The sequence below is a fragment of the Trichomycterus rosablanca genome, chromosome 1, assembly GCF_030014385.1.
Source record: "Trichomycterus rosablanca isolate fTriRos1 chromosome 1, fTriRos1.hap1, whole genome shotgun sequence".
Taxonomy (NCBI): Eukaryota; Metazoa; Chordata; class Actinopteri; order Siluriformes; family Trichomycteridae; genus Trichomycterus; species Trichomycterus rosablanca.
This window is the reverse complement of record NC_085988.1, coordinates 23,479,687-23,551,775: the sequence shown is the minus strand read 5'-3', so window position 1 is coordinate 23,551,775 and position 72,089 is coordinate 23,479,687. Positions and strand designations below refer to the sequence as shown.

Genomic DNA, 72,089 nt, shown 5'->3' with positions numbered 1-72,089 from the left:
CAAGGTGACATATTTTCCTGGAAAGTCCATGGTTGTTTTAACACAACAATGCCAGGTCTTATTCTGTACATGCTACAACAGCAGGGATTTATAGACACAGAATGTAAGTTCTTGACTGGCTCGTCTTCAAACCTGATCTGTCTCCTATTGAAATTGTATCATAAAGTGCAAAATTAGACATTTACATTTAGCAGATGTTTTTATCCAAAGAGACTTACAATTATGACTAGGGATGCATTGATACCATTTTTTCCCAACCGAGTACGAGTACAAGTATTTTTGTACTTGCCGATACCGATACCGATACCAATACCTATTTAGAATACCGGTTTTTTTTAAACAAAAACACACGTGAGAAGTGACGAGAAGTTTAATGATACCACGTCCAAAAATGCACGTCAACAAGTAGCGAGTGATCAAAGTGTTTGCGCGCTGTAGTGAGTTGGAGGTTAATAAATATTTTTGCAATGTTGGTGTTTTGTTGTTATGTTTTGTAGAGAACGATCAGGTCAGAAATACTGTAAAACGTGTGTGTGTGCCGGTGTATTCTGATATAAACTATATTATCCCCCTGTCCCACCTGTTTACACTCCTCTCCTGCGTTTCCCCTCACACCGTATCCTGCGTTCTCATTGGCTGTTCGACATGTCATTCATTCCCAGTCGCACATCTCAGATCAGATATCTGACGTGCTAGAAAACTCGAGCGCTCGGCGAGCCGGTCGGATCGAGTTGTTGGATAGTTCACACTTAGCGATCGAGAGCCGAGTTTTGAACGCCGAGTTTTGAACGCCGTGCGAACGCCGAGTTGCTCCCGAGCCGGCAAATCTAGCGCCGACCAGTCGCCGAGCAAAAGTCAGGGCAAAAATTGTGTAGTGTGAACTAGGCATAACGCAGCAACGTGCACTAGGCACACGGTATCGGATGTTTAGTATCGGAGCCTCGTTTGCGAGTATGAGTACAAGTTAATGAGCGCGGTATCGGGCAGATACCCGATACCAGTATCGGTACTCATGCATCTCTAATTATGACTGAATACAGTTTGAGCAATTTAGGGTTTAGGACCTTGCTCAGGGGCCCAACAGTGGTGGTGGTGAGGCTTGAACTGGCAACCTTATGATTACTAGTCCAGTATCTTAACCACTGAGCTACCACTGCCCATAGACGATGGCGACCCCTAAATGTTAAGCAGCTGAAGTCTCATAATCAAGCAATAATGCCTATTTAGTGTATTGCAGGCTTTAAATCCTAAATGTGTTTATATTCACAAATTTTACAAATTAACACATTCCAAACCACCTACAAATTGTTAAAAATGGAAAATGGTAGGTACATCTGTGGGGCTGAGCGCATTTCGCTTGTAACTTTTCCAGTATAGCTCAGCCTTCAGACTGTAGTTTAAACAATGCATCATTAAGCTCACTCTTCCTTCTATGTAAACTGGCATTTACCCAGCAACAGCTACAGTAGTCATGGCATTTAAACCAGCTCAACTGGCATTAGGGGGAAAATGTGTCAAACAAAACATTCCAAACAACATCACACCACCAATAATGTGAGCCTTAACATTTGACACTAGGCTAGTTGGGTCCATGGATCTGCATGTCACAGCAGACAAAGCTATTGAGATGTTTCTCAGAGTACCATGTCATTTTTTTTCTGTCAGACTAATAAGACACATACAGAATTGCCACTTACTGGACAAATATTTTATCCCTTATTTAACCCTTTAGTTTGATATTAACATTCACTGAAGTTCTTGACTCAGTCTGCCACATGACTGGATAATTGAATAGCTGTATGAATGAGTAGGTGTACAGATATTTATAGTAAAGTGGCTGTTTTTATATTCTTAAATAGTAACAGTAGAGTTGATAAAAGTATTTGCTTGCGTATGTCAGGAGCTGTAATCCTATGCTTGTTTTGCATGAATTATTATTTGGATTATAGCAATAGGTAGTGTATTAGGCATAAAATGAATTTTCTAAATGAGACATCCTGCTGTTTAATGTGTCACATTAAACTGATTCAGTTTTTTATAATCTTTGAGGCTTTTAGGAAAGTGGGGATTTTACTGCCTATTATACGTTTAACACAAGCTTCATGACAAAACGTTACTATTTTTCTTTAAACCCTCTTAGCACATTTGAAAAACTGTCGCATCCCTTTATATGGATCACTTTTATGGATTGTCAAGTTACAGCTGAAAAAGACACAGGAGCACGGAATCAAGAAGGCATAAATTGAAGTATTATGTGTGACTATAGAATGCACCAGCATCCATCAATACAGAGGCATTAAAATTAACAGCTGTTTCCTGTGCTCTGGTATTTACCTTCTGGTTGCCCTATTTTAAGGTAATCTGTCTTGTTATTTATATTATTATTATTATAATTATTATTGTTTATCTTCTTCTTGTTCCTCAGCCTTTGTCCCGTTTTTTGGTTACGGGGTCGGCATTTCCGGCTTCTTCCCGTTAGGGGTCACCGGTGGGATTTGGCACAGTCTATACGCCGGATGCCCTTCCTGACACAACCCTCCCTATTTTATCCGGGCTTGGGACCGGCACTACAATGCACTGGTTTGTGCATCTAGCGGCTAGGTATCTATAGGACAATTCAGTGTTTCCAGTTAGCCTGGTGGCATGTTTTTGGACTGTGGGAGGAAACCGGAGCACCCGGAGGAAACCCACGCGGACATGGGGAGAACATGCAAACTCCGCACAGAAAGGACCCGGACCGCCCCACCTGGGGATCGAACCCAGGACCTTCTTGCTGTGAGGCGACCCACTGAGCCACCGTGCCACCCTATTATCTTATTGTTTATATAATACTTATATATTATACATAAAAATATATACAATAATATACAAAAACACAACAAAAAATATACATACACACTGATCAGCCATAACATTAAATCCACCTCCTTGTTTCTACACTCACTGTTCATTTTATCAGCTCCACTTACCATATAGAAGCACTTTGTACTTCTACAATTACTGACTGTAGTCCATCTGTTTCTTTGCATGCTTTGTTAGCCCCCTTTCATGCTGTTCTTCAATGGTCAGGACTCTCCCAGGACCACTACAGAGTAGGTATTATTTGGGTGGTGGATCATTCTCAGCACTGCAGTGACACTGACATGGTGGTGGTGTGTTAGTGTGTGTTGTGCTGGTATGAGTGCATAAGACACAGCAAAGCTATTCAAGTTTTTAAACACCTCACTGTCACTGCTGGACCGAGAATAGTCCACCAACCAAAAATGTGACCACTGATGAAGGTCTAGAAGATGACCAACTTAAACAGCAGCAATAGATGAGCGATCGTCTCTGACTTTACATCTACAAGGTGGATCAACTAGGTAGGAGTGTCTAATAGAGTGGACAGTGAGTGGACACAGTATTTAAAAACTTCATTATCATTGTTGTGTCTGATCCACTCATACCAGCAAAACACACACTAACACACCACCCCAATGTCAGTGTCACTGCAGTGCTGAGAATGATCCACCATATAAATAATACCTACTCTGTAGTGGTCCTGTGGGGGTCCTGACCATTGAACAACAGGGTGAAAGAAGGCTAAAAAAGCATGCAGAGAAATAAATGGACTACAGTCAGTAATTGTAGAACTACAAAGTGCTTCTATATGGTAAGTGAGCTGATAATATGGACAATGTGTGTAGAACAAGGAGGTGGTTTTAATGTTATGGATGATGCAGTGTAAATATATATATATATATATATATATATATATATATATATATATATATAATTTGTTTAATTGCTTGAACTTGTATTTAACTGATAAACGATGTGATGGTTAATATACACTAAAAAGGTTAAGACAGAGGCATAAATAGGCTAAGGTTATACAAATAACCCTGTTCAGAAAGGTTACATTAGCACTTTAGCAGTTTAACTGGTAACAGGTGAAGTCATTAAAATTGAAAAGAAAAGAAGCATCTACTAATGTTTTAGTCTTTGCAATATAACACTTTTTACAATAGACATTGTCTCAAAGCAAAATCGATTATCATTCAACAAGGATGTTTTGTGCTAAACCTCATGAGAGAATTCTCAATCAGTACAATGACAATGTTTCTTAGCGCCATATTGCAAAGCATTTAGGTCTTTCACCATCTACAGTTCATATGTAAAGACTTAGAAAGGCAGAGAAATCTTGGTGTGTAAGACCAATGGCGGAAACCTCTCCTGAATATGCATGACAATCAAGTCCTCAGGCGAAAAAAAACAAAAAAAAAGAACATAATGCTACAGTGATGGACATAGCCACATGTGCTTGGGAGTACTTTGAAAAATCACTGTCACTTTACACAGTTTACTGCTGCAATAAGAAATTAAAATGTATGGCGCATCGTGAAGAGGAGAATCAGAAAACAGTGAACACAGACTATTGAGCAGCGCAAGTATAGTATACAGAAAGAATGGGCTAAAATTCTACTTGCAAAACTGCAACAATTAGTATCTTTAATTCCCAAATGATTAAAAAGTATAATAAAAAAAAACTGATGTGACCTAGTGGTAAACATACCTTTTTCCCAGCTATTTTGAGTGTGTTGCAGTCACTTTCAAAATTAAATAGAATTAATTTAAAAACCTTCAATTGAAAATCTTTTCTTTGTCCCTTAGTCTGCAAAATAAAGGCTTAAGTAAATTGACAATTTTTTTTTTTTTTACAAATAATTCAGTTTTTATCTAATTTTTTTAAAGTTTCCCAACTTATCTAACATTAGGGTTTTTAATATAGAAAACATAGAAAACAGTCTTGTGGGAAATAGGGTTAACGCACTCAAAGGAGATTTTTTATCTTATTTAAGAATATAAATTGATACTCGAGACACTGAATAATGCAATTCCCAACATTGTGACTTATCTGCACAAAAGCTGTATCTCGGATTAACTATTAATGAAAGAACATAAACCTTGTTTTATTATGTTTGACAAAATTGTAAAACATTACAACCATCCCTGAACCATTTATTCATTTACGAGAGAATCTTTTAGTACATGTAAATCTCTCTTGATTAAAGGATTACAACAAAGCATGTGGTTTATGGGAATTTAATATTCACTCCACTCTTCCTGTCTCTTGCATCCTTGAGAATTTAACTGTTCATTGTTCATTCAGTCAGCTCCAGAATTATTAGCAAGATAGGTATAAAGGTCATAGAATTATATCAGTGTTTGTTTAATCTCAAACTGCAAATTAATTGTCACAATTATTGGCATTCCCGAACATTATAATTAACAAAATGTAACTCAATAATGTTTTCATTAATATTTAACACTTTTATTACTATTATTTTACCTGTGTTGGCCACCTCTCAACTGAATCATTCATTGTCTGTTTTATCTTACCACATCTCATTCAGGGTCCCAGTGAGTATGATTCACTGGGCAAAAGGTAGAATACACCCTGGTACAGGCTGCTAATTCATCACAGAGCAAACACTTATTCACATCTAGGGCAATATTAGTGTCTCCAATTAACCTGGCAGCATGTCTTTGGTCTGTGGGAAGAAACCGGTGCTCCTGTAGGAAATCCACATGGATTCCAACCCAAGACCTAGTCATCTCTCTACATGACTCCCGGATCAGACCATCTGATAATGTATGAAACCTTGGTGTTGTTCTGAATAACCAGCTGACCATCTTTACTCATGTAGCCAACATGACAAGATTGTACCAGTTCCTCCTCCACAACATCAAGAAGATTCGTCCATTTCTCTCCATGGAAGCCACTCAGATTCTTATCCAGTCACTTGTAATCTCACGGTTGGACTACGGCAACTCCCTCCTGGCAGGTGCTCCTATGTCCACTATTAAACCCTTACAACTCATCCAAAATGCAGCTGCGCAGCTGGTTTTTAACCAGCATAAACACTGCCACATCACCCCACTGCTGCGTTCTCTTTACTGGCTTACTGTAGCAGCACGCATTTAGTTCAAAACACTGATGCTCTCCTACAAAGCCAAAAATGGACCAGCTCCAAACTACCTTAGAGAACTAATCACACCCCGCTCTGTACCACGCAACCTCCGAGCCACTAGTCTTGCTTGTCTTGATCGTCCACACAGAACTCAAGGAATACACGCATCAAGGCTGTTGTCTACTTAAACTAGAGTAAGGTAATGTTCACTATGGAAGCACTTTTGTAAGTCACTCTGGATAAGAGCGTCTGTTAAATGCAGAAAATGTAAATGTACAGGGAAAACATGCAAATTCCACAATGGAAGGACCTCGACCACTCCACCTTGGAATCGACCCCAGCACTTTTTTTCTCTGAGGTGACAGTGCTACCCACCAAGTCCAACTGAATTATGCCTAGACTATTACCATAGAGCAATTAGATATAAAATAAATTCACCATATGGCCAACATACTGTATGTGGAACACTTTTATGACACATTCTTAGAGGGCCCTTTTCCTGTTTCAGCATGGCAGCACCCCTGTGCACAAAGCAAGGTCTATAAAAACATGCTTTGACAAGTTTGCTGTGAGAGAACTGCAACAGCCTGCACAGAGCCCTGACCCTTATCCTATTAAACACTTTTGAGATGAATTGGGGAGTCAGTTGTCAGCCAGGTCTTGTCGTCTAACATCAGTGAAAATTTTTGACTTATTATGAAACTGTATCTGTTACCTCGCTTTGAAAATGTACATTTTTAACATTAATTCTCCTGTTTTTATCTTTAGTAGTGTACTGTGACCAGCTATTCTTTCGTCCTCGCTTTTATCGGTAGATGCCTGGAGGACAATTAGTTTCACACTTCTCTTGTTACCAATGAAGCATTGTCTATTCAAAATTATTCATCTTATTCACACCTTCATTCTTTTCCTCTCTATTTGTTAGTCAGAGGGCTCTCCTAAAACAATTAAAATCAGTTTTTCTTGAGCATCAACATAAATGAATTGTGTGCATATGTGAGATGATTCAACACCAGACAGGCAAGAAATTCACTCACGTCTACACATCTGTCAGAGCCACAGTGGTTGAAAGCTGATTACCAGACTGTAAACTCTTCATATTTCATCTCTAATTTGCCCATCCATCCTCTTCAGAGTGAAGAGAAAATTGCATGCAGTGTTTCAATGTAGATAAAATTTAAGAATGGGATTTGGATAGACCGTTTAGAAAAAATAAACCCAAGAGCTCATATGCAATCTGTTTACCGAAGTCTTCACCAGCATGCCAATCACCCTTGTGCCCCCCAGCAAGCATAGTGGAACAAACAGCAAGCTTTACATAGCACTGAGTTATTACACTGCAGTAATGTTGAGCAGCAATGTGTGATGCAATGATTTACGGAAAATAACAATAAAGTTGTGATGAGGCAGACTTGAATGCATTACTTTAATGAAAAAAAGAGATCAACCATTTAAATTCAGGCTTTCATTCTTTTATTCATTCATTTTTAATAACCAGTTAATTTTCACCAGTGCCACAGTGGGTCTGGCACCATTCAGAGACACCATCCATTATCTTCAAACTCATAATAATACCAAAGCACACGTCTCATTACACATCTGTTTTGAGTATTTAGTTAATGTTTTTTCATCAGATAAAAAAACTAAACATGTTTAAGTCACTATTATTATTATAATATTACTATTTACCGGCCCCTAGGTCCTAATTCTGAGTTTTTTAGAAAAGTTTAGACTTTTAACCTATAAGGCATTGAAAATGATGGGGACTTTAATATTCATTATAAAACTAAGCAGATCCATTTAAAATCACACGTGTCAATTTTTTTCTTTGCTTGTTTCTTTTTTTTTTTTGCATTTCCCCAAATTTTCCTCCCAATCTATAATTGTATCCAATTACTCGATTGCATTAAGCTTCCTCTCTACTGATATTAATCCACCTTGACTGAGGAGAGCCGTGACTAACACACGCCCCCTCCGACGTGTGGAGTAGCCGACTGCATCTTTTCACCTGCATGAGTTCATATGTGGATCAGCTTTGTGTACGGAGAGACACACCCTGATCCTCGTTATCTTTCGTCTCTGTGCAGGCACCATTTATTAGCCAGCAGAGGTCGTAATTGCATCAGTTATGAGGTTCCACCCCGGCACCCATCTTAAACAACAGTCAATCGTTGTTCGTGTAGGTGCCCAGCCGGCCGGATGGTAGAGCTGAGTTTCGAACCGACGAGTTTGAGATGTTTTACCGCTGCGCCACCTGAGTGCTTCACCTGAGTCAATTTTAAGTCAATAATTTATGATATCACTCAGAATATTAGGAACTCTTGGTATTGACATAGACAACCTTGTAATCACAAAATGAGTTAAACTTGGATCACTATCTCTTAATATATGAAGTGTGTTTAATAATATTTGTACACCATATTGCTATTAATGTAGGCGCCCTATAACGTCTGCGAATGCAATTGTGTTTAATGATAACCTACCAGAATTATTGACTATGTCACAATCAGAGCCCAAACAGCTTAAACAGGCAATCCAACACTTGAACCAGTTTAAAATTAATATGCTATAATGACCACACACATTTCATTTAAACAGCAAGAGAATTGAAAAGTAAGTGGCAGCACACTAAATTGAAAGTGTATCAGATAGAATGGGAAGATGCACTAGCTGAGTATAAACATGGCCTTATTAAAGCCAAAACTTTAAATTCAACGTGTGCTACATTGAGTGGTTAAGCAGCAATACTGGTGGAGATGCACTGGTGCTGATAGTGGCTTATCTTAAAATTCTGTTTAAGTAACTATTTTTAAAGTAAATCTTGAAAAAACTTTATTGATTAAATCATCAAAGCCATAATCATGTCTACTTTACCCTATTTCAAAATGCTTACTTAAAGAATTACCTCCTATCATCAAAGAACACTTGCTTAGCATAATAGAGCCCATAAACCTTAGACATGTACATAATTATTTCAATGTGCAGTTATTAAACCCTTGATTAAGAAACCTAATCTTGATCCATATGTGCTGTCTAATTATACACATGTCAAACCTTCATTCTGTCTTCATGATTCTAGACAAAGCAGTTTTCCAACAATTACAGTATGCTCTTATCTGCACAGACTGCACAGCATTCATAAAACATTTTGGCTTAAATTTAGACCCAACAATAGAACTGAAACTGCATTATTAAGGGTAGTTAATGATCTATGTATGTATTTTGATAATGGATGTGTGTCTTTTCTTGTTCTATTAGATATTAGTGCAGCGTTTTATATAATAGATTATTACATTTTACGAAACAGGCTAAAATACAGTTGTTGATAAACTGACTTCTACCAGTTTGTTTATGTAAATAATAAATTCTCTGAAATTGCAAAAGTAAGGTATGGTGTTTCACTGTGGTCAGTGTTGGAACCTCTATTATTTATACAACTATATTAGAATAAAAATATTCATAAACATCACATCAATATCCACCAATAATACAGATGGAAAAACAGCTGTACATATCAACTAAATCTAAAGACATACACAAAATTATTAAGATTGAGGATTTTGTAAACAAAATGAAAGATTGGATGCCATGTAACTTTCTGACTTTACATCTACAAGGTAGACCAACTAGGTAGGAGTGTCTAATAGAGTGGACAGTCAGTGGACACAGTATTTAAAAACTCCAGCAGCACTGCTGTGTCTGATCCACTTATACCAGCACAACACACACTAACACACCACCACCATGTCAGTGTCACTGCAGTGCTGAGAATGATCCACCACCTAAATATTACCTGCTCTGTAGTGGTCCTGTGGGGGTCCTGACCATTGAACAACAGGGTAAAAGCAGGCTAAAAAGGTATGTAGAGAAATAGATGGACTACAGTCAATAATTGTAGAACTTTAAAGTGCTTCTATATGGTAAGTGGAGCTGATAAAATGGAGGGTGAGTGTAGAAACAAGGAGGTGGTTTTAATGTTATGGCTGATCAGTGTATATATATATACAGTGTATCACAAAAGTGAGTACACCCCTCACATTTCTGCAGATATTTAAGTATATCTTTTCATGGGACAACACTGACAAAATGACACTTTGACACAATGAAAAGTAGTCTGTGTGCAGCTTATATAACAGTGTAAATTTATTCTTCCCTCAAAATAACTCAATATACAGCCATTAATGTCTAAACCACCGGCAACAAAAGTGAGTACACCCCTTAGTGAAAGTTCCTGAAGTGTCAATATTTTGTGTGGCCACCATTATTTCCCAGAACTGCCTTAACTCTCCTTGGCATGGAGTTTACCAGAGCTTCACAGGTTGCCACTGGAATGCTTTTCCACTCCTCCATGACGACATCACGGAGCCGGCGGATATTCGAGACTTTGCGTTCCTCTACCTTCCGCTTGAGGATGCCCCAAAGATGTTCTATTGGGTTTAGGTCTGGAGACATGCTTGGCCAGTCCATCACCTTTACCCTCAGCCTCTTCAATAAAGCAGTGGTCGTCTTAGAGGTGTGTTTGGGGTCATTATCATGCTGGAACACTGCCCTGCGACCCAGTTTCCGGAGGGAGGGGATCATGCTCTGCTTCAGTATTTCACAGTACATATTGGAGTTAATGTGTCCCTCAATGAAATGTATCTCCCCAACACCTGCTGCACTCATGCAGCTCCAGACCATGGCATTCCCACCACCATGCTTGACTGTAGGCATGACACACTTATCTTTGTACTCCTCACCTGATTGCCGCCACACATGCTTGAGACCATCTGAACCAAACAAATTAATCTTGGTCTCATCAAACCATAGGACATGGTTCCAGTAATCCATGTCCTTTGTTGACATGTCTTCAGCAAACTGTTTGCGGGCTTTCTTGTGTAGAGACTTCAGAAGAGGCTTCCTTCTGGGGTGACAGCCATGCAGACCAATTTGATGTAGTGTGCGGCGTATGGTCTGAGCACTGACAGGCTGACCCCCCACCTTTTCAATCTCTGCAGCAATGCTGACAGCACTCCTGCGCCTATCTTTCAAAGACAGCAGCTGGATGTAACGCTGAGCACGTGCACTCAGCTTCTTTGGACGACCAACACGAGGTCTGTTCTGAGTGGACCCTGCTCTTTTAAAACGCTGGATGATCTTGGCCACTGTGCTGCAGCTCAGTTTCAGGGTGTTGGCAATCTTCTTGTAGCCTTGGCCATCTTCATGTAGCGCAACAATTCGTCTTTTAAGATCCTCAGAGAGTTCTTTGCCATGAGGTGCCATGTTGGAACTTTCAGTGACCAGTATCAGAGAGTGTGAGAGCTGTACTACTAAATTGAACACACCTGCTCCCTATGCACACCTGAGACCTAGTAACACTAACAAATCACATGACATTTTGGAGGGAAAATGACAAGCAGTGCTCAATTTGGACATTTAGGGGTGTAGTCTCTTAGGGGTGTACTCACTTTTGTTGCCGATGGTTTAGACATTAATGGCTGTATTTTGAGTTATTTTGAGGGAAGAATAAATTTACACTGTTATATAAGCTGCACACAGACTACTTTTCATTGTGTCAAAGTGTCATTTTGTCAGTGTTGTCCCATGAAAAGATATACTTAAATATCTGCAGAAATGTGAGGGGTGTACTCACTTTTGTGATACACTGTATATATACAGTAAGTGAGTACACCCCACAGTGAACATGTCCAAATTGTGCCCAAAGTGTCTATTTTGTGTGACCACCATTATTATCCAGCACTGCCTTAACCTTCCTGGGCATGGAATTCACCAGAGCTGCACAGGTTGCTACTGGAATCCTCTTCCACTCCTCCATGATGACATCACGGAGCTGGTGGATGTTAGACACCTTGAACTCCTCCACCTTCCACTTGAGGATGCGCCACAGGTGCTCAATTGGGTTTAGTCCATCACCTTTACCTTCAGCTTCCTCAGCAAGGCAGTTGTCATCTTGGAGGTTGTGTTTGGGGTCGTTATCCTGTTGGAAAACTGCCATGAGGCCCAGTTTTCGAAGGGAGGGGAACATGCTCTGTTTCAGAATGTCACAGTACATGTTGGAATTCATGTTTCCCTCAATGAACTGCAGCTCCCCAGTGCCTGCAGCACTCATGCAGCCCAAGACCATGATGCTACCACCACCATGCTTGACTGTAGGCAAGATACAGTTGTCTTGGTACTTCTCACCAGGGCGCCGCCACACATGCTGGACACCATCTGAGCCAAACAAGTTTATCTTGGTCTCGTCAGACCACAGGGCATTCCAGTAATCCATGTTCTTGGACTGCTTGTCTTCAGCAAACTGTTTGCGGGCTTTCTTGTGCATCAGCTTCCTTATGGGATGACGACCATGCAGACCGAGTTGATGCAGTGTGCGGCGTATGGTCTGAGCACTGACAGGCTGACCTCCCACGTCTTCAACCTCTGCAGCAATGCTGGCAGCACTCATGTATCTATTTTTTAAAGCCAACCTCTGGATATGACGCCGAACACGTGGACTCAACTTCTTTGGTCGACCCTGGCGAAGCCTGTTCCGAGTGGAACCTGTCCTGGAAAACCGCTGTATGACCTTGGCCACCATGCTGTATCTCAGTTTCAGGGTGTTAGCAATCTTCTTATAGCCCAGGCCATCTTTGTGGAGAGCAACAATTCTATTTCTCACATCCTCAGAGAGTTCTTTGCCATGAGGTGCCATGTTGACTATCCAGTGGCCAGTATGAGAGAATTGTACCCAAAACACCAAATTTAACAGCCCTGCTCCCCATTTACACCTGGGACCTTGACACATGACACCAGGGAGGGACAACGACACATTTGGGCACAATTTGGACATGTTCACTGAGGGGTGTACTCACTTATGTTGCCAGCTATTTAGACATTAATGGCTGTGTGTTGAGTTATTTTCAGAAGACAGTAAATCTACACTGCTATACAAGCTGTACACTGACTACTCTAAGTTATATCCAAGTTTCATGTCTATAGTGTTGTCCCATGAAAAGATATAATGAAATATTTGCAGAAATGTGAGGGGTGTACTCACTTTTGTGATACACTGTATGTACACTTATCAGGCATAACATTATGAGCACTGGCAGGTGAAGTGAATAACACTGATTATCTCTTCATCACGGCACATGTTAGTGGGTGGGATATATTAGGCAGCAAGTGAACTTTTTTTCCTCAAAGTTGATGTGTTAGAAGCAGGAAAAATGTGTTTGACAAGGGCCAAATTGTGATGGCTAGACGACTGGGTCAGTGCATTTCCAAAACTGCAGCTCTTGTGGGGTGTTCTGCAGTGGTCAGTATCTATCAAAAGTGGTCCAAGGAAGGAACAGTGGTAAACCGGCGACAGGGTCATGGGCGGCCAAGGCGCATTGATGCACGTGGGGAGTCAAGGTTGGTTTGTGTGGTCTGATTCAACACTCGAGCTACTGTAGCTCAAATTGCCTAAAGCAAAAACAATGGGCACTTGAGCATTGAAACTGGACCACAGAGCAATGGATGAAGGTGGCCTGGTCTGATGAATCATGTGTTCTTTTACATCACGTTGATGGCCTGGTGCGCATGTGTCGCTTACCTGGGGAACACATGACACCAGGATGTACTATGGGAAGAAGGCAATCCGTTGAAGGCAGTGTGATGCTTTGGGCAATGTTCTGCTGGGAAACCTTGACTCCTGCCATCCTTGTGGATGTTACTTTGACACGTACCACCTACCTAAGCATTGTTGCAGACCATGTACACACTTTCATGGAAACGGTATTCCCTGATGGCTGTGGCCTCTTTCAGCAGGATAATGCACCCTGCCACAAAGCAAAAATGCTTCAGGAATGGTTTGAGGAGCACAACAACGAGTTTGAGGTGTTGGCTTGCCTCCAAATTTCCCAGATCTCATTCCAATCGAGCATCTGTGGGATGTGCTGGACAAACAAGTTCGATCCATGGAGACCCCACCTCACAACTTACAGGAGTTAAAGGATCTGCTGCTAACATCTTGGTGCCAGATACCACAGCACACCTTCAGGGGTCTAGTGGAGTCCATGCCTTGACGGGTCAGGGCTGTTTTGGCAGCAAAAGGGGGACCAACACAATATTATCGTGTTTTATCAGTGTATTACATGTTTGTTTAATCTTTCAGATATACTCTAGGCCAGGGGTGTCAAACTCATTTTCACCGAGGGCCACATCAGCATTATGGTGGCCCTCAAAGGGCCGATTGTAACGTATCCTGCTGTGATTGCAGTCTGTTGTTTTTCTTGGAGGCTGAATTCTGCATTTATATTGTCCTACTTTACCACAGACACAGCCTCATAACACAAGAGACACACCGGTTTTTCTTCCTGAAGCACAAACTTGTTTTCATTTACATTAAATTTCCTCCTTCTGCTTCGTTTTCTTAATTATCTTCTTGTACATTTTAGGATCATGTGTAAATATGTGTAACATCATCTACTGGCAGGATGTGTCACTTTGCAGGTCACAAAATCAGCCTGCATTTTGAAAGATGCAGTTTGTTTAGGATTTTACAGTGTATTTTAAGACAATCTTTCTGTCCTCACTAATAGTTTATCCCCCTTGCTCAGCTAGATAGACAGACAGACAGACAGACAGACAGCTCTCTTCAGAATACAGTCGGTTTATTTGCTTCCCAGCTGTGTGATACACTGTGTGCATCAAAATGAAGTAAAAATACAAACAATAAAAACAATAAAGAACTTAATACAGTAAAAGCACACAGCTGTAGTCAAGTGTTACATCTGGTACAATATGAGATTTAACCAAACGTAAAATAGAGGTAAGGAGTTTGTAACTAAAGCGCTGTGATATACTCACTAAACATTTACAAACAACTGAGAATATAAACGCTACTACTTACAGACGATGCTTTGGAATCATACTGCACGATAATTATCTGTATTTATTTATTATTGTGTACGTTACTGACTAAAAGTCACATGGCTACTCAGCGAGGTCAAAGTTAGTTGCCATGACTACGATGTCAACAGTTGATTTTAAAGGCGCAGGAATCCCATAAAATTATAAGTGCGTCACTGTAACGACTCGAACCGTCACAACTATCGTACAGTCGCTTAAGCTCTCGCGGGCCACATAAAATGACGTGGCGAGCCGGATCTGGCCCACGGGCCGTGAGTTTGACACCCCTGCTCTAGGCCATCTAAGTCTGGCTCGTCTCAATGTTTCTCAATTGCAATATTTAACTAGGACTAAGTAACTTAACTCAGTGATAACAATGACTTTTTAGCTGTTGCATTTAGCAAAATCAACACTTCACTGTGTATAGGTACGTGTTTAAATCATGTAATACATCAAGTTTACCAAGTTTACTTAGCCTGTATACTATTCACAAACAAACACACACCCACACACACATCAGCAGCTCATAAACATAAGATGAGACAGCAGTACTGTAGCTGATTTAAAATAAATCCTGAGTCTGTGAGAGAAAGCAAATGGATGTGTGATTTTACAGCTGAGAGAGCACAAGGTTTGGGGGTGTCAAGAATAGGAGCAAGAGAGGGAGTAATAAAGAGCAAGAACATGTGAGTGGGTGAAAGATGCTGACACGACACTATGCTACACTTTTAATGGTTCTCCTTGGTGCTCTATTAACTGGCCTCTTCACTTGGGGAGCAATAAAACATTAAACTAGAGCCAAAATGTCACAACCTTTTCAGAGCATCAGATCCACTCTGTCTTTCCCTTCTGCATATATCGAGCAGCTTCTGGATAATGGGGCACATTTTCATAGCGAGTACAAGAGTCTCAAGAGTACAAGAACCAGCACTTAATAAGCATTAGCTACTCTCCCAATATACCTTACTACAGTCTGAGCTCAAATCCCTCACTGACATTTCATTAAAATCCATCTAGACAGCAATAATTTCTTGCTCAATATCTCATAATGGAAACACAGACTCATTAAATCTTTTTTAAGTACACATGGATGTGTCATTTTAATCTATTCAAATGTATTATGCTTGACATGTTTTAATGGCAAAGAAAAGACTAACCTTGTAGAAATCAAACCAAGAATAATGTCAGAACTGTTTCTACCTTTAATGTGACCTATATTGTGTACACTTTAGCGTAAAACAAACTGAAATCTTATTATTTGTATTTATTTATTTATTAGTAAGGAATAAAAATAAAAATCTTACAATAATGTGTTTGCATAAATGTGCACAGTTTTAAACTAATGCACCTTTTGATTTATGACAGGGGGCGTTGTAGCCTAGTGGTTAAGGTACTGGTTAAGGTCGCCGGTTCAAGCCCCACCACTGCCGGGTTGCTGCTGTTGGGCCCTTAGGCAAAGCCCTCAACCCTCAATTGCTTAGACAAGGAGTGTCAAACTCATTTTCACCAAGGGCCAAATCTGCATTATGGTGGCCCTCAAAGAGCCGAATGTAACGTATCCTGCTGTGATTGCAGTCTGCCTTTTAATTCTTGGACAATTAGTTTGTTTTTCTTAGAGGCTCAATTCTGTGTTTGGTGTCAAAATGCCAAATTTATACTGTATATTTACACCGATCAGCCATAACATTAAAACCACCTCCTGGTTTCTAAACACACTGTCCATTTTATTAGCTCCACTTACCATAAAGAAACACTTTGTAGTTCTACAATTACTGACTGAAGTCCATCTGTTTCTCTACATACCTTTTTAGCCTGCTTTCAACCTGTTCTTCAATAGTCAGGACCCCCACAGGACCACCACAGAGCAGGTATTATTTAGGTGGTGGATGATTCTCAGCACTGCAGTGACAATGACATGGTGGTGGTGTGTTAGTGTGTGTTGTGCTGGTATGAGTTTTTAAATACCGTGTCCACTCACTGTCCACTCTATTAGACACTCCTACCTAGTTAGTCCACCTTGTAGATGTAAAGTCAGAAACTATTGCGCATCTATTGCTGCTGTTGCTGTTCTAGACCTTCATCAGTGGTCACAGGATGCTGCCGATGGGGCGCTGTTGGCTGGATGTTTTTGGTTGGTGGACTATTCTCAGTCCAGCAGTGACAGTGAGGAGTTTAAAAACTACATCGGCGCTGTTGTGTCTTATCCACTCATACCAGCACAACACACACTAACACACCACCACCATGTCATTGTTACTGCAGTGCTGAGAATCATCCACCACCTAAATAATACCTACTCTGACCATTGAAGAATAGGATAAAAGCAGTCTAAAAAGGTATGTAGAGAAACAGATGGACTACAGTCAGTAATTGTAGAACTACAAAGGGCTTCTCTATGGTAAGTGGAGCTGATAAAATGGACAGTGAGTGTAGAAACAAGGAGGGGTCATAATGTTATGCCTTATCGGTGTATAATGTATATCTACATTTATATTGTACTCCTTTACCACAGACACGACCTCATAACACAAGAGACGTACCGGTTTTTCTTCTTGAAGCACAAACTTGTTTTCACTTTCCCATCTTTCATTAAATCACTTGTTGGAAAACCACCTCAGTTAAACGCTGATGTGGAAACACTGCCATCCAGTGGCGGGATGCAGTCACTCTGCGGGTCACAAAATTGGCATGCATTGTAGAAGATGCAGCTTATGTATGATTTTTACAGAGTTTTTTTAAGACGATCAGACATCTTTTAAGCTCCCAGGCCAAACTTGGCCCGTGGGCCTTGAGTTTGACACATGGCTTAGAATGTAGACTGTCACACTACTGTAAGTTGCTTTGGACAAAGGCGTCTGCTAAATGTTGAAAATGTAAATGACAGCAGTCTTCTTGACAAGGCAATCTTTGCCCACTCTTCCCTGCAAAAGTGCTTCAAATCTGTCAGATTGTAAGGACACATCCTGTGCATGGGCCTTTTCAGGTAATCCCACAGATTTTACCTGGATTCAGGTCTGGTCTCTGACTGGGCCATTACAAACCTTCGATCTTCTTCTGGTGAAGCCAATCTTTTGTTGATGTGGCAGTATGCTTTGGGTCATTGTTGTGCTTTATAGCACAGGTCTGAAGGGTTTGTGCCAAAATAGACTAAAATTTATTTATAATTCCTTCCACCTAAAAAGCTAAAACCCCTGTTCCAACAAGGGAAAACAGCTTAAAAGCATAAAGCTGCCACCACCATGCTTCACTGTAGTTATGGTGTTTGTCTGGTGATGTGCAGTGTCATTTTTGAGCTAAACATACCTCTTGGAAATATGGCAAAAGTTTAACCTTGGTCTCATCGGACTGTAACACGTTCCCACACACTTTCGGCAGACTTGATGTAGGTTTTTGCAAATTGTAGCCTCTATGCAGACCATTTATTTGCTTTGTTCATTTGCTGTATCATTCCAATAGTGATGAAGGCTAAAAAAATGCTTAATTTAAAGCAAATCTAGCTCCGCAGAAAGCTTTAGAGTTGTAAACCCTTAACTATTTTATTTATATGAATATTTCTGATTGCAAGAAGTGTAAAAGGTTAAAAAAACATTCTCAAAGTTAAGTGAACACTACAAATTGCTGACAGACTCTAGTAGGTATTAAATAATAAAGGATTCATATACTTTTATGATGATTTTAATGAAGATCGTCTAACTAAGTAGAAGACATCAGTGTGTGTAAATGAATATTAGCAGCAGAGATCATAATAAATCTCCCTTAGGTAAATCAGCATGTTCTTCCCAGAAAGGAGTGGTTTTTAATTAGAGGAAATATGGTAATATTAATCCCACCATCTTTTTTAATACTGCCTCTTACTGACCTAGCTCGTTTTTAATCAAGCTTCATTTACTATCAATGGTCCATGCTGTGCGTATCCAACCAGGTGCAGCTGAAAGTGCAGATCTTAGTGTATGTTGCTTCAGTAGTCAGTTGTGCTCAGTAGGTATCAGATCAGGATTATGTGACTAATGGGAATCTAGAAACTACGACTGGAAGCCCTGTGATGGATTCTAATGTCATTATCATAGCAAAAGGTTAAAACTGTTGAACTGATAATTATTATTGTGGATATCATAGAAAGGCAAGGGACATCCCCCTGTTTACATCATCAGTCCGTGGGAGCGTGGTATCTAACAATGAAGTGCGCCTACGCCCAGAGCATTAACAAGAGTTAAAAACAGGTTAATAGGGCTCTCAGGTGGCAAACACGCTAGCACAACAGAGCTGACATTTCGAACTCATCGGTTCGAAACTCAGCTCTGCCAGCCGGCTAGGCTGGAAACCTACATGAACAACGATTGGCTGTTGTTCATACAGGATGAGAGCTGGATAGGGACCTCATAACTGATGCAGTTATGACCTCTGCTGGCTGGTTGATTTTCACCTGCACAAGAGTCAAGGAATAATGCGTTAATTGAGATGTGTTCAATGTAATGTTGTGCATAATGAATTTTATGTCCAAGTTCTATTGAGTTTGTGGAGTTAGCATTTTCGTGAAGTTTGTCGTGTTCAATGATCTTCCTGTTCAAGCATAGTGGGAGGGATCTACTGTATATCAGATCTGGTCTCTTTTTTTATGCCTTTGTAATCCACACAAGAGCAACTGCAAATAAAAGAGCGCCTCCTACAATCCAACAATGGGCACGTGAGCATCGTATCTGGACCATGGATCAACGTGGACGTTTACTTTGACATTACAGGGATGGCCGGGTGCGTGTGCGTTGCTTACCTGGGGAACACCAGAATGCACTATGGGAAAAAGGCAAGCAGTGTGATGATTTGGGCAATGTTCTGCTGGGAAACCTCAGGTCCTGCCATCCATGTGGATGTTACTTTGACACGTACCACCTACCTAAGCATTGTTGCAGACCATGTACATTCCCTGATGGCTGTGGCCTCTTTCAGCAGGATAATGTGCCCTGCCACAAAGCAAAAATGGTTCAGGAATGGTTTGAGGAGCACAACAACGAGTCTGAGGTGTTGACTTGGCCTCCAAATTCCCCAGATCTCAATCCAATCAAGCATCTGTGTGATGTGCTGGACAAACAAGTCTGATCCATGGAGGCCTCACCTCACAGCTTACACGAGTTAAAGGATCTGCTGCTAACATCTTGGTGCCAGATACCACAGCACACCTTCAGGGGACTAGTGGAGTCCATGCCTCAACGGGTCAGGGCAGGGGGACCAACACAATATTAGGAAGGTCATCATAGTGCATACAATTAATTTTTTGATATGCTGCCACCACTGTTATTGCAGGTACTGCAGCTCATGCACATATCATTGAAAATGCAATATAATCCCAGCCTAAAAACAAAGTGTGTGAAAAGTTACATTTCCCACTTGTAAACACTTCCACTTTCAGGATCTTCTTGCTGCATTCTTATCGGTAATTCATTGTGCATTTGCTTCCTCTCTATGTGACTGATTGATGACGAACCAAACAAAGCTGCCTATTTGCTCAGGAACTAAATGCAGCTTGTAATATCCAGGTGGCACATTGAAGCCTGACTGCATTCACAGCAGAAAAATGAGAAATCAATACACCAGCAAAATGGATACATCCATTAGTTCCTTAGATGGATTTAAGAAATTAAACACAGTTTCTGTTCACATTTAGAATAACCTATGTTTGTGGTAAAGCAGAGAACGGGGATTATCGTGGTTAGTCACAGTCCATTGACTGCTATAATCAATATCTGCTTCTTTAAAGGCAAGGCTGGCTCAAGACTGCACAATCACCCAGGCCAGCCAGTGCAGCTATAAAAGCTTTGTCTCTTCAGAGAATGCAGTGTGTCTGAGAAAATGAGCACCTACTGTATTTAGTCTATGCATACAAGCATTTGTGAGGTTCTGCACTGGTGTTGGACAAGTTTATTTATTTATTAGGATTTTAACGTCATGTTTTACACCTTGGTTACATTCTTGACAGAAACAGTAGTTACTCGTTACACAAGACTCAATTTTGTATCTCCAATTCACCTGACTGCATGTCTTTGGACTGTGGGAGGAAACCAGAGCCCCCAGAGGAAACCCATTCAGACATGGGTAGAACATGCAAACTCCATACAGAAAGGACCTGGACCGCTTCACCTGGGGATCGAACACAGGACCTTCTTGCTGTGAGGCGACAGTGCTACTCACTGAACCACCGTGCCACCCTGTTGGACAAGTAGGCCTGCTCGCAACTACTGCTGCAAATCATCCAAAAGGTGTTTTATAAACACCTGCATTGAAACTTTCCTTTTTACAGGTGATATTATTGTAATTAAGTATTAAATGAACATTAACAAAAAGCTCATTTGCAAAGAAGGATGGCTTGAGCTATAACACTGCAAAACCTCGAAAAGCATAAAAGCCAATAATAATTACCAGTGACCTTTAAAGATGACAACGCATTAAAAAACAACATGCTTTGCATAGAAAATAACCTGGAGATCCTGGACTGTTAATCAGCTGAAGTGTTTTACAAAGCAAGATGGAAAATAATCTTTAGAACTACAGCAATTGGTGTATTTGTTCCCTGATAGTTACAGAACAGTGTTGCAGTGTAATCTCTGTTCTAACTTTTTGGAATATTTTGTAACCATTAAACTTAGAATGAGCTTATACAATAAAGGACAAAAGAAAAAATAATTTCAGATTTTTCTGGACAGTATAATACATGAACAGTTGTCTGCAAATGTATTAAATTAAACAAGCTTCTGATAAGTAGATCACATGCTCAAAGATGTCTGAGCATGTGCTTCAATGGAAAGGATAAGATTCATGGTAATCAAGTAATCCAGCAGACACAGCAGCGCTGCTGGAGTTTTTAAGAGCCGTGTAAACTCACTGTCCACTCTATCAGACACTCCTACCTGATGTAAAGTCAGAGACGATCGCTCATCTATTGCTGCTGTTTGAGGTCATCTTTTAGACCTTCATCAGTGGTCACAGGACACTGCCTACAGGGGCTCTGTTGACTGGATATTGTTGGTTGGTGGACTATTCTCAGTCCAGCAGTGACAGTGAGGTGTTTAAAAACTCCATCAGCGTGGCTGTGTCTTATCCACTCATACCAGCACAACACACACTAACACACCACCACCATGTCAGTGTCACTGAACAGCATGAAAGGGGGCTAACAAAGCATGCAGAGAAACAGATGGACTACAGTCAGTAATTGTAGAACTACAAAGTGCTTCTATATGGTAAGTGGAGCGGATAAAATGGACAGTGAGTGTAGAAACAAGGAGGTGGTCATAATGTTATGCCTAATTGGTGTATTTTTATGTATTTTATGTATTCTCCAAGACTTTTGTCTTCTTAGTGATTTTACCCTGCATTGTGTTCATGGCTTACATTGTCGATTTATACTTTTGGTCACTGTGAGTGTTGTGCATGCAAAGGAGTTGCAAGTGCAACGAATTGGGAATTGAACACGGTCAAATTACACGGTCAAATTGGACACTGATGAATTAGCAGTTATTGGACAAACTAATGACATAATAAATTAATTGTTCTCTACCAATTCTTGAGAACTCAGACTCTTGTGCAGTCACTTGTAATTTCACAGTTGGACTACTGCAACTCCCTTCTGGCAGGTGCTCCTATGTTCACTATTAAACCCTTGCAACTCATCCAAAATGCAGCTGCCTGCCTGGTTTTTAACCAGCATAAACACTGCCACATCACCCCACTGCTGCGTTCTCTTCACTGGCTTCCTGCAGCTGCACACATTCAGTTTAAAACACTAATGCTCTCCTACAAAGCCAAAAATGAACCAGCCCCAAGTTACCTTTGACGTCTAATCAAACCCCGCTCTGTACCATGCAACCTTTGAGCCACTAATCTCGCTCGACTTGATCCTCCTCCCAGGACTCAAGGAAGACCAGCATCAAAGCTCTTCTTTGTACTTGCACCCAAGTGGTGGAACGAGCCTCCTTGTCTGTCTGAACATCTGATTTTCTCGCTGTCTTCAAAGACAATTAAAAGCCCACCTCTTTACTAAACACTTACTAATGCTTTTATTCATTTCTTTCAAAAATAATAAATAAATAAATACAAAATTTGGTTCGAACAGGGTTTATAGTAGATTTGTACTACTAAATGCCATCCGGATATGATGCCTTTATTGTAATTTTGTAAATAAGATAGAAAATGTCCATAAACACAATGAATCATTAATCCACTGAAACAATTCCATTCTACAATATCAATCCATACTTCTTTACTCCAGCATGGCATCTGTAAGTCATCTGGACTGTTTCCACAGCGGTGTGGTGTGGTAGTAAACAAGACAGGCATGTTTTATTGAAAGCTGTCTGTATTGGATGGCACTTACTGAGGCGTAAAGGGAATGAAGAGGGAGCAGCGGTCCAGCTCATCATATACTTTGAAGAAAATCTAGTCTCATATCAAGCGTGACAGACGCAATATAAAAAAGAATTGTGAGTGGATTTAAGGAAGTGGTCCAGCAGATGCAGGTTTGAAGTGACCCCCTAGAGTTGTGTGCTAAGTGTATATCATGGTTGATGTAGAGTTTGAGTTCTAGTACATACACACAGTTTAGTTGCACTAAGATAATGCATACAAATTTAAAACGATGGAATTTCTGTCTTTATGTGTCCTAGAGGAAGAAATTCTAAGCTTTAATTCAGACTAGAGTCTGTCATGTAATAGTGGAGTGTAACGGTGAGAATAGGCACACGCGCCCCAGCATGAAAGCTTTGTAAGGGTGCGCTTTGCCACACACCTAAAGAGGAGAAAATAGAATCCATAAACAGATATTCAATCCAAGGTAGAACAATCCTGTGGCTGAAGAATGTATAACTAAAAAAGGGGGAATTGAAAGAAAAATGCCCAATGAATAAATACACCGATCAGCCATAACATTAAACCACCTCCTTGTTTCTACACTCACTGTCCATTTTATCAGCTCCACTTACCATATTTGTAGTTCTACAATTACTGACTGTAGTCCATCTGTTTCTCTGCATGCTTTGTTAGCCCCCTTTCATGCTGTTCTTCAATGGTCAGGACTCTCGCAGGACCACTACAGAGCAGGTATTATTTGGGTGTTGGATCATTCTCAGCACTGCAGTGACACTGACATGGTGGTGGTGTGTTAGTGTGTGTTGTGCTGGTATGAGTGGATCAGACACAGCAGGGCTGATGGAGTTTTTAAACACCTCACTGTCACTGCTGGACTGAGAATAGTCCACCAACCAAAAACAACCAGCCAACAGCGCCCCATGGGCAGCATCCTGTGACCACTGATAAAGGTCTAGAAGATGACCAACTCAAACAGCATCAATAGAGGAGCGATCGTCTCTGACTTTACATCTACAAGGTGAACCAACTAGGTAGGAGCGTCTAACAGAGTGGACAGTGAGTGGACATGGTATTTATAAACTCCAGCAGCGCTGCTGTGTCTGATCCACTCATACCAGCACAACACACACTAACACACCACCACCATGGTATGTAGAGAAACAAATTGACTACAGTCAGTAATTGTAGAACTACAAAGTGCTTCTATATGGGAAGTGGAGCTGATAAAATGGACAGAAACAAGGAGGTGGTTTTAATGTTATGGCTGATCAGTGTAAATTCAAAGTAACAAAGGAACAGTAAAACAAAATTATGATATCCACAACCCACTACAGAGAACAGGGTATAGAAAAGGGATAGTGTAGTAATGAGAGCTAGATGTTGTGATATGTGACAAACACCACTGTCATCCATGACAAGCCAAGCTTGTAGCCAAGCCAAGTAAAAGCACCCCAGTCACACTACTCACACTTTCTCCACTTCTATGGTGGACTTATGGGCATTTCTCACCTCAGGAAACTGGGACAGGATGTGTGTCATGAGATGCTCAAACCAGAATAAACAAAATGCTGACATTTGGCATCAGCAAAGACTAGAGTGGCATCACAGCCTCCAGAGAAAATAGGTTATCCAGCTAATACGCTGACAAAAAAAGACAGGAAGAAGTCATGATATTTATAGAAAGCGATTTCACCTGAAGTGCATCAGCACTCACGAGTCACAGGTGAGTGTCATTAAAAGAATAACAGGTCACACTGTGACTCTGTGCTTCTTCTGCCGGGTGAAATAGGCGGCACAGCAGGGAATGACTCTTAAATCTTCACCAAGCATCCACACCATTACATTAGGAACTAAATAAATAAATATGTAAATAAATGTATGGTGGAGTTTTTTTATGGTTTAATAACCTCATTAGCATAAACCTAACTGATTCTGATAAAACAGAAAAAAAGTTAACAATTAAATAGATCATTCACATCTAAAGGTGTACATTTTAAGGATTATTATCACAGATAATTGTATTCTGGATAACTGAAATCTGAAGTCTTTGATGAGCTAAGATGATCAGAGGATCTTCAGGGTGTCAACAAATGAAGGAGAAAATGATTGAAATATTTAAAAACAGTGTACCTCAAAGAAATATTGGAAGGAATTTGCATATTTCTCCCTCTACAGTGCATAATATCATTAAATGATTCAAGGTATCAGGAGGAATTTAAAAGCTTAAGCTGAACGCCTGTGATCTTTGATCCCTCAGATGGCACTCCATCAAGAACCAACACTCAACAATAGCTGATATAACCACATGGGTGAGGGATTACTTTGGCAAACCTTTGCCAAGCACTACAATACAGATTTACATTCACAAATGCCACTTAAAACTTTACTGTGCTAAAAAGAAGCCTTATGTTAACCATGTCCAGAAGCTGCGTTGACTTTTCTAAGCTCTGAGGCATCTAGGATGGACCATCACACAGTGAAAACATGTATTGTGGTCAGATGAATCAGCATTCCATGTCTTTTTTTGGAAAAAATGGACGCTGTGTGCTTCAGACCATAAGACATAAGCCTAACTGTAAGAACAACTAATATAGCTAACTCATTGGGAATGCTTGTGGCTGATGTAATGAATATTTATCAGATAAAATACCCAACATTTTTAAGCTTATTACTATTTATTGCTCCCGGGTCTTTATTTAAAATTTCTTCAAGAATTTGCTGATTTTCTATCCAGTTAAATACTATCAAACAAAACTTTAATATTCACTATGAAAATAAGCATGATCCAATTACATTTGCACTTGAGTCTATTTTAAACCAGGGGGTATCACCCAGAATATAATAGAATTTACTTAATCTTAGATCACTATCTCTTAATATATGAACTGTTTAATAACATTTTTCTACCATACTGCAATCAATTCAAGTGCACTACTCCGTCTGCTACTGCAGCTGTATTGATCAGCAGATGTTAATCTAAGATCAGGTTTCATTGCTACAAACCTGCAGCACATGGTCTGCATTATGATTTTCTAAAAGTTGTGTGGCATAAAGAAACCTCTCTCCATAAATAAGCATGTTTATGCATCTAATAATTGTTAAATGACTAAATAAATGCTGACTTTTAATGGCTTAGCATTTTTTACTCTAGATAGGGGTCTGCAACCTTTTTTGTACAATGTGATGATTTAAGACTAAAAAAAGCACAGACGAAAGATTCATTGTGCTATTCAATACATCACGTCATATAATGCAAATTCTTAGCATGTAGACTATATGCACAAAATTATTGGGACACTCAGAGCCCTGACCTCAGCCACACTGAACAACTTTGAGATCAACTGGAACATCAATTGAAGCTTTCATGACCAATGTCAGTGACCAGCCATACAGTACAAATGCACTTTTGACTAAATGAGCTCAAATTCCCACAGACACACAGACATACTTCAAAGCTTTGTAAAAAGTCTGCTCAGAAGAGTGGCTGTTGTTCTTGTCAGTGTTCTGCCTCAGACAAATAATGCAACAGTTAACCCCCACTACAGCTCCCAAAATCACACCCAGGGCACACTCTACAGATTGCACCTGTTCTCCATCCCCTGATTATTAGCATTGTTTATTGTGTTGCACCATTATTATCATGACTTTCACTTGTGTTAAGCATGTTCCACTATTTGATAGTGTATCCTTGTGTTGCTGTGTTGTTTGGTAGCTATTATGTGTTTTGACCTAGTGCCTGTTTATAGTTTATGACTTAAGCCTAGCCCTCGTACTTTTGTTTGCCTATCAACTGATCTCTTTTGCCTGTTTTGACTACCCTGCCTGGATTGTGATTTGGATACCTCTGCCTAAACTTTGTTAACTACTACCTGCAACTGCATCCAAACTTGCTTCACCTAAATTCTAACAGTTAGCTGAAAAGATCATACGGAGTTAATTATATTTCAATACTATTCATTTTTTTAAACGGGATGTCCAACAACCTCATGGTCAGGTGACAGTGAAGAGCGTTCTGTGTTTAGCAATACAATTTAATACACTGAGCTACACCGACTAGGCATAACATTATGACCACTGACACCACTGAAGTGAATAACACTGATTATCTCCTTATCACGGCACCTGTTAGTGGGTGGGATATATTAGGCAGCAAGTGAACATTTTATCCTCAAAGTCGATGTGTTTGAAGCAGGAAAAATCTCAAAACCTGCAGCTCTTGTGGGGTGTTCCCAGTCTGCAGTGGTCAGTATCTATCAAAAGTGGTCCAAGAAAGGAACAGTGGTAAACCGGCGACAGGGTCATGGGCGGCCAAGGCTCACTGATGCACATGGGGTGCAAATAATTTTGAAGAACACTTGTCTGTCTCTTGTACATTTTTGTATTTAAACAGCACAAAGAAAAAAATATTTACCCTTTTACTTTATCAATCTGACATCTTTAATTCCCGTGAAAGCATTTGCAATGCCTTCCTTACGTTTCCAGCAAATGAGGAATTATTTTCCCTGCCATCTTATTTAAATCAGCGAAAACTAACCTAAGCAAATAAAAACATTTATGTTTACTGTACATTTATGGCATTCATCAAAGGCTTTTATCCAAACTGACTTACAATAGTAGTCAATTATATTGCAAGCAGATAAGAGTTAAGGGCTTTGCTTAGGGGCCCAACAGTGGCAACTTGGTGTTGTTGAGGATTGAACCAGCAACCATCCTGAGTACTAGTCAATTACCTTAACCACTAAGCCACCACTGCCCAGTAGGGTAGGTAATTTTGTAACAATGAATTACAAAATGATATATAGTATAAATTCATATAATGGGACACTCATGAAAATGGTTCAATATACGTGTGTTAGTTCACACAGAGGACAGAAAGTCAATTCACAACATGTTAAACTCTAATTTTCCCAAGTGGTAGTCTAGTGGGTAGAGCTTTGGGCTATCAACTGAAAGGTTGAGAGTTTGAATCCCAACTCTGCCATGCAGCCACTGTTGGACCCTTGAGCGAGTGCCCCTCTCAGCTCCAGGGCACCATGCAATGGCTGACCCTGCGCTCTGACTCCAGCTTTTAAACAAGCTGGGATACAAAAAGAAAGAATTTTGTTGTACTGTACACCTGTATATGTATTCATGACAAATAAAGGCGTTCTATTCTATTCTAACCATATACAACAAATGAATTGCAAATTAATGAGTGTTAGCATAATCTAAGCTTTACAAACTATGGTAATAGGGTCTTCTTTCATGTTCTGTTGATTTATATGATTTGCCTTAGGGCCTGCATATAAAATTAGCTCTAGTCAAACATAATTGGCTTGATGAATCATAGGCCACTTTTCACCACAAATGTGAGATGTCTTTTACTGCAGAGCATGAGAATAGAGGGAGAAAGAAATTATTAGTCTTTTTTAGAAACTGATTGTTTTGTAGTATTCGATTTGTTTGGTTCTTGTCTTGACATACTAATAGCCCATGTGGAATCCACTAATGGCATGATTGTGATTAAACATCCATCAGAGAGCTACAGGGAGGCAATGACCAGCCGATCATTTTAATAGAAACTTTCAGTTGTGCAGTCAGGTGCAGCTCCACCGTATTGAGAGTGCCTTTCCATTTCCCCCCGTGATTAATAATGCTTAAATATTCATTTAAGAGGGAATTTATTTATTCAGCAATGGATTGTGCTAAGTCAACATTACTTGCAAACAGGATTTTTCAACACAGTGTAATTATTTTGGTCATTCACCTGCCTGTGAAAATGATCCATAGAAGCTATTGTGGGCATGTGAAAAAGGTTAAAAGGAAATCGGCAGACGGATAGAGACATAGTGCCCCCAAGTGGTACCCGTACCCTCTTCTTCCACAGCCATGCCTTTGTAATGCGTGCAGCATGTGGTTTTGCATTGTCTTGTTGAAAAATGCATGGATGTCACTGGAAAAGATGACGTCTTGAAGGCAGCATATGTTGCTCTAAGATCTCAATGTACTTTTCTGCATTAATGCTGCCATCACAGAAGTGTTACTGACATTTGCCAAGGGCACTGACACAGCCCCATACCATGACAGACCCTGGCTTTTGGACTTGTTGCTGATAAGTCTGGATGGTCCTTTTCGTTTTTGGTCTGGAGCACACGACGTCCATTTTTTTCAAAAAAGACCCGGAATGCTGATTCAACTGATTACAATACACGTTTCCACTGTGTGATGGTCCATCCTAGATGCTTCTGAGTCCAGAGAAGTCGAAGCCACTTGTGGACATGGTTAACATAAGGCTTCTTTTTTTGCACAGTAGAGTTTTAAGTGGCATTTGTGAATGTAACTCTGTATTGTCGTGCTTGACATGCTTGACAAATGTTTGCCAAAGTAATGCCTCACCCATGTGGTTATATCAGCTATTGTTAAGTGGCGGTTGTTGATGCAGTGCCGTCTGAGGGATCAAAGATCACGGGCGTTCAGCTTAAACTTGCAACCTTGGCCTTTAGGCACCGAAATTTATCCCGATTCTTTAAATTGTTTAATGATATTATGCACTGTAGAGGAGAAATATGCAAATCCATTCCAATCTTTCTTTGAGGTACATTGTTTTTAAACATTTCAATCATTTTCTCACACATTTGTTGACAGACTGGAGATCCTCTGGTCATCTTTGCTCATCAAAGACTCAGCTTTTCCTGGATGCTGCTTTTGTACCAAACCATGATTACAATCACCTGTTGACATCACCTGTTTGGACTCACATCATTATTTATTTTTTTTACCTCATTACTAGCCCTAAATTGCCCCCGTGCCAACTTTTTTTGGAATGTGTTTCAGGCCTGAAATGCAGGAATGGATGCTTATTAATAAATGAAATGAAGTTGAGCCAACTTTTTCTGATCTGGCATTGTACATTAACTACCTCAAAAGTTTATTTAGATACAAAAGAACTACATGTGTATATTTTTTCCCTCTTTTTCTCCAATTTTTTCTCCCAATTTTCTCCCCTAATCTAGTTGTATCCAATTACCCTGATTGCATTACACTTCACCTCTACCGATACAACCCTCCACTGCTGACTGAGGAGCTTCGCAACTGACACACGCCCCCTCCGACACGTGTGCAGTACCGACTGCAGCTTTTCACCTGCACAAGGCGAGTTCATAAGCGGATCGTCCATGTTAACGGAGAGCCACACCCTGATGCAGAGTTGGGGATTTGTAGCTGAGGTCGTAATTGCACCAGTTATGAGGAACACTGGTCCGGCTTGTCCCACCCTGTGAACAACAAGCCAATCGTTGTTCATGTCCGGATGGCAGAGCTGAGATTCGATACGATGTATTTGAAATCCCAACTCTGGTGTGCTAGCGTATTTTACTGCTGTGCCACCTGAGCGGCTGTGTACTTTATATTTTAAATAGTGTATTTAGGGTGCTTTCGATTAACTGCTCACTACTCTACTGCATAATTATACCTTAGAAATATTAAATAGTGCCCTTATATGTAATAAAATGGCCTATTTATTTATTTTTATTTGTTCACAATACATTCATATAAAAGAGACAATGAAATTTCTTAACAAAGTGTTTTTGCCATAATAAAAAATAATTTGCTTTATTGTGTGCAAAATACAATGAAAATGTGCTGGCTATCTGTTGCCAGGAGTCTGCAAGAGGATATCTGGCACTAATGTCTGACCAGCATTTCTGTTTGTCTAATAATCAGTGACATCAGCTAATTTCAGCTAATTTTCAATTTCTTTTCTGAGCTCATTTGCATTAATCCTCTGTGATCTTTCATGAGCAGTTTATGGCATGTGTAAAATCTTAGTCTTTTAGGGTGATGGCTGTCAATCATGGAGACTTCATTAGTAAATTGTAAGGATATATACCCACAAAAAATCAAGAGAGGAGCAGGCAGATGGGACAAGTATGAAAATAAAAAGGAAAGCCATATTGGTTTGCATATTAATTGTCAGCAGTCAGCCCAGAGTGAAGGTCAAATATAATCGAACATTTCCTGTGAGAGTCATATCACATCTGTCCACTCTGTTACTAAACTGTAATCTTAATAACCAGTCCTTTCTTAACTTAATTGTTTTTAAAAGGCCAGTGGCACCACATTCAGGATGTGCAAACTATACCACATAGTACAATAGACAACGCAGCCCAGCTGGACAGTTCTTTTCACCAGTGAATGCTTTTAGCAGCTATGTCCTCATCCATGATTCGTGGAAGACGGCCACTGGCTCCACCCTCTAGGTAGCCGGGCTTAACAGCAGGGGTTTCAGGAACATTCGTCTTAATTTTATTCAGATCTGGACACAGGAAGCAGCATAAACATTTGTGCAATATAGAATAGAATACAATAGAATGCCTTTATTTGAATGTTATTTAGAATGCCATATTAATATATATATATATATATATATACAGTGTATCACAAAAGTGAGTACACCCCTCACATTTCTGCAGATATTTAAGTATATCTTTTCATGGGACAACACTGACAAAATGACACTTTGACACAATGAAAAGTAGTCTGTGTGCAGCTTATATAACAGTGTAAATTTATTCTTCCCTTAAAATAACTCAATATACAGCCATTAATGTCTAAACCACCGGCAACAAAAGTGAGTACACCCCTAAGAGACTACACCCCTAAATGTCCAAATTGAGCACTGCTTGTCATTTTCCCTCCAAAATGTCATGTGACTCGTTAGTGTTACTAGGTCTCAGGTGTGCATAGGGAGCAGGTGTGTTCAATTTAGTAGTACAGCTCTCACACTCTCTCATACTGGTCACTGAAAGTTCCAACATGGCACCTCATGGCAAATAACTCTCTGAGGATCTTAAAAGACGAATTGTTGCGCTACATGAAGATGGCCAAGGCTACAAGAAGATTGCCAACACCCTGAAACTGAGCTGCAGCACAGTGGCCAAGATCATCCAGCGTTTTAAAAGAGCAGGGTCCACTCAGAACAGACCTCGCGTTGGTCGTCCAAAGAAGCTGAGTGCACGTGCTCAGCGTCACATCCAACTGCTGTCTTTGAAAGATAGGCGCAGGAGTGCTGTCAGCATTGCTGCAGAGATTGAAAAGGTGGGGGGTCAGCCTGTCAGTGCTCAGACCATACGCCGCACACTACATCAAATTGGTCTGCATGGCTGTCACCCCAGAAGGAAGCCTCTTCTGAAGTCTCTACACAAGAAAGCCCACAAACAGTTTGCTGAAGACATGTCAACAAAGGACATGGATTACTGGAACCATGTCCTATGGTCTGATGAGACCAAGATTAATTTGTTTGGTTCAGATGGTCTCAAGCATGTGTGGCGGCAATCAGGTGAGGAGTACAAAGATAAGTGTGTCATGCCTACAGTCAAGCATGGTGGTGGGAATGCCATGGTCTGGGGCTGCATGAGTGCAGCAGGTGTTGGGGAGTTACATTTCATTGAGGGACACATGAACTCCAATATGTACTGTGAAATACTGAAGCAGAGCATGATCCCCTCCCTCCGGAAACTGGGTCGCAGGGCAGTGTTCCAGCATGATAATGACCCCAAACACACCTCTAAGACAACCACTGCTTTATTGAAGAGGCTGAGGGTAAAGGTGATGGACTGGCCAGGCATGTCTCCAGACCTAAACCCAATAGAACATCTTTGGGGCATCCTCAAGCGGAAGGTGGAGGAGCGCAAAGTCTCGAATATCCGCCAGCTCCGTGATGTCGTCATGGAGGAGTGGAAAAGCATTCCAGTGGCAACCTGTGAAGCTCTGGTAAACTCCATGCCCAGGAGAGTTAAGGCAGTTCTGGGAAACAATGGTGGCCACACAAAATATTGACACTTCAGGAACTTTCACTAAGGGGTGTACTCACTTTTGTTGCTGGTGGTTTAGACATTAATGGCTGTATATTGAGTTATTTTGAGGGAAGAATAAATTTACACTGTTATATAAGCTGCACACAGACTACTTTTCATTGTGTCAAAGTGTCATTTTGTCAGTGTTGTCCCATGAAAAGATATACTTAAATATCTGCAGAAATGTGAGGGGTGTACTTACTTTTGTGATACACTGTATATATATACACACATATATATACCGATAAGCCATAACATTAAAACCACCCCCTTGTTTCTACACTCACTGTCCATTTTAACAGCTCCACTTACCATATAGGAGCACTTTGTAGTTCTACAATTACTGACTGTAGTCCAACTGTTTATCTACATGATATTTGTTTGCCCCCACAGGACCACCACAGTGCAGGTATTATTTGGGTGGTGGATCATTCTAAGCACTGCAGTGACACTGACATGGTGGTGGTGTGTTAGCCAACAGCACCCTGTGGGCAGCGTCCTGTAACCACCGATGAAGGTCTAGAAGATGACCAACTCAAACAGCAGCAATAGATGAGCGATCGTCTCTCACTTCACATCTACAAGGTGGACCAACTAGTTAGGAGTGTCTAATAGAGTGGACAGTGAGTGGACACGGTATTTAAAAACTCCAGCAGCACTGCTGTGTTTATCCACTCACACCAGCACAACACACACTAACAAACCACCACCATGTCAGTGTCACTGCAGTGCTGAGAATCATTCACCACCTAAATAATACCTGCTCTGTGGTGGTCCTGTGGGGGTCCTGACCATTGAAGAACAGGGTGAAAGCAGGCTGAAAAGGTATGTAGAGAAACAGATGGACTACAGTCAGTATTTGAAGAACTACAAAGTGCTTCTATATGGTAAGTGGAGCTGGTAAGTTCTACACTGAGTGTAGAAAAAGAAGGTGGTTTTAATGTGTTCAGTATATATATATACAGTACTAGGAAATTCTTTATTCCAGCTTATTTGGAAGCTGGGGTCAGAGCGTAGGGTCACCTATTGTACATTGCCACTGGAGCGAGAGGGTTAAGGGCTTTGCTCAAGGGCCCAACAGTGGCTGCATGGCAGAGCCGGGATTTAAACTCTCAAACTTTCAATTTATAGCCGAAGCTCTACCCACTAGGCTACTAAAATGTAAATATAAGGGCATGTATTACAAAATTAGGAGCACATATTACAAAATTACACAACCAATTTCTGTATTTATCATATATGAGGTGGAATTACATTTAATTATGCCCATATAATCAGGAACTCACAGCTTTGCCAAATGCTTACCAGAAATAACAAGCAGCATCTTCCTTCTGGCTCCGAATGTAGATACACCCACTTCCTTTAAGTCCTCTTCAGACAGAGTGAGGAATGTTTGGTAATCAATCTGACAAAAAGAAACATAAGAAATGTGATTGAAATGAATCAAATGTAAACTGATCACATATTTTCCAAATGTCTGTATTTAAACATCTGTACCTCTTGCTCCTTGAATACTGAGGCATATTTTTCCAGACCCAGCTGTACCAGTAGTTCCAGTAAATTATCTTTATGCTGGGGTGCATGGCTGGAAGACTTTCCGATCTGTGTTCTTGAGACACCCTCGATGTAGCTGCTACCATTTAAGTAACCTTCAGCTGAAAGGTTAGTGAGATACAAAAGATAGTTAGGATTAAATTGTTAGTTTTAGTTCCATCCATCCATCCATCCATTTATGCCCTTTTAGGCACTCATACAACTGCTTACAGCCAGTCCACCCTCTGCATGTTTTGTTGCCACTTAAAAGCATTCTGACCACTTTTCTTAATCCATTGCATACTGTTATATTGCAATATTATCATAAATTAATAATTAATTAGTTACAAGTTGTGATTTCAGGAATTACCCTTTACATAAGACATACACAGTTTAAATCAACTTTCTTAATACTTGCAAAGATACTGTATGTATGTATGTAAAGGGCAGTGGTATCTCAGCCATTACGGTACTGCTGGGCTCCTAAGCAAGGCCCTTAACCCTCAACTGCTTGAAGTGTATTCAGTAATAATTTTAAGTCACTTTGAATAATTTATTTATTAGGATTTTAACGTCATGTTCCACACACTTGGTTACATTCATGACAGAAACAGTAGTTACTCATTACACAAGATTCATCAGTTCACTTCATTAACGTCAAACACAGTCATGGACAATTTTGTATCTCCAATTTACCTCACTTGCATGTTTTTGGACTGTAGAAGGAAACCAGAGCTCCCAGAGGAAACCCACGCAGACACGGGGAGAACATGCAAACTCCACACAGAAAGGACCTGTCTAGGTGACAATGTCCACAGTCAAGCAAGCTTTAAATTATCATGGGCATAAAGACTGCCATGCAAGACAGAAGTTTCTTTTTTGACTATTTAAACAGTGATCAATTTTGGTCAAGATTTAAGCTTTGCCAATTCTAAAGCAATGTATTTTGCTTTTTTGCTTTTATTAATTCATAGCAGACATGATTTGTATGATTCTTGGACTTTATGGACTATATGTCCTCACTGTTCCAAGTACTTTGTAGTTTGTACTGATCATCTTGCAACCTGAAGTTGCTAAGAAATTAATTTGAAAATCAACTAAATCAATGCCTGCATTTGATCCACCTTCTGAGATCTGTACAAACATTTGTAGATTGTGGCTCAGTCTTTTGGGTGCAGACAAACTAGCCTTATTTATATTTAGATGAACGCAGTCTAAGGTGGCTGCACAGGCTGACTGTCTGTGCCGAAAGGCAACGTCGACTTTAAATTAGGGCATGCAGGAGAAAAGTCTATGCAAGAAGACTGAGAAGGTAATATAGTGTAAGGTGAGAAAAGCAGGTAAGAGTGGCGCACTAAATAAATTAGAAGTCTGTGATGGGAGGCCTCAAGGTGCTAGAACAAGCAAGCAACTAGAACACAACATTGGTAGAAATACAGAAGGGAGGTGACCAAAGCCTGATAGGATTTATACAGCATACATATTTTTCATTAACTTTTTGTATATTGATAATTGATCAGGCTTAATATCTGACTTGTTTGAAAATATGCAAGAAAAATAACATGTGATGGCAGGAACTTGCAGACAGCTTAGTTGTTTCCCAGTACTTTTCTTGAGTACTATCAATTTTAAAGCAGTCTTTACTACCTGATCATATGATGAGCAGAGCTAACCAACCTTTTTGTTTTGTTTAACTACAAAATCACACAATCATTCCTTCTGAATCAGTGGGTTTCTAAATCCTGTTTGACATTTAAAAAAGGGAGCCATGTCAACATGCAAACAGATCTCAGAGCAAAGTCAGAGTCTAACTTTACACGGGCAAAACTAGATATGAGCCCTAGAATATGTTTCATTTTCATTTATTTATTTACAGTGTCAGCATTTAGCAGACGCTTTTATATCCAAAGCGACTTACAGTACTGTGTTGGTATACTGTCTAATACCTTTTGATTACTAGTCCAGTACCTTGATGACTAGGCTACAACTGTGTTATATGTATTGGCTGTATAGTTTTCTTTGAAAGCCTAGTATTTTGGTGTTTACAAAAACCTTAAAAACAGATAAATGTATATAAAACAGATAAACCATATTTTAAACCTCCTACTCTTTCATACTCAGTGTAACCACATGTTACTTACATGTTTTCTCTGTATTGGTGCGGCCTGAACAGGAGCTGTACGCAGTCATGGCTGATGATGAGGAAGAGAAGAAGGTTGGGGAGGATGAAGAGGATGATGACACTGGAGATGATGTGGATCCTCGTCTCTCTCTCCAGTTCTCTGAATCACTCCCATTACACATTCTTTCTTTTCCACTCTGAGAGTTCCATGACTGCATGAGAAATAGAACATGTGCTCTAACTACTGAAAATACAACACGGTCCATCCATCCGTCCGCCCATCCATCCATCCATCCATCCATCCATCTATCTGTCCAACCATCCATCCGTTCGTTTGTCCGTCCATCCATCCATCCATCCATCTATCAATTCATCTATCTGTTTATTCATCCATCCATCCATCCTTCCATCCATCTATCTATCCATCCATCTATTTGTCTGTCTATCCATCCATCCATCTGTCCGTCCATCCATCTGTCTATCTATCCATCTGTCTGTCTATTAGTCTGTCTGTCAGTCTGTCTATCTATCTATCTATCTATCTATCTATCTATCTATCTATCTATCTATCTATCTATCTATCTATCTATCTATCTATCTATCTGTCTAGCTGCCTGTCTGTCTGTCTGTCTATCTATCTATCCATTTATGTTTATCTATTCATTAGTTCCTACATAGTTTCTGTGTAGTTACAAAATTACTATAGAAATTGAGCATTACCAAAACTATGGTTGGAAGAAGTACAAATATTAGTTATAAACCTTTAAAACATCCTTTAAATAGATTTCTTTCCTTTTTTCACAAACAAAATCACACCAAAGCTATTGAACCTGATGTCTTCTCAATGTGTTTACAGTAAAAGGACATTTAACCAAATATAGATGTGCTGTATGTATATATAAATCCAGCATGTAAAAAAAAATCCCAATTAATTTGGATTAAAACTGTTATTCTTTTACAGAAAAAGAACAGTTAAAAATCAAAGTGTGCTTTTTAAGTAATGCCCATAGCCTCTTTGATGCCAGTATAAGACTAGATTTAAAATCTTATCAGAGGCGATGGGCAGGAGCCATAGACAGAGCGAACGGTGGAATAAATGTGACAGTAATGCATTTCTCTTTCTCTATGACCTGATAGCTGGTAATTGGAGTTCTGAACTACATAGCCGCTCTGCTGCACTGCATAACAATCACATTTTTCATTCGGTTTGCTATTGTGTGTATGAGGAAATATGTGTGAGTGCCTTCAAAATAATCGGGTCATTAGCTCTAATTTGTACGCTCTGTTGTGAATTCTCTTATGTAGTGGCTGCTCATAAGCTTAAACAAATCACTGCTGGCCTGCTTAACCTCCATAAAGGAGATTTTAAAATGTAGCATTACTGCTACAGGTGCTATCACTAGGCCACAGAATTTATGGGTAACAAGAAAGACCAGAGGCTGATGAGGCATAGCATATTAAGCTTGTGTGTGAGTGTGTGTGTGTGTGTGTGTGTATGTGTATGTGTGTGAGTACCTGCTGATTATTGAGGTAGGCTTTGTAGCAGCGGCGGCTCACACTGCGTAATTCCTTAACGGCCTCAGCAGGCATCGATTTAGAGAAACCTAGACCACTCCATGTGTCAGTGGGGGTCCGAACCTCTGTCACCACTGGGTTTTTCTGCATGGCTGCCAAGCACAAAAAATACACACAATAATAGTCAATCCTGTATGTGTAGCGATTTCATTTATTTGCAGTATTGGGCAGTAGCGTCACTACAAATAGTAAAAATAATAGCTTTTAATAACAGGTATAGCATCTAATAGCAAGTAGTGGCAAGTGTGTTTGTTAATAGTAGTTTGTTTGTTTATTTCTTAAAAAATCTATTATTTTGAATTTTCTTCTTTTTTCCTTCTTAGCCTTCTTAGAAAATAGTCACTCCTATTTTCCCCACTGTAACTTACTCTGCTAGACTATCACCCATCTGGCAGAGGCAGAGCCAAATCTCCAGATCAATAGCACAGCTGAGATTCAAACTCCAGACCTTGAAAGTTGCAGTACCTTACATGTTCACAGTAAGAGCGTATGAATGTGCGTGAATGAATTTGTGAGGGGTTGGGAGGCTTTTTACATGTAATCATGGGATTTTGTGGGTGTATTACAGTGCTATCTTTCTCTTTTGCACCATGAACCATCACTGTGAATCATTTACTGATCGGTTTCTGAGCTACAAAGACACCATGATGAATGTGATTGTTTCACAATTTGTCTTAAAATTTTGTTAAATGGGTGCCACATAAAAAGCTGGGTCTTTGGGGCCGCTCAGGTGGCGCAGCGGTAAAATACGCCAGCACACCAGAGCTGGGATTTTGAATACATCATATCAAATTTCAGCTCTGCCATCCCGTGGAGCTGGGTGGCTACATGAACAACGCTATCCATCACTATCTGTTTTCTTCTCTTTTCTGTTTTAATACAGATTTCAACCAGTTAGGGAAAGATTGTAGCCACCTGTTCAGTATTTTTAATAAACAGCTAATTAAGTTGGTTTAAAAACACACATCATCCAAATTATTTCTAATTGCAAGTCTGTCCTCAATCTTTAGGCTACACCTCCTACCTGGGTCTAAGAATACTACCGCTTGTAACTGTGTGACTTTTCTTCTAATGTAGTTATCAATTCTTGCCTAGTAAATGATATTCTTTTTACATATCAGCAATCAGGGTGGGTGTGAATTAGCTAGTGCTTACAAAGTGCAGGACAATCCACCACTGTATGCATACCCTTATGCACATAATAATTTTGTATTCATATAATTTACAAAATAGACAGTTGTACCAATTTGTATATAGTAATGTCATACAATTGCAAAAAGCCCATGAGCAAAAGAAACAAACAATGCGAAAGAAAGGAGGGAGGGAGGAAGAAACACAAACCTTGATTGGCTAAAAGTTTCTTCCGCTCATATTCCTGATTCTGTAATGAAAGCAAAATTATTGGCTCGTGTGATATCAGGCAGGCTATGTATTAAAATGAATAGTGTGAAAAGAAGCTTAGGTTTAAGTAAGCATGTAATGTAGGAGTCAATGCACTTGAATGTAAATAGGTTGTTACCCAGGTTGTTACTCTGTACAAATTATTTCAAGCAAAGTTATAGTTTAAGTAAATCATGTGCTTGTTATTAAAAGTTCTGATTACTAACTGTTCACTGCAATGTAATAAACAGCTCTATTGCAACATATAACAGCCAGGTTGGTAGATAGCCATGTTGGTACACTTCCAAGCAAAAATGGGCAGAACGTGAAAAGTCTTTTAATGGTCATATCAACAAATCATTAGACAGAAAATTAGCAAGAACTAAGAAAATGCAAATTTTTAGTATAGTTTTGAGTTTGGCCCATACAAAAGTATAGAAAGAAGGGTTGCATATATAATTCCAAAAACAGCATATTCATAGTAAAGTACAGAGGTGGGTGCAATATGATATGAGCTTCTCTGCACTGGGGTATTGAATGTCATCAACAGAACATAATATATATATAGAAAATATATTTAGAAAAATTCAGTTAGAGAAAGTACCTGTAGCCTAATAAAACGGAAATTAATTTGAAATGATATATCAGTTAATATTAAACTACAATACTACAAAATTTGAATTACTTTATTATCGTATACATGTAGAAGCTGTAATTAAAAATATCTACTTTATCTTTGCAATACAGTACTTTTGTTCCTTATTTTGAGGTCTTAACAATATTGTCCTATTAATGTTCTTAATCAAAGTAGATATTATTAAATCACATTATTTTTGTAACATGGAAAAATGTAATGATGGTATATTAAATTACAAAAATGTGTTTGAGTACTTCATTCCCTATAATGTAAAACTGTTCTTGGCAAGAAAACTCAGTGTGCTAAGGTTTGTGAAAATCATTTTTATTAGTAATATATTATTTGGAATTTGTTAACTGTGTATTAATTGTGCACACAACTTAAAAAAATGATGTTTAGCAAGCTAATGTGTCAAAAATCATTGGTCATGTATCAGGTACAAGTACGCACACACTTTGTATGTATACAATAAATGACTACATCCCATCCATTGAAAAAAAAGAAAACATATACCTTTTTAAAATTCCAGTTATTGTCTGCCTCTTATACTAATGTGCCAAAAATCATTGGTCATTTATCAGGTACAATTGTTCTTGATCATGTATGAAATCAAATACTTGCTTTGACAGAGTTCTGAAATATCAAATCTTTGTTACATTTGTGTCATTTCAGTACTAGATGAGGGTGACTTCCTTACCTCATTATTGGAGTTTGTTTCCAGAGAGGGAAAGATCCTGAGACTGCATCGTCTGTCTCTGTTATAATACACACCATCCACCTCCATCCTTACAGATCTGCTACTATTACTACTAGTGCTGCTGCTGCTACTACTACAACACACACACACACACACACACACACACACACAAATAAATATATGTAAATAAAATTCAACTGAAATTTTGCAGTGTGATTTTGCTATGAGGATGGTACATTGCGTTTTAAAGGCCTTTTGTGTTGTGCAGTGTCACAGAGGAATGTGTGCGGTCTAATAATGCTGTAAGATAGTTTACTGTAAATGAGTTACCAGAGCTCAGCAAACATTTGATAATTTATTTGTCTTTTTTTAATACTATCATATGATTTGGCCCTAGTATGTTTAGGCACAAATCATAATTATATTCAGAATTAGAATCAGAATTTTTATTATTCGCCAAGTACCAGACAGTGGCGGCTCCTGCCAAATCTCTCAGGGGGGGCAATTGTTGCGATGATGGCCAAGGTGACCCGTTCAATGGGTAAATTAAAGCTTAAATAATTAACATCTTAAGTCATCTGTCAGTTTGCCCTCACAAATTACTTTGAACATGGAGAGAGAGAGAGAGAGAGAGAGAGAGCAGCTTTACAATTAATCATAAAATTAAGTAAAGCCTTCACACTAACAATCTTCATCAGCATTTTATTTTAGATGCTAGCTGCTCCAACTAGGGTTGCCAACTGTCAGAACTGGAAATAAGGAACACCCTGGGCTGGTGAGTTGGCGGAGGGCATAGGGTGGAGGGGGGGGGGGGGGGGGGGGGGGTGTTTATCTGAGCGGGAGCGGGGGGGGGGGGAAAGGGTTGTAGGCAGTTAGGGTTGCACCTATAAAAAATATAACGGGTCATACACAGTTTTATTTAGGCTGTTTAACATTTATTATTTTCATTCTTTATAATAATAAATTCAAACCATATTTTAGGCAAAACAACATAAAGAACATCATGTAACATTTTCTCTCAATAGTGTAAACAACGTTCTTACATAATCCATCTTCACACTGACATGCAGCCCCGGTTCTGGACTGCGTTGCTTAGGGGGGCAGTGAGAAAAGTGCCGGCCCTGCTTGTGTTACTTTACTTTCGCCCTACACACGGCGTTACTAAGACTAAAAGTGAACACTACTTAAAATAATAACCAAAGCCCTTTTAATTCCCACGGTAGCAGCAGTTTCCTTCTGTTTCATACATAGCCCTGTCTCAGTCTAATTTGCAGCGTTTCTCTCCCATTGATAAAAATACGGAACATCACCTTTAGTTTCCAAATAAGGAACAATTACATGTGACGCAGGCACGTTTAACACTGGTTTAATGTGATAGAAAAATATCTTCCCTTTCACCCTTTGGCGGTGCGTCGCCCGATCGCCCTAATGAACGAGCCGCCCCTGGTACCAGATGTACTGGAATTTCTCTTGGTGCAGGTGTCAACATACTGTATATACATCTAATTAAATAATATAAAAAGGAACACTATATATAAACATAGAATAAACAATACAACAGCGACATATACAGTACAGTAGAAGCTGTAATTAAAAATATCTACTTAATCTTTGCAATAAAGTTCTATTGTTATTCATTTTGTTGTATTAACAATATTGTCCTATTAATTTATTGTTTACTTTAGGATGCAAAGTTTTTTATTCAAAGTATATAGTTAAAGCACATTATTTTTGTAATGTTGTCTTTGAAAAATGATAGTCATTTAAACTCCCATTTAATGTAATTTCTCCTAAATTGCATTAACAATAGTTATTTTTTTCTGTTATTTATATGTTCTTTATATTTAAAATATTATTTAAATAGCTGTAATAAAAGACAACATTATGTAATGCATTGCTGTGGAGCTCCAGTTGAATTGGGGGCCTTAAGCAACTGCATATACTACATTGAACAAGAAACAGACCCGACAGTTCCCCAAAAGTAGTTGACTCATTTAGAAAATCTGAATTAAAACAAGCCTGCATAGAAAAATGAGCTAAATGCCCTGCCAGTAATAGAGACATGGAGATAGGAGACAGATTAATCAGTGAACGATGTGTATCTAATTGTCTCAATTACATGTTGCAAATTGTTTAAATGAATAAATGATGATGAAGTATTTAATTATTGTATTGTCTCTCTATTTGTTTTGGTCATGATTGTGAAAAGACACAATGGCTGCGTCCGAAATCGCATACTTAAACAGTACGTACTAAATTCGAGGCAGTGGGTACTGCTGGGCTGGTAAAGCAGTACACTCTTTCAGTACGCAAGTGTGCAGTATGTACGGAAGCTCGTACACACTACGTCCGCGATGATGTCACATCGCCACCATTATAACAATTTTAAAATCAGACTTACTCCGTTTTCCGCCATTTTTCTTATTTGCTCTGAACGCCTTTGCAGCGGCAGTTGAATTATGGGTTAGATTAGCGGGCCGCAAGTTTGCTGGCTGCGTCCGAAATCGCATACTTCCATACTAAACAGTACACGAAAGCAGTATGTGTGAGCGGTTAGTATGTCAGAACACGTAGTATTCATTAAACAGTACGCAAAAAGTACCCAGATGACCTACTGCATGGGCAGCCATTTTTGAGTATGCAAACAATGCACACTTATGGTCCGACAATCTATCCCATAATTCACCTGGAGCTGCAAAGGCGTTCGTAGCAAAGAAGAAAAATGGCGGAAAGCTGAGTAAGACAAAAATTAAAATGTTATGATTGAATAGCGTTATCAGTAGCTTTGTGAAGAACGGCAGAATTAATTTTGTCTGATTTTAAAATCGTTATAACTGCCGATGTGACATTATGCATCACGAGACGTTGGTAAGATGGCAGGTGTTGTACGTACGAAGTTGCGTGCATATTGCACACTTGTGTACTGAAAGAGCGTACTGCTGTACCGGCCGAGCAGTGTGCACTTCCTCAAATCTAATACGTACCGTTTAGGTATGTGATTTCGGACGCAGCCGCTGTGTTTGCATACTCAAAAATGACTACTCATGCAATAGGTCATCCGGGTACTTTTCGTGTACTGTTTAATGAATACTAGGTATTCGGACACAATTCCTGCTCTCGCGTACTGCTTTCGCGTACTGTCATCCGGGTACTTTTCGTGTACTGTTTAATGAATACTAGGTATTCAGACACAATTCCTGCTCTCGCGTACTGCTTTCGCGTACTGTCATCCGGGTACTTTTCGTGTACTGTTTAATGAATACTAGGTATTCAGACACAATTCCTGCTCTCGCGTACTGCTTTCGCGTACTGTCATCCGGGTACTTTTCGTGTACTGTTTAATGAATACTAGGTATTCGGACACAATTCCTGCTCTCGCGTACTGCTTTCGCGTACTGTCATCCGGGTACTTTTCGTGTACTGTTTAATGAATACTAGGTATTTTTGGACACAATTCCTGCTCTCGCGTACTGCTTTTGCGTACTGTCATCCGGGTACTTTTCGTGTACTGTTTAATGAATACTAGGTATTTTCGGACACAATTTCTGCTCTCGCCTACTGCTTTCGCGTACTGTTCAGTTTGGAAGTATGCGATTTCGGTTGCAGCCAATGTCTGATTATTTTCAAAATTATAATAATTTTATAATATAACTTTTAACTTATTATTGTCATTTGATATAAACTTTAACTTAACATGGCTTATATATTTCATTTAATATAGGTTGTAGAGATAGACAATTGAACACATACAGTTTACAAACACTTATAAGGGACACATTTGTCATAGCACTTCATATTAATGCCCATCATTCTGAAATAAAATGTCCAGAAAACGAGTGTTCCTCATGTGCTTGGCCATGAAGTGTATTTTTCTTCACATGGGCAAAATATTAATGTCTAGGAGAAAAACAAAAAGACACGTCTTACCTTGGAGAGGTCTGTGTCAGTGTCTGGCGTGCCTCATGGCTCTGGTCTCTGGTAACCTCTGATTGGCTGTGCCTCCTGACTGACAATGCAGTCCTGACAGGAATGTCTTTAAACTCAGTGACCTCTTGGACCTGTGTTTCAGACTCTTTGCTCGCTTCATTTGTTGACTGATCCTCATTCTCCAGGATCTAAAAACAAAAAATAATTGTTCTCGGTCCTTGGCTGCACAGTGATTAGATGTGAACTGCATAATTGCCTTTTAATTGTGCACAAATTGGGCACTCTGTTGAAATTCCCAGTAGGAATTGTCTGAGCGATTTGAATATTTCAGCCAAACTCACATCAACGACGTGTTCACATTAAATTCCGTTTAGAATCAGATTAGAGGTGCTTAGATAAATGATAAGTGGATAGATAGTGTTTAATATGCACAACCTTCTCTAGTTTAGTGTCTGTGCCTCTTAGTCCCAGTCGTCCTTCTTCTGGAAGGGCGGCCAATCCAGGTGGGGGAGATGGACGTGACTTTACAGGGACAGGAGTAGCTGAATCTGACGTGGTGACAGTGGCTGAACCTGAAAGATTAATAATGAGGCTAACACTCAAAAACCAGGTCCTGAGGTATACTTATAAACACTTATAAACCGTATGTACAAACACACGCACACACACACACCTGTTTCAGTGATTTGAAGCTGCTGCATTAGCATGTTGAGGCAGTAGTTTGTAAGTCCACTGTTTACCACCAGGGGCTCAACAGATAATTTTGTCACTAGAGGAATTTCATTTGAGTTCTTTGCTGAACTGGAGACCTCACTTGAGTCCAGACCTAGCAGAAGTCTTCTGGCTTCATACAGGTTGGCTATGTTCCTCTCCAAACCCTTTACCACCACCGACTGTGAAACACAGACATCAAATCATCATGCTAAGGTATGTAAAAAACTTTGATTGATTGATTACTTTATTGATCCCTGAAGGGAAATTGCAGTGTTACAGAAGCAATTTACAAAAATTATCACATTATGTAGCACAGGAAAGAATAAAAAATGTAAGTAAGTAATGTAATGCAAAAAAATAAGATACAAAAATAAAAATATATATATATAAAAATATACAGTATATATACAGTGTATCACGAAAGTGAGTACACCCCTCACATTTCTGCAAATATTTCATTATATCTTTTCATGGGACAACACTATAGACATGAAACTTGGATATAACTTAGAGTAGTCAGTGTACAGCTTGTATAGCAGTGTAGATTTACTGTCTTCTGAAAATAACTCAACACACAGCCATTAATGTCTAAATAGCTGGCAACATAAGTGAGTACACCCCACAGTGAACATGTCCAAATTGTGCCCAAATGTGTCGTTGTCCCTCCCTGGTGTCATGTGTCAAGGTCCCAGGTGTAAATGGGGAGCAGGGCTGTTAAATTTGGTGTTTTGGGTACAATTCTCTCATACTGGCCACTGGATATTCAACATGGCACCTCATGGCAAAGAACTCTCTGAGGATGTGAGAAATAGAATTGTTGCTCTCCACAAAGATGGCCTGGGCTATAAGAAGATTGCTAACACCCTGAAACTGAGCTACAGCATGGTGGCCAAGGTCATACAGCGGTTTTCCAGGACAGGTTCCACTCGGAACAGGCTTCGCCAGGGTCGACCAAAGAAGTTGAGTCCACGTGTTCGGCGTCATATCCAGAGGTTGGCTTTAAAAAATAGACACATGAGTGCTGCCAGCATTGCTGCAGAGGTTGAAGACGTGGGAGGTCAGCCTGTCAGTGCTCAGACCATACGCCGCACACTGCATCAACTCGGTCTGCATGGTCGTCATTTCAGAAGGAAGCTGACGCACAAGAAAGCCAGCAAACAGTTTGCTGAAGACAAGCAGTCCAAGAACATGGATTACTGGAATGCCCTGTGGTCTGACGAGACCAAGATAAACTTGTTTGGCTCAGATGGTGTCCAGCATGTGTGGCGGCGCCCTGGTGAGAAGTACCAAGACAACTGTATCTTGCCTACAGTCAAGCATGGTGGTGGTAGCATCATGGTCTTGGGCTGCATGAGTGTTGCTGGCACTGGGGAGCTGCGGTTCATTGAGGGAAACATGAATTCCAACATGTACTGTGACATTCTGAAACAGAGCATGATCCCCTCCCTTCGAAAACTGGGCCTCATGGCAGTTTTCCAACAGGATAACGACCCCAAACACAACCTCCAAGATGACAACTGCCTTGCTGAGGAAGCTGAAGGTAAAGGTGATGGACTAAACCCAATTGAGCACCTGTGGCGCATCCTCAAGTGGAAGGTGGAGGAGTTTAAGGTGTCTAACATCCACCAGCTCCGTGATGTCATCACGGAGGAGTGGAAGAGGATTCCAGTAGCAACCTGTGCAGCTCTGGTGAATTCCATGCCCAGGAGGGTTAAGGCAGTGATAATAATGGTGGTCACACAAAATATTGACACTTTAGGCACAATTTGGACATGTTCACTGTGGGGTGTACTCACTTATGTTGCCAGCTATTTAGACATTAATGGCTGTGTGTTGAGTTATTTTCAGAAGACAGTAAATCTACACTGCTATACAAGTTGTACACTGACTACTCTTAGTTATATCCAAGTTTCATGTCTATAGTGTTGTCCCATGAAAAGATATAATGAAATATTTGCAGAAATGTGAGGGGTGTACTCACTTTCGTGATACACTGTATATACCGCTCAGGTGGCGCAGCGGTAAAACACACGCTGTTCACCAGAGCTGAGATCTCGAATACATCGTATCGAATCTCGGCTCTGCCTTGCCGGCTACATGAACAACGATTGGCTTGTTGTTCAGAAAAGGGGCGGGACTAAGCCGGATAGGGACTCTCTCTCAGACTAGTGCGATTACGACCTTTGCTGGCTGGTTGGTGGCGCCTGCACGGAGATGGGGAAGGAGTGTGGTAGGGGGTGTGGCCCTCCGTGCACAGCGCAGCACTCGTCAAGTGTGGGTGATAAGATGTTCGATTGCTGTGCACGTGTCGGAGGGGGCGTGGAGCAGTCTCGTCCTCCCCAATCAGGAGCAGGGACCAGCATTAGTGAGAGGATGATTGACGGGTAGAAACTGGATGCGCTGAAGTGGGAGAAAAAGGGGTAAAAAAAAAATAATAATAAATAAAAAAATAAATAAATAAATATATATATATACAGTGTATCACAAAAGTGAGTACACCCCTCACATTTCTGCAGATATTTAAGTATATCTTTTCATGGGACAACACTGACAAAATGACACTTTGACACAATGAAAAGTAGTCTGTGTGCAGCTTATATAACAGTGTAAATTTATTCTTAGCTCAAAATAACTCAATATACAGCCATTAATGTCTAAACCACCGGCAACAAAAGTGAGTACACCCCTTAGTGAAAGTTCCTGAAGTGTCAATATTTTATGTGGCCACCATTATTTCCCAGAACTGCCTTAACTCTCCTGGGCATGGAGTTTACCAGAGCTTCACAGGTTGCCACTGGAATGCTTTTCCACTCCTCCATGACGACATCACGGAGCTGGCGGATATTCGAGACTTTGCACTCCTCCACCTTCCGCTTGAGGATGCCCCAAAGATGTTCGATTGGGTTTAGGTCTGGAGACATGCTTGGCCAGTCCATCACCTTTACCCTCAGCCTCTTCAATAAAGCAGTGGTCGTCTTAGAGGTGTGTTTGGGGTCATTATCATGCTGGAACACTGCCCTGCGACCCAGTTTCCGGAGGGAGGGGATCATGCTCTGCTCAGTATTTCACAGTACATATTGGAGTTCATGTGTCCCTCAATGAAATGTAACTCCCCAACACCTGCTGCACTCATGCAGCCCCAGACCATGGCATTCCCACCACCATGCTTGACTGTAGGCATGACACACTTATCTTTGTACTCCTCACCTGATTGCCGCCACACATGCTTGAGACCATCTGAACCAAACAAATTAATCTTGGTCTCATCAGACCATAGGACATGGTTCCAGTAATCCATGTCCTTTGTTGACATGTCTTCAGCAAACTGTTTGCGGGCTTTCTTGTGTAGAGACTTCAGAAGAGGCTTCCTTCTGGGGTGACAGCCATGCAGACCAATTTGATGTAGTGTGCGGCGTATGGTCTGAGCACTGACAGGCTGACCCCCCACCTTTTCAATCTCTGCAGCAATGCTGACAGCACTCCTGCGCCTATCTTTCAAAGACAGCAGTTGGATGTGACGCTGAGCACGTGCACTCAGCTTCTTTGGACGACCAACGCGAGGTCTGTTCTGAGTGGACCCTGCTCTTTTAAAACGCTGGATGATCTTGGCCACTGTGCTGCAGCTCAGTTTCAGGGTGTTGGCAATCTTCTTGTAGCCTTGGCCATCTTCATGTAGCGCAACAATTCGTCTTTTAAGATCCTCAGAGAGTTCTTTGCCATGAGGTGCCATGTTGGAACTTTCAGTGACCAGTATGAGAGAGTGTGAGAGCTGTACTACTAAATTGAACACACCTGCTCCCTATGCACACCTGAGACCTAGTAACACTAACAAATCACATGACATTTTGGAGGGAAAATGACAAGCAGTGCTCAATTTGGACATTTAGGGGTGTAGTCTCTTAGGGGTGTACTCACTTTTGTTGCCGGTGGTTTAGACATTAATGGCTGTATATTGAGTTATTTTGAGGGAAGAATAAATTTACACTGTTATATAAGCTGCACACAGACTACTTTTCATTGTGTCAAAGTGTCATTTTGTCAGTGTTGTCCCATGAAAAGATATACTTAAATATCTGCAGAAATGTGAGGGGTGTACTCACTTTTGTGATACACTGTATATATATATATATATATATATATATTTATATTTATATATATATATATATATATATATATACGTATATATAAATATATAAATATAAATATATATATAAATATAATATAAATATATATATATATATATATATATATATATATATATATAATTAAAGGTGCAGGCCTTAAAGGTGCAGTTATATACATTATGTGTGCAATTATAGTTGTGCAAATAAAACAGTACCATGTGCAAATTTGCAAGTCAAGTAGTACCATTTGTAAGGTTTACTGTCTTTCGTGGGTACTATAGGTTCTGCGTCCTCCTCTTGCACCCGTGAGAGTCATTATAGGTTGCCACAGCTGTAGGCAGACAAGACTTCCTGTAGCGCTCTTTACTGCAGCGGAACCTTCCACTGAAAGTACTTTGCTGTTTAATCAGCAGGTCCTGCAATGGGTGTGAGGTGTTGTCCATTATATTGAGCAGCTTGTGCAAGATTCTCTGCTCAACAACTAGTTCTAGGGGCTCTAGAGCAAAACCCCACACAGAGCCAGCCTTCCTTTTAAGCTTGTTCAGCTTCTTGGAGTCTTTGGCTCTGATGCTGTTCCCCAGCAGATAGCTGCTTAAAAAATTGCACTTTCTACAACAGACTGATAAAAAATATGTAGCATCTTGCTGCATACGTTGAAGGATCTTGAAGGGCAGTTGTAGCCTAGTGGTTAAGGTACTGGACTAGTAATGGAAAGGTTGCTGGTCCAAGACCCCCCACTGCCAGATTACAACTGTTGGGCCTTTGAGCAAGGCCGTTAATCCTCAATTGCTTAGACAATATACTGTCACAGTACTGTAAGTCGCTTTGGATAAAAGCATCTGCTAAGTGCCGAAAATGTAATGTAAGCGTAAGGACCTGAGCCTCCTTAAAAATACAGTCTGTTTTGGCCCTTTCTGTAGACAGCCTCTGTGTTACACTTTCAGTCCAGTCAAGATGGACACCAAGGTATTTGTAGCATTTTTAATATTTCAACATATTCTTGAGGTGTACCAAGCTAACGAGCCAAATACATTGGTCATTTATCAGGTACACTATGTAGGTAAACAATAAATAACTATCTCACCCACTGAAAAAAATATACACTTTTAATTACTTAATAATAATGTATTATTTTTATTTATTATCACTACAGTAAACATTCCACTCATTGTCAGCCTTATATACCTAAACATGATACCTTCACATGTGATCAGCTCATCTGCTTAATTGATTAACATAAATGTTCTATAAAATTTCCACTTTAATTTTTTTTAAGGTAGCCAGAAAAAAATTGTTTTTACTTACAAAATATAATAATAATAAAGTTGGTCAGTCAAATAGAAATCACATATTCTTATTATTTTTTTTAGATTTTGTTTATGCATTTTCTCCCCTTTTTCTCCCTTTTAGCGCATCCAATTGCCAGATTGCGTCATGCTTACTCTCCACCAATGCCGATCCCCACTCTGATTGAGGAGAACAAAGCTAACCCACGCCCTCTCCGACACGTGGGCAGCAGCCGTATGATTTTGTTACCTACACATTGACGAGTGCAATGCGACTCAGCACTGTGTACAGAGACACACCTTGACAGCACTCTTTTCCCATCTCTGTGCAGGCGCCATCAATCAGCCAGCAGAGGTCATAATTGCATTAGTTATGAGAGAGTCCCTGTCCAGCTTTTTTAATATCCCACCCCTATCTGAACAACAGGCCAATTGTTGTTCTTGTGGTTGCTCAGCGCAGCCGGCATACGATACGATGTATTTGAGATCCCAGCTCTGGTTCCAGCGTGTGTTTTTACCACTGCGCCACCGACATAATATTATTTTTTATTGCATTTTACATGTCCAAAAGTCTTACATAACTTTTTGTTTTTTGGATTACATGTAGTATTTTACAGTTTTATGTACAGTAGTTAAGTCAGTGTTTCCTCTTTTCTCTCTTTGTACTCTATTTATAAATGTTCATTTTTTTTCTGAACATATGTCAACCTGCTGGCCACATCTTTACACCAGCCAGTGGTGTATTTATTAAGAGAGCCTTAGCAAACTCAGAGAACCAAAGGTTTTTGTCAGTGTCTTCCACTGTCTGTGCCAGCACCTCAGACAGAAGGAGTTGCTTTTACAGCATCAAGCAGGTGATACCCTATCTGGATCTGCTGTGACCCTGAGCAGGATAAAGCAGTTGATAAGTCCAACTGGTTGATATTTTGTCTCAACCCCGCAGTGACACTAAGGTGCTTAAAAACCTGTCAGTGCAGCTGTGCCTTATAGACTGATACCTGTGCTGCACTCAATATCTGTGTAATTGCTGTGCTGAGAACGATCCACTACCCAAATAATTTCTGGTCAGTAATGGTCCTGTGAGCGTCCTTTTTTAATGATGGACAGTTAGGGTTGCTGCTGACTAATTGTGCATTTTAACAGATGGGCTACAGGCAATAATTCTAAAAATACAAAGTAGTGATATATAAAAAAAAACGTAGATAAAAGGTTGATATATGTAATAAATGCACCACAAATGTGTACCTAAAAGCCTAGAGGTGAATATTCTTAATGCAAGTACACTACAACATAATTGTACAACTTACAAATCTGAATATATGAAAGCAATTGGTGTAATAATCTTAAATATATTCCTTATTATTCTGAGAATCAAAATTGCTTGCTTAAATGATGGAAACAGCTTACAATGAAATGATAAATGATTATCCAGTCTTCTATCTATTAAAATAATTACTAATTAATGTGCTTTGTATTGCCTTTGTATTGTATTGTCATTTTTTATTAAAGGAAATGTTCCAGGTAGTGGAAGTGTGATCATGTTCCATCCTAATAAAAACTGATTCTATGAATAATGAATGATGATAAATGATAAACGTGCCCTTGTGTTTTGGAATGTCTACACTGTTTTAAATAATTATTTATTATAAATGCATTGTTATGGGTGGAACGGTGTGCAGCAGATGTGTGGACTCTGCACAGTTTTAGAGCCCTCGGGACAGGGGTTTGGTCCTTGCCTCCTATCAATGACATGTTTTCCTAGTGTCCAAATGGGTTTCCATCTTCTAGGGACGCTGATTTATGTCCACCTCCCAAAATATGTCAACGGGGTGCTGTTGGCTGGATATTTTTGGTTGGTGGACTATTCTCAGTCCAGCAGTGACAGTGAGGTGTTTAAAAACTCCATCAGTGCTGCTGTGTCTTATCCACTCATACCAGCACGACACACACTAACACACCACCACCATGTCAGTGTCACTGCAGTGATGAGAATGATCCACCACCCAAATAATATCTGCTCTGTGGGGGTCCTGACCATTGAAGAACAGGGTGAAATCAGGCTAAAAAAGCATGCAGAGTAACAGATGGAATACAGTCAGTGATTGTAGAACTACAAAGTGATTCTATATGGTAAGTGGAGCTGATAAAATGGACAATGTGCGTAGAAACAAAGATGTGTTTTTAATGTTATGGCTGATCAGTGTATAGTACAGTGACAGTATATTGTCTGAGTGATTGAGAGTTAAGGGCCTTGCTAAAGGGCCGAAAAGTGGCAACCTGGCATTGGTGGGGCTTGAACCAGCGACCTTTAGATTGCAAGTCCCGTACCTTTACCGCTAGGCCACAACTACCTAGGAATACTTTGTGTGTCCCTATGTGTGCATAAGTGTGTGATGCCCTGTGATCAACTGGGACCCTGCTCAGTGTATTCCCTTCTAGCATCTACTATATTTAGGTAGTTTTTAGACCCACCATGGCTCTAACAAGGATAAAGTGATTAATGAAGATAAAAAAATTTTACAAAATAGAGTTTCATTATTTTTGTTATTTTAAAACATCATTTAAATCAAGTCAAATTAAATTTATTTGTATAGCGCTTTTTACAATGGACATTGTCTCAAAGCAACTTTACAGAATCCAGGACCAACAGACCAAAAACCCCATAGCTGTCTACAGATGTGAATTGGTGTAAAATGTGAATGTTTGTTTGTTTATTAGGATTTTAACGTCATGTTTTACACTTTGGTAGTTACTCATTACACAAGGTTCATCACTTCACAAGTGTAATGTCATACACAGTCAATTTAGTATCTCCGATTCACATCCTTTGCATGTCTTTGGACTGTGGGAGGAAACCGGAGCTTCCGGAGGAAACCCACACAGACACAGGGAGAACATGCAAACTCCACACAGAAAGGACCTGGACCGCCCCACCTGGGGATCAAACCCAGGACCTTCCTAAAATGTGATGTAAATTGGTGTGAAATTATGATGGTTTTGCAAGTTTCTGTTGTAAATGCCCTAAATGGAGTTAAAAAGTATATTTTTACATATCTATGATGCTGCAAAGACATGACATGAGTAAAAATTCTATGAGCTGAGATTTATATTATAAATAAACAGTTTCGCTATGTAGTTTGGACAGTGTAGTGTACCTTGGCAGCCTGTTTGGCCTTTGGTTTGACACTGATGAAGACTCCCAGACTCTGCATCATCTGGGCAAGTTTGCGAGGGTCCGACTCTCCGTCATCTTTCATCTCAAACATTAGACACACCGGCAGGCATTCCTACACAAGCACAGAGACACAAAGAAGCGTGAGATGAGATGACCATATATGATTAAACTGCCTCTATAACTGTGAGACTGTGATCAGTGATATTTTTTTTTCTCAAAGAAAGTCATTAGCCTATGTTTATGTTATTCCAATAGATAATACATTGTGCAATTACTAATACACACCATTGTTCCAAACAACCGTTAACTCTGTACCTGATAAAAAAAAAACGTGCTAAGGTGTAACTTGCATTACAAACAGCAATAATGTAAAGATGTTTTGTTATTTTAATACAAAAAGTCTAACAAAAAGCACAAATATACTGTAACTATCAGTCAGGTAATGCCAAGTTCACAATACACGACTTTCTGAGTTGCCAAGTCTCTGTACAGTTCACACTACACAACTGGATCTCTTGCACTTGGGAGTCTTTAAAGTCTTTGTGGGTTTTCACACTACACGACTGATCGGCGATAGGGGGATTCACACTACACGTTATATTACCAGGATGAGTCGGTCTGGTTTCCCAAACTACGTTTTGTCACAAAAACAAACATGAGAAGTGATGAGGGGTTTAATGATACCATGTCCAAAAATACACGTCAACAAGTAGCAAGCGATCCAAGTTGTTTGTGCGCTGATGTGCAGTGTAAAAGTAATAAAAAAAAGAAAAACGAGTGGATCTGAGTGGATTTGGCAACACGAGTTGGAGGTAAATAAATATTTTTTGCAATGCAGCGTTGGTATTATGGTTTGGCATGGACGGTAAGGTTACAAATACTGTAATACTTGAGTGTGTGCCGATGTATACTGATAGAAACTATATTATGCCCCTGCTATATTATACTCCTCCCCCAGATTTCCAAACCTTGTATCTTGCGTTCTCATTGGCTGTAGTTTGACACCGCACTCGCTGCTAGTCGGCCGACTGATTCAGATATTTAACATGCTAGATATTTTACTTCTTTACATTTTTTTATTGGTGAGCTTTTAACAATGCATTGCAGCTATGAATGCACCTATTTTGCTATCAATTGACAAGCTTAAGAAAACTCAGAAAGTCAGAAATATTCCTACATGCCAGCATAAATAACAGTAATATTAGATCCACATTCATAGAATTTAAATCTAATTAATGTCTGTTTCATTTTGTTATGAAAAGTGTTTAACAAAACACTTGGAGCAATGGAAAGCAGCAGAGCAACAGTAAAAATGAATTAACAGTGCAAAAAGAAAATAAATGCTGGACTTGGTAACTGACTGTCACACTCCTAAATATCACATACTAATCAAGTGGTGATTATGGTAAGGTATGTTTAGTGTTATTTATTTATATATTTATTTATTTATATATTTAGTTTGTTGTTTTACGCTGAGCTTACAGCATGGTTATATTCACGGCAGGAAGGGTAGATAATTGTTTTGTGGGAATTGTGGGATTGTTTTTGTCTTAATTAAAGATTTTGGTATTGCTAGAAGAGATTGTTATTCCTGTGAGAATTTAGTACATTCAGTCAGTATGTGTTTAATAGAAACAGGTATTCTGCAGGTATGTTATGTTCAGTGTTATTTAGTTAATTGTATAATTAAATTTTTTTAGTTAGGACTCCAAATGTCTAAAACTAGAAAGTTAGCAGAATTATTCACAGTATTCACAGCATTGCAGCATTCTACTGATTACCCTGTCCAGACTTGGAATAACTAATTTAGCATAGCAGTGAATGGCTTCCTGAAGTGCTTTCTTACCATGTGTCATTAAGGGGATCTACATCTCCTTCATGCACTGGAGTCCACTAGGGTTTTGGACTTAGTGTTCTCCTTTTTTTTCATATACATCTGGCTTCTCGTACCATTCCTATGCTGATGATACTCATCTCATCCTGTCCTTTCCTTTCTCAGACACCCAAGTCTCACATCTTGGCATGTCTGGCAGATACCTGACTCAATCATGCAGGCTCTTCCTCTACATCAAAAAATTCAGGCATTCCTATTTTAGAAGATCACTCAGATTCTTGTCCAGTCTTTTCATTTTGAGCCTGGATTATTGCAACTCTCCTGGCAATTCTTCCCATGTCCATCATCAGACCTCTGCAACTGATTCAAAATGCAGCTTCACACCTGGTTTTCCATCAATCCAAATACCGCCACATCACTCCACTGATGCACTCCTGGCTTCCTGTAGCTGTCTGTATTTAATTTAAACAATGATGCTTGCCTACAAAGCTAAAAATAGACCAGACCCGACCTGCACTTATCAAACCCTGTTCTGTAGCTTATACCTTTGGGCGAGTTTGGCTCCTCTACCTTCAAAGTAGTTTGTATGAAGACCTGATTCTCTTGCTGTCTTTAAAAGATGACTATAGACCCAGTTCCTTAACCCCTTCTAACAGGAATTTTGCTTTAACTCCCTCTAACAGATTTTTGCAAATTTTTGTTCTTATATTGTACTAAAGTAAGGACATTCTTAAGGAAATGAATCACTTGTTAATGTTATAAATGTAAATAAAACAATAATGCTCTGGTTCTATAACTAGGACCCTACTAAATTCATGGAAAATGTGGCATATTTCACAGCAGTTATTAAATTACACTCATAATTGAATGATAGAATAAATGGAAGCTACAATGCACAGCACAGCCTACCTTAATAGTTGAATGTAGCCTAGAACATTTAGTGACGGTCTCAAAGATGAACATACTCATCCGTGTTTTGACACACACCCCCTCTGCATCCACAGAATTGGTTGGGAGTTTTACAAACTCAGTTACCTGAGTAGTGTTTTAGCTGCTTTAGACTTCGACATCTTGGACATTTTGACTAACCAATTACTAACTAAATTGCCATATGATTGCTAGTGTAACAGACGTTCCTTTGATGTAGTGTGCTGACAATGTTTAATGTGTGTGTTTACGTATTGAAAGCATTTTGTCCCTTTGGGGAATCCATAATCAATGGGAAAGTGTGCTTCTTTACACACGTGATCATCTCTGTGTAGTCTGTGCTGCACCTCAAAAGAACAAGCCAGTAAATTATAAAGTAAAGGTAACTGTAAATAAGGTGCAGACAGCACAGTGTCTACCTTCAGAGACATTCCAAGGCTACATGCACTTTAGATTGATAAAGATAATAGCACTGAAAGGCATATTTCGCTTTAACACTCACCGTGAGTTGCTGGCGTGCGAGGCACACTCCATCAGCAGTACCCTGAATGAGTAGAGAAGGTGGGTGCTGGGGTGCAGTGAGGTCAGGGAGGACGATCTGAGTGTGTGTTTGGTGCATGACGTTAAGGAAGTTGGCACCGTTCTGACCCAGTAGAAAAAGGTGCTGCTGAGATGTGACATCCAGCTGTGTGCTCACCATGACCCCTGTTACTCCAACCATGGTTGCCGCATCCCGGCCCAGGAGCAACTCTATCAGGACGCAGGTAGCCTTCTACAGGGGGCAAAGAATAAATCATTTAACTAGTAAATGCGTCTTTACTAAAAAATAGCAGCGCTGTTTGATGTAGTTTATATAATTAGATAATAAAAGGCGTTTTTGCAAGTGGATGTGTAGTACCTTCACAGCAGCACAATTTCCCTGCAGGCCTCGCACCACACAGGTAGAACAGTAAAGTTTTGGTTGTGTCCTGAACGTCACGCTCACTCCAAACGCCTGAGCTACGTGCTGAATCAGCGGTGAACTGGCGTCTGTAACAACCCCACCAACCAGGGTCAGCGGCAGGTCAAAGGTTAACACTAGAGGCTGCAGGTCCTGTGGGTTATAAAGACAGGTCATATAAATTTCACCTCTTACAAAGGCTGTTCTGTCTGCTGTAATTTCAGGGTCATTAATCTGTACAATGATTATGAATCAGGTCACGATAGGATGAGTCAAAAGAAAACATATTAGCTTCATCTGTACAGAGATGTTTAATGTAAACTGTGTTAAACTGAGACACCAACTCTGATGTGTCTTCTAGCAGCTTCCACCCCCTGCACAGGCCCAGCAATAGACACCTGCCAAAACATAGCAGAAAGAGGAATCACCAATCATGCAAACACTTTTAATCATTTCATGCATTTATATTGTATATGTATGTTTTTTAATGAATTAACTGTAACTGCAATGTAAGTCGCTTTGGATAAAGGCGTCTGTTAAATGCTAAAAATTTAAAATGTAAAATGAATTACAATTTATAATTATCAGCATATTAAACAATAAAAAATAAAATTGATAATGATTAATAACAATAACAATAATAATAATAATTATTATTATTATAACTAGTGTTACTATTATTATTATTATTAATAATAATAGTATTAATATGAATAATAACAATAACAATATTATTTGTACAATTATTATTATTATTATTATTATTATTATTTATAAATGTATTATTGCTGACTGTAGTAGCTGAGAGGTGTAATCTATTGATTATTATTATTATTATTATTATTATTATTATTATTATTATTATTATTATTATTATTACATAAGATTTTTTCACTGAAAATTAAACTGTTGTATATATAAATTGTACAACCACCATTTCCGGAAAGGTCAAAAAAGTACATAAAAAATACATTAAAAAAAAAAATAAAAAAAATAATAATATATATATATACATAAGAAGCTGTGATTTTTGCATTATTTTGAGCATTTGTTCAATTATTTTGAGCATTTGTTTAATTTGTCTATACTTTCAAAATACTATTAAGTTGGCCGAGGAAAACACTGAAAATCATTTATTTGCATATTTGTCAGTCAAATAAAGATTGAAGAAAAATAACACAGATAAATAAATCACAGATTTTTGTTTTGCAATTCACAAAATGTCCTAACTGTTCTGGAAATGGGGTTTGTATTTCATTAAATAACCATGAAAGTTTGAAATATTTTATCCATCATCATCCATATATTTTATGTATTTTGTTATAATTTTATGTTACAATAAATAAATATGTATTAAATAAAATAATTATGATTACTGCTCTGTCTGCTTTACATGATAAACAGCAGCAGGTTGCCAGAACTTTCTTGTCTGTACCTGGTTGCTTTTCTCTCCACTCGCACTGTGTCGATTTGAGTCGGGGAAGTGAATGTGGCATGAAGTATCCTCCATCACTTTTTTGATGTTTCCACCCCCTTTACCAATCACAAGGGAGTGTTCTGTATGAGTGACATCCATCTTCAGGGTAACTTTGTTAACCTAATGGGCAGTGTAAAAAAATGCAAAAAGAAGTCAATACCATAGAACAGCATAGCAACCACCAATTAAAAATGCACACTTATTTCTCACCTTCGTCTCTAAAAGCTCCAGGATCTTGTGCTTGGCCTGCAGGACATCCTCTCGTTTTCCTTCCACTTTTACATGTGGATCTTAAAATATAAGCACAGTCAAGAGTAGTAAGTTAAGTAAAAATGTCGGTTAGGAAATCCAAAATAATCAGTTAACATTTACATTAATTAAATAATAAATTTTTCATATATTATGAAGATTTTACTAAACTTTTCCTCTGACTAATAAATGACAAAATACCTTGACATTAACTAGTTTATTAATAAATGCCCATTAGCTCTTATTTTAACCATAAAACAAATATGCTGAGCTGTTTTATCTGGAATTGTGTCACATTACTAAAAATGTGTTTGTTACAAAAGAGTTAAAAAAATTAATCATTTTCAGTTACCAACCAATCATCCAAATTTAAAGTTGTAGACTGTTCTTGGTCTTTTGCCAATATTGGTAATCTTTTCTTGGTTTTACCATAAGTATTATAGTATTTTTTAATGGTAATGTACAAAATGTTTAAATGTAATTAAGTTAACTTTTGTAATTATGAAGATTAGCTCTGCTTTGTTTAATTTATTATTGTTATTTTCAATTTATTGATAAAAAAAATACATAACTGCATTCTCAAAAATCTATTGGTAAGTGTGCATCCTTTTGAGAAGGTTGTTTCTGTGTCTGATAAGGCTTGTTAGCAAGAGTCAAATTATTTTAAAGCAGCCTAGGCGCCAACAAAACACAGGAACTAGCTTTGCAGTAACTAGGGCAGAAATACAACAAAGATAACATCAAATGTGATATAAGATGCGACTTCCTCTCACCTTTCTTAGACTTGGCTCCAATCTTCAGTTTTGATGGCCATTTCACTTGTGTGTTAGTTTCCTTCATTACCTGTGGAACAGAAGTGTGATTTTAAATATGTGAGTGTTTATGTGTACATGTCTGTAGAAAAGGCAGTGTTAAAAAGTAATTTGTGTGAAAAAGAGAAAGCAGGTGTGTGGGAAAGACAGGGCTGGTATCTTCCCTCAAAAAACACTTTCAATACTGACAATGCACCATTAGCATATCAAAGCAGCACAGTATTACCCAGGGAAGACAAACAAAAACCTGTGTGTAGTGCAAAGTCATTTCCGCAGGCACTATTTGACAGAGCAGGAGGAACAACGCCTTATCATATTGTAATCATGATCAGAATTATTTCTTAATTAAACTTAATAATTAATTTAATTGGTAGGTTTATCGAAAGAGAGCTAATTTGTTAACATGACATTTTTATAATAAAAAAGAAAAGTAAGAAAACTCTGAAAAACTTGCATGATTGTGTTGGTTTTGTAATTGTAATTATGATTTCCACTTACGTGAACACATGGATGAACATTGGCCTTATGGTTAAACAGGTGCATATTATCATATATTTACAGCTTATTGTAGATACCCCCTGATGGTGGCATCGAGTTAACAGTGTGTGAGTGTGTGGTTTAATACTGATTTAACTGACTTAACTGTGCTCCAGCAGAGGTATCCTAAATTTCAGCCTGTCCAGTGAAAATTATAAGTGACAGATAATGTTGGTCATCAGTATCCAGACAGAATTGACACATATTTTCTTAGGATACAACAATTACATTAACAAAACAATACATTCATTCTGGATCAGTAAATAAATTAGCAACAAGTGAACTATTAAACCTAGTAGATCCCAATAAGAAATGCTTGAAGGGAAACAGTGGCTTTGGCTGTATTTAATAGAGGAAAGAAAAACAAAACTGAAACAATGTTAATTATATTTGTTCCATGCAGGAGATGGACTTCATATGATTCCTCAGATTTAACCCTCCTGTTATGTTTACAGGTCAAATTGAATTAATAATCTAAAAAGATATAGTTAAAAGTATTTATTGGTATGAAACTTCATTAATTTAACTTATTAAGCCAAGCAGAAGGAGTTAATAATGAAATATAAACAATGATTATTGGGATTTTTTGGTTTCTGACACTTTTGGATAATTAAACATGCCCTGGGTTAAATTGACGAGAAACGAACATAACAGGAGGGTTAAGTGCACTTATTATAAAAATAATATAATATTAAAAATCAGCCAAATGTATTAACTGATTTGTCTGTTTTACTATTGCTTTATCCACTGGGCGAAGGGTAGAAAACACTTCAGACAGGTCGCCAGACCAGCACACGCACGCACGCACGCACGCACACACACAATTACATCTAGGGCAATTTTAGTGTCTCTAATTATCCTGACTGCATGTCTTTGGAATGTCAGTGAAAACCGGAGCTCCTGGGAGAAAACCCACACAGACACAATGAGACCCAGACTGCTCCACCTGAATCGAACCCAGGACCTTCTTGCTGTGAGGCAACAGTACTACCCACCGAGCAACTGTGCTGCTCTTTATTTATTCTTGTATTCATTTATTCATTAGATCTATCTATTTATTTTGCCTTTAATTTAAAGCGACTGGTTTACAATGGTCTTCCACCCCTCATTCATACAGTATGTTTAACTGTCTATTTGGTTGCATACATGGTGACATTTATTTATGACTGAATTTGTTTACATTTATAGAGTAAAAGACTAAAACCACAAATCCTCTTACCTTATTAAAGAACTCATCTCCAGTCAAGCCTATCCCTTCTGTGGGTGCTGAAAAATATTTGTAAATGTATGAGAAACCAAGTAAAAGAAAGCTGTTAATCTCTAAAAATGAAACCACTTTTAGATTAAATGGCCAGGTTTTATAATAGGATAATTTATCACCCTAAATTAATTGTAAATATTTGCATATTATATACATTTATACAGGCAAAAGTCAGGGGTCAATGGTGTACTCATCTCTTTAAGGTGACACAAATTTCCCAGACTTGTAGAAACAAGTAAAAGCTAAAAATAAAAAAAGTTTTAATTTTACAGAATGAGAAAATACTCTACAAATACAGTTTATACAAATTATTAGAAAAAATAATAAATGTGTGATGTTGGTCAACAGAAGTTTCATTTTATTTTATTCCAATCAGCTGCTGTATCCTGGTCTTTGTTGTGGTGGGTCTGGTTCCACTTGGAAACACTGGCTGCAAGGTAGGACTACCCTGGACAAGGCACCCATCCATCACAGAGCTTTGGCCTTTTTCTTGGAACATTGGCAAACATGTCTGTGAAGACACCAAGCCAACCGATTTGAACCCAGATCTAAGCAGAGGTGGGCCGCTGCCCCCAAAGCACCTGGTCAACAGAGATGTGGGCCATTGTTTACTATATTCTGTGAGTGAGTTTATGTGTGAAATACACTAAGAAAAAGTAGTCTTAAATGTTAGATCATGCACCGAGACTTATTGGACGTTTTGACTGATATTGTTTCTTGTTTTACGTTCTAGGATGTAGTTTGTCTCAGCTGTCACAATTCAGGTTTGCTTTGTATAGAAGAAAGTATAAATCAATGCTGAGATTAAAACATAGTTTTAAAGTACATGGACGGACAAAAAAAAAACAGTGAGTGTGTGTTCAGAGGTTAAAGTTAAACACAATAAAGGGCAGAGCTATCTACTGACATTTACAGGGTTACAGAGAACATCCCTCTCTTTTCTTCTCCTCTACCCCATTACTATGGGTTACCATGCACTGCCTGCAGGAATGTCCCAACTACCAGTGTGTGTGTGTGTGTGTGTGTACACGCTAAAAGCCAGTTCTGAGAAATGGTGTCAAGCAATAAAGGCACTTAACTTATAACAATGCTGACGCTCTGTTGACGCACCATCCCCCTTCCCATCACATCCTGACACACAGTGGCAGTAACAGCTGACATACCACAACAACCTCCATTAAATAAAATTATTTTGAGGCTTTTAAGTATGGTCAGCATGCAACAAGTCTTTTTGTGCCCTCTTGCTGTTTCGCATACGCCTAGGTAACATTCCTTGACTGGATTGCTCAATATTCAAGCGATCTGCTTGCCTCAAACTGTCATTGTACACACATACACACACTCACAGTGTCAGTCACCAAGCTGCTTTACCCAGATAATTAGCCCAAAACTGCTATAATCACTTTCCTTATTCCACCTGAAGGACTGTGTATAAATAATAACAACAATGGAACAGTATTGTTATGCATTGGCATCACTCTATTTAGCAAAACAAAGCCCTATAATATCAGTAATAAGCCCAAATTAATTTCAGTGATTATACATTTATAAGGCACAGTTGTGCTTGAGTTATTACTTTTTTGCATTTATTTATCTGTAGAAACTGCAGTGTCATGTCAGTCAGGCATTGTTGTTATACCAGAAACACTAAGTACTGAAAGTGGGCTGTGGTAGCTCAGCAGGTAAGGTTTCTGGATTTGTATTCAAGAGGCTCCTGGTTCAAGCCTTACTATCACCAGGTCACCACTGTTGGGCCCTTAACCCTCAGTTCCTTGGATTGTACATGGTTACAGTTGTAAGTCACTTTGAATAAGAGCGGCTACTAAATGCATGCCATAAATGTAAATATAGATGTACGAGGGTTCTTCAAAAAGTTTCCGCATTTTTTAAAACTCTATCTATTAAGAATTTCAAAAACAAATGACTTCCCTTTTCTACATAGTCACCTTCCCTGCGATGCATTTTTCCCAGCATCATACCATTTTAATGCCATCAGCAAAAAATTTTTTGGCCAATGCTCTGCTACTTTCACATCATCATCACATGAAAAATCTTCTTCACACTAAAGCGTCTTTGAGCTGTCCAATAAGGTGGAACTCAGATGGCGCTAAATCTGGACTATAAGCTCTCTCAGTCTCTCAGACATGACCAATTACTGCTCCTCCCGCCCTCACTGTTTCCAACCAAAATATAAAAGTGTTATAAAAGTGTGGAAACTTTTTGAAGATCCGTCATATTATTGGTTTATTTAATTCTGACATCTTGTCCTACTTAACTAGTAAAATCTATTACTCTTGATCCACATAATTTAATCTACTGCTACTAAATCACTTTTATTATACTTTTATTCAGTATTATACCATTTAATTCATGCTACTATTAATAAATTATTTTTTATTTACTATTTTACTGTTAAATCTCTTAATTTTAAATTCCATTACTGAATGTATTTGTTAAAGTATTAATAACTGAATTAATTTATTACTTTACTATTGGGTTAATTAACTAATTTCTTTAATTTATTGTATAATTACTGGATTATTGGTTCAGTCCCCGTGTACAGAACTACGGATTTGTACTACCACTGAACTAATACATTTATTTGTACATTAGTTCCATATTTAATGCACAATGACTAACCTACTAAATTAAATATTCTATGACTGAAGTAAAATTATCATAACATAGTTACTAAATACAACATATTGCTACCAAACTTTACTACTAGTAAATCACTAAATTCATTCTCCTTAAACTGAACTACTAAATTTAGTCTTTAGACTACTGTTGTTTAAATCAATTAATATTCAGGACTACTGACAACTGTTCCTGAAGTAATAATAAGAACTCACTACTACTGAACTACTATTCTGTCCTCTATTATTCAACTAACACATCTATAAAGCAGGCTGAGACAACAGCTTCTCATATACAAGCTCTTACCATAAAGCATGGCCTCCAGTTTCTTCCTGTCAATCCGAAACCTCTCCTCTATCCATTCTGGATCAGAATTCTCCCTCTTTTTGGACTCAGAGTCCACCCCAGTATTTTCTCCTTCCTCTTCCTCCTCTTCATCTTCATCCTCCCCAACTCTGTCCTGAACTGGGACGTTCTGGTCTTTCTCCTGTTCTGGGTTCATGTTTTGATTTTGTTTAGAACCGGAGAAGGGCTCACACTTGACAGCTTCAACTTCCATGGGTTCCATAGAAGTGGCCTTTTCACTGGCTGCCATGGCTTAAGTGTGTGAGCCCAAGGGGATGTGTATAGAAAAGCGTTACCAAGGAGACGAGCAAAAGAAGGGGGGAGACCCCCAGCCCCCTACAGCATCATATTCACACTCCTTAAACTCGGCTTCTCAGACAAACCAAACAGAGAATGTGAAGAAAAGTATGCATGTGTGAGTGTGTGTGTGTGAGAGGGGCACCATTTCAGAAGAAATGAAGCCATACCTACAATAAACAGGTGGAAAACAGCCAAAGTAAAACTGTTGTCAAAATATGGTACAGTTTTACACTTATTTTTAAAAAGTACAGTATGTCATACACTATTTGGCCAAAGGTATGCGGACACCGCATTTAAAATTAATATTATGATTAAAAATTAATATTTAAAATTATAATTGTTTGTTTGTTTATTGGGATTTTAACATCATGTTTTACACTTTGGTTACATTCATGACAGGAACGGTATTTACTCATTACACAGTTCACAAGGTTATATTGAACACAGTCATGGACAATTTTGTATCTCCAATTCACCTCACTTGTATGCCTTTGGACTGTGGGAGGAAACTGAAGCTCCCGGAGGAAACCCACGCAGACATGGGGAGAACATGCAAACTCCACACAAAAAGGACCTGGACCGCCTCACCTGGGGATCGAACCCAGGACCTACTTGCTGTGAGGCGACAGTGCTACCCACTTAGCCACCATACTGCCCCATTAATATGAAGTTGCCCCTTTAGTAAAAAGAGCATTTGTAAGGTCAGACAAAGATGTCGGATGAAATGGCTTGATTTTGCTATTGATGTTTGGAATATCAGGGCTCTGTGCATGTCACTGACATTTCTTTTCACCAATCCTATGCTTCATGTATTTATGTTTTAAGACCTTTTGTGTGCACAGGTGCCTATTCATGCTGGAACAGGAAAAGGGCTTTCACCAAACTATTGCCACAATGTTGGTAATGCTATTTCAGAATGAACCATAAAAAACACAAAAAGAGTACAGATTTAGACATTCCTGGTTTAAGAAAGAAAAACTAATGGCTAGACTTGCTGTTCCGTTTGCTTTTGCACACACAGAAATGTAATATATGACATACTGTATATGCTATATATATTGTTATAAAATACATGTATTATCTTGATATATGTAGATATACAGTAAGTTCATAACATAAATGAAGTACCCATAATAAAGTGTGTATGTACATACTGTATATTAAATATATCTATATGATTAAATTGTATATGGTATTATACACCGATCAACCATAACTTTAAAACCACCTTCTTGTTTCCACACACAATGTTCTTTTTATCAGCTCCACTTACCATATAGAAGCACTTTGTAGATCTACAATTACTGACTGTAGTCCATCTGTTTCTCTACATACCTTTTTAGCCTGCTATCACCCTGTTCTTCAATCGTCAGTACCCCCACAGGACCACTACAGAGCAGGTATTATTTGGGTGGTGGATCATTCTCAGCACTGCAGTGACACTGACATGGTGGTGGTGTGTTAGTGTGTGTTGTGCTGGTATGAGTGGATCAGACACAGCAGCGCTGATGAAGTATTTAAACACCTCACTGTTACTGCTGGACTGGAGAATAGTCCACCAACCAAAAACATCCAGCCAACAGCGCCCCATGGGCAGCGTCCTATGACCACTGATGAAGGTCTAGAAGATGACCAACTCAAACAGCTACAATAGATAAGCGACCGTCTCTGACTTTACATCTACAAGGAGGACCAACTAGGTAAGAGTTTCTAATAGAGTGGACAATGAGTGGACACGGTATTTAAAAACTCCAGCAGCGCTGCTGTATCTGATCCACTCATACCAGCACAACACACACTAACACACCACCACCATGTCAGTGTCACTGCAGTGCTGAGAATAATCCACCACCTAAATAATACTTACTCTGTGGTGGTCCTGTGGAGGTCCTGACCATTGAAGGACAGGGTGAAAACAGGTTTAAAAAAAAGTATGCAGAGAAACAGATGGACTACAGTCAGTAATTGTAGAATGACAAAGTGCTCCTATAAAGTAAGCGAAGCCATTAAATGAACAATGTGTGTAGAAACAAGGATGTGGTTTTAATGTTATGGCTGATCGGTGTATGTTAGCATATACAGTGTATCACAAAAGTGAGTACACCCCTCACATTTCTGCAAATATTTCATTATATCTTTTCATGGGACAACACTATAGACATGAAACTTGGATATAACTTAGAGTAGTCAGTGTACAGCTTGTATAGCAGTGTAGATTTACTGTCTTCTGAAAATAACTCAACACACAGCCATTAATGTCTAAATAGCTGGCAACATAAGTGAGTACACCCCACAGTGAACATGTCCAAATTTTGCCCAGTGTCAATATTTTGTGTGACCACCATTATTATCCAGCACTGCCTTAACCCTCTTGGGCATGGAATTCACCAGAGCTGCACAGGTTGCTACTGGAATCCTCTTCCACTCCTCCATGATGACATCACGGAGCTGGTGGATGTTAGACACCTTGAACTCCTCCACCTTCCACTTGAGGATGCGCCACAGGTGCTCAATTGGGTTTAATCCATCACCTTTACCTTCAGCTTCCTCAGCAAGGCAGTTGTCATCTTGGAGGTTGTGTTTGGGGTCGTTATCCTGTTGGAAAACTGCCATGAGGCCCAGTTTTCGAAGGGAGGGGATCATGCTCTGTTTCAGAATGTCACAGTACATGTTGGAATTCATGTTTCCCTCAATGAACTGCAGCTCCCCAGTGCCAGCAACACTCATGCAGCCCAAGACCATGATGCTACCACCACCATGCTTGACTGTAGGCAAGATACAGTTGTCTTGGTACTTCTCACCTGGGCGCCGCCACACATGCTGGACACCATCTGAGCCAAACAAGTTTATCTTGGTCTCGTCAGACCACAGGGCATTCCAGTAATCCATGTTCTTGGACTGCTTGTTTTCAGCAAACTGTTTGCTGGCTTTCTTGTGCGTCAGCTTCCTTCTGGGATGACGACCATGCAGACCGAGTTGATGCAGTGTGCGGTGTATGGTCTGAGCACTGACAGGCTGACCTCCCATGTCTTCAACCTCTGCAGCAATGCTGGCAGCACTCATGTGTCTATTTTTTAAAGCCAACCTCTGGATATGACGCCGAACACGTGGACTCAACTTCTTTGGTCGACCCTGGCGAAGCCTGTTCCGAGTGGAACCTGTCCTGGAAAACCGCTGTATGACCTTGGCCACCATGCTGTAGCTCAGTTTCAGGGTGTTAGCAATCTTCTTATAGCCCAGGCCATCTTTGTGGAGAGCAACAATTCTATTTCTCACATCCTCAGAGAGTTCTTTGCCATGAGGTGCCATGTTGAATATCCAGTGGCCAGTATGAGAGAATTGTACCCAAAACACCAAATTTAACAGCCCTGCTCCCCATTTACACCTGGGACCTTGACACATGACACCAGGGAGGGACAACGACACATTTGGGCACAATTTGGACATGTTCACTGTGGGGTGTACTCACTTATGTTGCCAGCTATTTAGACATTAATGGCTGTGTGTTGAGTTATTTTCAGAAGACAGTAAATCTACACTGCTATACAAGTTGTACACTGACTACTCTAAGTTATATCCAAGTTTCATGTCTATAGTGTTGTCCCATGAAAAGATATAATGAAATATTTGCAGAAATGTGAGGGGTGTACTCACTTCTGTGATACACTGTATATTTAATTCATATATGCAATTTTATGAACACAACATATATAAAAAAGGCTGTGTGCCAACATGATTTTTCTTATTTTCATGTATATGTTTCACGGATGAATTCATGGGTGAATATACAGACACTTGCCACTTCTACCCAAAGTGAGCTGGTGTGCCCCAGGCTTTAATAAAGAACCACCAGCATCCCTTTTCAGTATCAGCTACCACCTCTTGCCTTTTCAACAGAACAGGGGCTGAGATTCTTAGAGCTAGGGGAAGAACTAGCGTTTTAAATGACCAGTGAAATGACCACAGACTGAGAATAAGTGAGAAAGAATGAAAAAGGAGCACTATTGCTCTGTTTGCCTCTGTTACCAAGCAACATGATTAAGGACCAATGATAGCAAAGTCATAAAACTCAAAACCTGAGAGACAAAGTAAGAAAGAAAACAATTCTTTGTTGGGGCCAGCGTAATGCCGTCGGGGTACTTCTCAGCACAGTGACCGGTATCTAAATAAAGGTTAGATGTAATCACAGTTATGTTTTATATTATAAACAGTAGGTAAACTGTGACAAGTTGTTTTGCATAACTAATTCAAACTAAGTTAGCTGGTGTGCTAAAAAGTTTGTTAGTAAAAGAACAACCATATTTCTTTTGAATGTTTGTTAATGTTTATACAAACCCTATTTCAATAAAAGTTGGGGCATTTAATAAAATGCAATAAAAATCTGTATTTGTTAATTCTCTTGAATCTTTATTTAACGTATACAAGTAGAAAGAAATATTTCCGGCATTTTCACTGATCAACTCCATTGTATTTTGTAAAAAATATCCAAATTTAGAATTTTATGCCTGCAACACACTTCAAAAAAGTTGGGACAGAGGCGTGTTTACCCCTGTGTTTCATCACCTGTCCTGCTAATAACACCTTTTAATGCTTTGGGAGCTGAGGACATTAATTGTGGCAGTTTTGCAAAAGAAAGTTTTGTCCATACTAGCTTGATACAAGACTTTAGCAGGTCACTGTCGTCTGATTCTCCCTTCATGCAGTCCTATTCATTTTTTATAGGAGACAGATTTGGACTGCAGGTAGGCCAGTCAAGCACATACTCTCTGTGTCTATAAAGCCACGCTGTTGTAGCACCTACCCAAGAGTAAGGCCTAGCATTGTTTTGCTAAAATAACCACAGATTTCCCGGGTAAAGACATCGTCTTAATGGCAGCATGTGTCTCTATAAAACACCTTCACACATATGCAAGTCACCCATGCCACTTTTTGGACCATCTGAGATGAGCTTGGCCCAGAAAACTGAAGGTGTTTCTGTGTAAAATTGGTGTGTGACTTTCTTTGTATGTAAAGAAAGGAGTTTTAGGCTGCAATTTTTTTAATGCAGTGGTCGACTGTGTTAAATGACAATGATTTTCTGAAGTTCTCCCAAGCCTACATGTCTATATTTATAAAGTACCATCATGGTTTCTTATGCAAGGTTGTCTGAAAACTCAAAGGTCACGCATTTCCAACAGTGGTTTCCTTCTTTCCAAAATTCCCTGATCTCTCCAAATTCCCTGAATGTTTTCATAATATTATGAACAGTACATATTGAAAGATTAAACTAATTGCATTGCTAATCTTGCATTAAGAAATGTGCTTTTTGAACTGATTAGTGATTCTCTTAAAACTTATCATTGCCTGTAAAGATTGATCCTTTGTGGATTCTCCTTTTATACCCATTCATGACTCCCTCACCTGTTATCAATTTACCTGCTAACCTTTTCTTACAAAACAAACCATCTTTGGAAATGGGGTTTATAATTTGGCTTGATTTGGGGTCCTCTCTGGAGTGTGTTACTGCATTGTGCCTGTTTATTCTGGGGAAGCTGGACAAACCACATCACCGACCTGGATAAATGGCCAGCAAATAAGTGTCCAACAGTGGCATCCTTACACTCCTGCATCAGTCTTTGATTCTTCAGTCCCCTTTGCTTCAACTGTTTTTATGAAACATGGTCAAAAATCTTTATGGGTTTTAAAATTACCTATTCAGACTTGAATTTTATTTCAAAAAAATATGCTGTAGCACTGTAGTGCTGTCACCTTGCAGTAGGCAAGGGCCTGATCCTTTCTGTGTGGAGTTTGCATGTTCTCCCTGTGTCCACGTGGGTTTTCTCCAACTGTCAGGCCAATTGGAGCTAATTCAATTTCCCCAAGATGTGTGAGAGTACTAGGTAGTAGGCTAATTCGAACACAGCTATAATTAATTATGCACTTAAGTGGCTCCTCACCTCACCACTGACTGCTTCTGTGTTGGCGCCCTCTGCCTGTAGCCGAGCTAATAATCCCTTAGCAGATGAGGAGGACTGTCCCATAATACCATCTGCAGTAAGGAGAAGGAAAAAATGTCACTTATATTAAAAAATATTATTAGTAGTATTATTAGAGTTAGTATTCGTCCTTTTGACCTAATGTATATAGAATTCAACAATAAACATCATTTTTTTATTTTTTTTACCAACCTTAACTATAATTTACCATAATGCATGTATTTTAAGCAAATTACAAATTGTAAGCATATTCTATATTAATGCATATTCATAATAAGACTTTTCAGAAGACACGTGGATTTTATTTTCCAGTTTTTCTCTTACTTTTCTCTAAACAAACAGGACCGCAGGTTTAATAATTTTATTTAAAAAAAATGTAATAGAAAAACATGAACTGAAACAGAAAGATTTTTTTTTTCAAATACCTCCATAAGCCACATTATTATAACTAGATTTTTAAGAAAGCAGAGATATAAATGTAGAAATAGCTCCCCAATAAGATTTACCTTATAATGTAGGAGTCCAAATCTTACAAATAACTTCTACTTTGTAACAGAGAAACACGGTATAATAAGAAAAGTAGAGAAAAAAAGAAAGCAGCACTAAATTGTC

General features: G+C 39.2%; 1 protein-coding gene across 1 annotated transcript; it reads right to left on the bottom strand.

Moving 5' to 3' along the window:
• Positions 1 to 30,684: 30,684 nt before the first annotated feature.
• On the bottom strand, positions 30,685 to 65,425 carry bicc2 (bicaudal C homolog 2). Its single transcript, XM_063001019.1, has 19 exons — positions 65,164 to 65,425; positions 62,179 to 62,225; positions 60,384 to 60,453; positions 59,572 to 59,651; positions 59,320 to 59,481; positions 58,229 to 58,282; positions 57,843 to 58,037; positions 57,447 to 57,716; positions 54,164 to 54,295; positions 45,558 to 45,777; positions 45,320 to 45,456; positions 44,885 to 45,072; positions 40,958 to 41,090; positions 39,585 to 39,624; positions 38,184 to 38,335; positions 36,688 to 36,880; positions 34,511 to 34,668; positions 34,319 to 34,418; positions 30,685 to 31,473 (listed from the first exon to the last, which is right to left on the bottom strand). The coding sequence occupies exons 1-19, from the start codon at positions 65,423 to 65,425 to the stop codon at positions 31,343 to 31,345; spliced, it is 2,724 nt and encodes a 907-aa protein (XP_062857089.1). The 3' UTR covers positions 30,685 to 31,342.
• Positions 65,426 to 72,089: the final 6,664 nt, after the last annotated feature.

Coding starts and splice junctions, on each gene's coding strand:
- bicc2 (XM_063001019.1), bottom strand. CDS start 65,425: ATGGAACCCATGGAAGTTGAAGCTGTCAAGTGTGAGCCCTTCTCCGGT. Junction 60,454..62,178: donor GAGATGAGTTCTTTAATAAG/GTAAGAGGATTT, acceptor TCTGTTCCACAG/GTAATGAAGGAAACTAACAC. Junction 45,073..45,319: donor CAGACACTAAACTAGAGAAG/GTTGTGCATATT, acceptor TTTTGTTTTTAG/ATCCTGGAGAATGAGGATCA.